This window comes from Salmo salar, chromosome ssa21 (assembly GCF_905237065.1).
Source record: "Salmo salar chromosome ssa21, Ssal_v3.1, whole genome shotgun sequence".
NCBI lineage: Eukaryota > Metazoa > Chordata > Actinopteri > Salmoniformes > Salmonidae > Salmo > Salmo salar.
Window position 1 is genome coordinate 31,087,587 of NC_059462.1, and position 72,089 is coordinate 31,159,675.

Sequence of the window (72,089 nt, forward strand, 5' to 3'; positions counted from 1 at the left end):
GCCATAATATTCTAATCACCCTAAGAAAAACATGTAGCCTATTTTGTTATTCTGTTATAAGTAACTTGCAACATGGCTCCAACTTACAAGAAAAACCTTTGGCCCAAAACACTGTTTTGAGATGGCTGAAGTCTACACACCTCTTGTCAGGTGATGTACTGTTGTAAGCGTCTTATGTTTGAGTGAGAGACACTGCCTGTAATGGTCTCAGCCGGGTGGGCATGGGTAAGTCCAAGGACTAGGTTTCTTTTCATTATTGAGGAGGCAGGGGAGTAGAGTGTATGAAGCTGTAGTAATTACCTGACAGAAGCAGTTCAATACACAGACAGACAGAGAGAGAGAGAGAGAGAGAGAGAGAGAGAGAGAGAGAGAGAGAGAGAGAGAGAGAGAGAGAATGACTGATTTAGGAACTGTGGGTCTCTAATGGAATCCTCCACCTGGGCGCTTAACCTGACAACTGTTACCTGAACTGATGCATAGTCCATTATGGGATCCTCCACTTTAATAGAGTGTCCATCATGTGAAATACAGAGATGTCGGGTGCCAAAGGACTCACACCTATTTGAAGGTGTAACCCGCTCTGTAATGGTGTTCTTTTAGACAATGCTGCAGTACTATTTACAAATATGGTGAATCTATTCTTTGTAACAAAAAGCATACTTGAGACAGAGGGAAATGGGAATTCAAACACAGGTTTTTAAATGTGAGTGTTAAATTGTAATGTTCTCTTTCTCCCTCCCTCCCTCCCTCTCTCTCTCACACACACACACACACACACACACACACACACACACACACACACACACACACACACACACACACACACACACAAATCTCAAGTTGTATGATTTTGTTGTCTCCAAGAAGATTGACAACCCTGTTCAAGTGAAAGATACTGATGTTGAAAGGCTTCAGACCTAGAGCTTCATCTTGTGCACGAGAATACTTTACCATAGAATCTTTAGTGGCATTAGCTCTCTCCACTGGACAAAAGTGGTATTGCAACTTTTAGAATACTTGCATCGCTTCAAATGCACCATTTGTGTTACCTCAATCCTCACTTTATCAACTCTCTCATTACTCTATTGTGGCCGTGGTACCGTCGATATTTAGCTGAGTTTACCCTACTTGTTGTATAGAAATCGTAAACACAATTTCTCACGGAATGACCAAAGTCATATGCTTTCGTCATGTGACGACACACCACATCGGTCCAACATGGCGGCCACGTCTGTCTTCCAGAGAGTGAGAACAGGGTCGAAAATAGGAGCTCAATATGATCAAGAAGGAAATCTTATTCAGGTAACATACTTAAATGTTACGCTGTAGTCTTTCGTTTTTCCAAATATGGTGCGGTTTGTGTCATTATAACAATACAACATTGCAAGGTAAACATGGCTGGGTTTGCCAGTTAGCTAGCTCACCGTTTGCTATATAAACCAACTGATGTTAGCAACTTTGGCTTGCAGGTTGAAACACGGGAGGACGAGGAGCAGAGTGTCAAGCTAGCAGAAATCCTGGAACTTCTGCTTGCTGCTGGATACTTTAGAGCCCGAATCAAAGGACTGGGACCTTTTGATAAGGTGAGTACCAGCAACTTACGTAGGGGTGGCCAAGGCCAACCCTCCTCCTTGTTAGCTGCAGACTCCTTTCGATTCCCGGTATATCATCTCCTTGCTACCCTGTAGATGACACATCTATATTTCTTAGTCCACTTCCCTGAACCATATATTGTAATAGGTGGTTGGAGGGATGACATGGTGCATCACAACATGTAACTTCGACATTGACGTGGATCTACTGTTCCAGGAAAATTCAACTATTGGACAGAAAATGTAAGTAGTTCCCAGCATTACTGTGTTTTCTGTTAGTGATGTTTCTGGACCAGTGTAACTGATGTATATTGACCTTGTGTTTCTCATTGCAGAGCACTCACAGAGAAAATCGTGTCTGTTCTGCCCAAAATGAAGTGCCCTCACCGCCTGGAGCCCCATCAGATCCAAGGGCTGGATTTCATCCATATATTTCCAGTGATACAGGTGTGCTTTCCTAGACATTAGAGTACTGCACTTAGTTTGTGATCTCATGTCTGATTCATTGCCTGTGTTGTATGGTCTTCAGTGGCTGGTGAAGAGAGCCATAGAGACGAGGGAGGAGATGGGAGACTATGTGAGAGCCTACTCTGTCTCTCAGTTCCAGAAGACACACAGCTTTCCTGAGGTGAGCACTGTTATTGTAGGGTGGCTCCATAGCAGGGCTATTAAACTCCAGCGCTACTCATTACATTTCTAAGTGCAACGTTCTGAACGTTTCACTGAATAAACCCGTCTTATGCACCGTCTGTATTGTCCATCCATCCTAGGATGAAGACTTCCTGCAGAGAAAGGAGAAGGCTGTGAAAGCAGTCCTAGATGTATCGGTGAGTGACTCGCTGACACATCATTTCTGGGTCAAATTATCCGATGGCCCTTCACAATACAGGCCCCCCTTGTTATAGTATAAAAACATTAAAATCACATATACAACATTTGTTTTTCTCCTATGGTATTGACAGGAAGTGTATAAACCTCAGAGGAAGTACAAGAGACAGGTTGAAGCAGGAGAGCTGTTGGATGAAGAGTCCAGGGTTCACTCCACCTTGCTGGAGTATGGAAGGTAGGCTACCTCTCTACCTCACACTTTCTTTCTCGCGCTCTTTCTCCATATTCAGTTCTTCATATCCAACTTTCTCCACAGTTCATGTCATTTTCACATTGATTATCAGAACCAATGTGATCTCATCCCATTTGATAATTGTGTTCCTTCCATTTTCCTATCCTTTTCCTGCTTATCATCCATCCTTGTATTAGAATGTCAGATTACCTTCTGTAAGTATGTAAATGGATTTGTTCACTGCAGGGAGTGCTTTTCACATGAATGCTTGTTATGTGTGTTTGAATACAGAAGAGAGTACAAAACACTTAAAATAAGCATGTAGTCTCTGTGTGTGTGTGTGTGTGTGTGTGCGCATGCATGCATGTGTTAGTGTGTTCCTTATAATGTACCAGTATCTTAACAGTGATTTAATATAAGCAAATATTTCTCCTTGGTTTTAGACGATATGGATTCAGCAAGCAGACAAAACAGGACAAGGTGAGCTTCATTGAAATCGCATGAAGTTACAAAAATCTCTTTCATCCCTGACATGTGACGTTAATTGTAGAATTATATGAATTGAAAGCCTAACACTACAGCCTTCTACAGAAAGATACATAAAGGGACAGTAGGTTGATCATTTCGTCCATTATTACAGGGATGGAAACTGGTGGATTATAGGTGTTCTGTCAACTGTAGCTGTAGTAGAAAGTGAAACCTTCATAATGAAAGATGGTTTCCCCCTGTTCCTTACAGACAGAGGATCGGAAAGCCTCGTTGACCCCGGGCTCTCAGGCCACGCCCCAAGGGATGACAGAGGTGTCACAAGAGGAGGAGGACCTGCAGGCAGCAGAGGAAGTAAGGTCACGTCCCACGTGTATCGCTCTAAACCCAACCGTAGCCACATGTCCATTGTCTAATACTTCATGAATGCATCCCTCTGTATGATGATGTCCTGTCATATTTCCTCTCAGATGCGCATCAAAACACTGATGACCAGCATGGCTGCCATGGCGACTGAGGAGGTAGGCACGACTTTAGTTCTTCTCTTTGCCTGCACCTTTACTGTGTGGTTGATTTGTGTCAAGGTTTTTTATTTAATGTGCGACATCAATATATTGTGGTCATGTGTGGCTGTCAGTAGAGCATTGCGCTTGCAACGCCAAGGGTTGTGGGTTAAATTCCCATTCAGGCCACCCATAATCACGCATGACTAAGTCTCTTTGGATAAAATGTCTGCTTTATGCCATATATTATTGCATTGTGTTTGCCTGCAGGGGAGGCTAACAGCTAGCACCGTGGGCCAGATAGTTGGGCTACAGTCTGAGGAGATTAAACAGATAGCATCTGAGTACGCTGAGAAGGTAAGCGACTCTCACATCAGGGCTCACTTAAATGGTTAACCGCAATCAACAGGTTTCTGTCATATTTTAAAGGATAAGTCAATGCCACATTGTGTAGTTAATTTGTTCCCACACACGCATTTCCAGCAGTCAGAGCTGTCTGCAGAGGATCGTCCAGAGCGGTACGGGCCAGTCCAGCAACACCGAAGGATGGTGACCTCTCTAAACAAACAGATCCAACAGAAAACCAAGCAGTTGGAGGAGGTGAGGACTGGACTCTCTGAACTTTACTGTACTTTATTGTGAAATAGCCATGTAGTTCTCTAATGGAAGGATACAATGCTCATTCTTTTAGTGACAGAAGTAAATAAAAGTATGTATTTTGTGTATTTTCAGCTACAAGCCAAGCGCTTGGAGGTAAAATCAGGGTGTGAGCAGGCTAAGAGCAAACTGATGGAGGCCACAGAGCAGACAGAGAGACTGGAGAAAGAGCTGAGTGCCCTGGAAGAGGCTGAGGGACAGGCTGATACTGGGTGAGTACTGCACATGCAGACCAACCATAGGGCATTCATTCAGCGGTTGTTCGTATAGAAAAACCCTGAAATTATAAATGTGCTTTGGACATTTCTCATCCTCCCTGTGTGTACCGCAGTCTGTTGGAGAAGCTGAGGGCTCTGGTAGGCATGAATGAGAACCTAAAGCACCAGGAGCAGGAATTCCGGACACACTGTAGAGTGAGTCTGCACACTTTCCCTAATACATCATAATAGTCCATATGACTGGTTAGACATATTTCATAGATGTACAGTTGAAGTCGGAAGTTTACATCCACTTAGGTTGGAGTCATTAAAACTCGTTTTTCAACCACTCCACAAATTTCTTGTTAACAAACTATAGTTTTGGCAAGTCTGTGCCTTTTTTAAACAGCTTGGAAAATTCCAGAAAATTATGTCATGGCTTTAGAAGCTTCTGATAGGCTAATTGACATCATTTGAGTCAATTGGAGGTGACCTGTGGATGTATTTCAAGGCCTACCTTCAAACTCAGTGCATCTTTGCTTGACATCAAGGGAAAATCAAAAGAAATCAGCCTAAACCTCAGAAAAAAAAATGGTAGACCTCTGGTTCATCCTTGGGAGCAATTTACAAACGCCTGAAGGTACCACGTTCATCTGTACAAACAATAGTACGCAAGTATAAACACCATGGGACCACGCAGCCATCATACTGCTCAGGAAGGAGACGCGTTCTGTCTCCTAGAGATGAACGTACTTTGGTGCAAAAAGTGCAAATCAATCCCAGAACAACAGCAAAGGACCTTGTGAAGATGCTGGAGGAAACCGGTACAAAAGTATCGATATCCACAGTAAAACGAGTCCTATATCGACATAACCTGAAAGGCCGCTCAGCAAGGAAAAAACCACTGCTCCAAAACCGCCGTAAGAAAATCCAGACTACAGTTTGCAACTGCACATGGGGACAAATGTACTTTTGGAGAAATGTCCTCTGGTCTGTTGGAACAAAAATATAACTGTTTGGCCATAATGACCATCGTTATGTTTGGAGTGAAAGGGGGAGGCTTGCAAGCCGAAGAACACGCTAAAGAACCCCATCCCAACCGTGAAGCACGGTGTTGGCAGCATCATGGTGTGGGGGTGCTTTGCTGCAGGAGGGACTGGTGCACTTCACAAAATAGATGGCACCATGAGGAAGGAAAATTATGTGGATATATTGAAGCAACATCTCAAGACATCAGTCTGGAAGTTAAAGCTTGGTCGCAAATGGGTCTTCCAAATGGACAATGACCCCAAGCATACTTCCAAAGTTGTGGCAAAATGGTTTAAGGACAACCAAGCCAAGGTATTGGAGTGGCCATCACAAAGCCCTGACCTCAATCCTATAAAACATTTGTGGGCAGAACTGAAAAAGCGTGTGCGAGCAAGGAGGCCTACAAACCTGACTCAGTTACACCAGCTCTGTCAGGAGGAATGGCCCAAAATTCATCCAACTTGTTGTGGAAGGCTACCATAAACATTTTACCCAAGTTAAACAATTTAAAGGCAGTGCTACCAAATACTGAGTGTATGTAAACATCTGACCCACTGGGAATGTGATGAAAGAAATAAAAGCTGAAGTAAACCATTCTCTACTATTATTCTGACATTTTAAATTCTTAATATAAAGTGGTGATCCTAACTGACCTAAGACAGGGAATTTTTACTAGGATTAAATGTCAGGAATTGTGAAAAACTGAGTTTAAATGTATTTGGCTAAGGTGTATGTAAACTTCCGACTTCAACTGTTTTTGATATATTTCACTAATTTCCTGGTAAGAGCACCACAACTAATATGGAGTGCTATTTGATTCCAGGAGGAGATGGTTCGCCTGCAGCAGAACATTGAGAACCTGAAGATTGAGTCAGGAGATGATACGGAGGATGAGAAGGTAGCACACTGGCCCTGAGAGGAGCCCTCCCAAGACCAGCTAACTCTTCTTTGTCTATGTTTAACTCTCTCTCTGTCTCTGTGTCTCTCAGGAGAGGAGTCAGCTAATAGAAAAGCAGTACAACACAGACAGAGAGAAGCTACAGAAAATCAGACTACTGATGGTAAAATCTTCAACACACACTGCTGGAGCAGGATTAATTCATGCTTATTCAGTTTGAATTGAGTTAGGCATTTTGTTTGGATCATGCAAATAGTGGTTCTCTTACCACTTCCATTATTTGCTCATGACCTGAGGTCTACTCTGATAGGCTCGTAGGAACCGTGAGATCGCCGTCCTGCAGAGGAAGATAGACGAGGTGCCGAGCAGGGCAGAACTGACCCAGTATCAGAAAAGGTTCATTGAGCTCTATGGCCAAGGTGGGTGTCTTAGCCTCATCCTCTGTTTTTGGCATATTGTTTAACAAGTTCTTGCATCAAACGCAGTTATACACAGTGTACAAAACAGTAGGAACACCTTCCTAGTATTGAGTTGCACCTCTTTTGCCCTCGAAACAGCTTAAATTCGCCAGGGCATGGACTTTAGACATGGTGTCAAAACCAATCCACAGGGATGCTGGCCCATGTTGACTCTAATGCTTCCCACAGTAGCTTCAAGTTGGCTGGATGTCTTTTGGGTACACACAGGAAACTGTTGAGTGTGAAAACCCAGCAGCGTTGCAGTTTTTGACACAATCAAACCGGCGCGCCTGGCACCTACCATACCTTGCTCAAAGGCACTTAAATCTTTTGTCTTGCCCATTCATCCTCTCAATGGCACACATACACAATCCATGTCTCAATTGTCTCAAGGCTTATAAAATAATGATTTAATCTGCCTCCTCCCCTTCATCTGTAAGAGACCATAGCTTTCACCTGGATTAACCTGGTCAGTCTGTCATGTTTTATACACTGTGTATTTTTTTTGTGTTTTCAAGTTTATTTGTCATATGGACAGGATACACATAGTATACACAGTCCATAGCAGCAGTCATGATGTGTATGTACCATGAATGTTTATGTGTGGTTGCATGTATGCTAAGAGGCAGAGAATCAGTGCAGGTGGTCAGTCTAGTTCAAGGGTTCAGCAGTCTGATGGCTTGTGGATAGAAACTGTCTCTGAGCCTGTTGGTTCGAGACCCGATTCTGTCTGCCCTGCGGTAAGGGAGTGAACAGTCCGTAGCTGGGGTGTGTGGGTTCCTTAATGATGTTGCGGTGTTAATAATGTTTGCTTTTTTGGCCTTTAGTTTCAGCAACACATAAAGAGACCAAGCAGTTCTTCACCTTGTATAACACATTAGATGACAAGAAGGTTTACCTGGAGAAGGAGGTAAGAGAAAAGTTTGCCCTCTTTGCCCTCTATCTCAATCAATTTCATAGAGCCATTGCAGTTGAAATCAGCGGTTTACTCATCATAGTCGTCATCCTCTGTCTTGATCTGTTTCTTTAGGTGAACTTGCTGAATTCCATCCATGACAACTTCCAACAGTAAGTATTGTCACAATTAACCCTCTCTAAACCTATCCTGCATTTGGTATTATGGGTAATGGAGTCCAGCAGATTTACTTCCTGTCCAAGCTGTGGTTTTTCTGTCTTGCTCAGGGCGATGGCGTCTTCGGGGGCCAAGGAACAGTTCTTGAGACAGATGGAGCAGATAGTCGAGGGAATCAAACAAAGCCGCATCAAGGTAACCATCTATTATTATCTTTACTGTCTACTGCGTAATGACAGCTTTCACTGAACATGCCAGGTGCTCACCCCCTGGCCCTAGTGACACATAAATTAGACAGCGATGTGGAAGTGGAAAAAAATTAGGCAGAGCATATTGGTAATGTGATGTGTGTACAGATGGAGAAGAAGAAGCAGGAGAACAAGATGAGGAGAGACCAGCTGAACGATGAGTACCTCGAGCTGCTGGATAAACAGAGGCTCTACTTCAAAACTGTCAAGGACTTCAAAGAGGTGAGGCCTGAGAGAAAACAATGTTCTGGGTCTGTACAGTAAAACATAAAGGAACTAGTTAACTGTTTTATGAATGTATTTTATTGTAGTCTCCCAGAGCTGAATATTGTTTTCTGAACTGTTAAAGAAGAGAATCACTGAGGTTGTTTACTGATCCAATAGTCTTTCTTACAGGAGTGTCGGAAGAACGAAATGCTGCTATCCAAGCTGAGAACCAAGGGAGCTTCGTAACTCAAATAATCTCTTATTGTTTATAAAAACTAATCTCAAAACAAATCTCATCAGTCAATGACTTTGTTTTGCTGTCTGCATTATGTATTCTCCTCTATTGGAGGTCATCATTGTTTTGTCTTATTCTGCCTATTGTGTTTTGAGATTCCACGTTTATTTGCAGCTTTTGGTTAGGGATGTCACTCGTGGCAGGGCAGAGGGATTCTTGAGAGAGGGACATTAACTGCCCTGTGCACTGTGACATGAGGAATGTTCGCTCTACTTATGTGCCAATTACCTGTGCCCGGCCCCTGTGGCATTAGCCATTGCAGTAGACCTAATGTTGTAGATAGGTACTCTGTGAAATCCCAAGTGTGCAATTGGCACTAACGTGCAGGGCTATCTGTACAGTTGTATTCATTAGCTTTCTCAGATGTTGATTAGAGTGTAACAGTGCAGAATGAGGCATGGTTGACACTGTTACTAAACTACAGCATTTCAAATTAATAAATACTATGCAGAAATATGGTTCACTTTTATGCTGACAATTTTTTCAACCAAAATCAAATGTTTTACCGGTGTCTTATTCTCTGTCTATCCTTTCCAACAGTTTACTATCAAGTTGGCACTTAATAAAATAAACAACGCACAGTCAGTAAGATTTCCTGCTGTTCAATTCCTGATCAATTCAGAAGCTACATTTAAAATGCTTTATGATCTTAATACAACGGGATGTAGCTTTAATCCAATCAAAATCCAGGATATGAGTTGTTGTAGTAAATCAATGTACCCGCTAGTTGGCTCTTTGATAGGCGCAAGGTGAACAAGCCAGTATGGCGGAGGAGGAAAGTGATTTGGAAACAGACAGACTAGAATTGAAACTGGAGACTTTGTACATATACTCTAACGACAACTGTTCAGTACAAAGCAAAGAATATTGCTCTGAGTTTTGTAAGGTAAGCTAAATCAAGGCAATTTCTGGTTTTATCTGTGAGAGAGGCAAGGAGTAGTGTGCTTCCGCCAAGCTAACGTTAGCTAGCTAGTTAGCCAGTTGCTCATCAGTACAAGCAAGGTACAGTAGCCCAGCTAACTATTTAACGTCAGTAGCTAAAGTAGTTATCTAACTTAATTGCTAAAAGCTACATATACTAGCTAGCATTAATAACACATTCAGTAAACCCACACCGGCCTATAGTTACTATTTTATTTAGCTAACTTAACTAGCTAACTTTAGCTTGCTAACGTTCCTATTTCAATGTGAAGTTGCAAGCTACTATAGTTAACTATACTTACTAGCTAGCATGCACATGCACAACTGTTTGCCTATTAGTGTGAAGTAACGTTAGTCTACTGATTGTGTCTCCTAGATAACAAACTGGAATAAATTATAACTAAGGCTCTAATAGGTTTTTCCTCGCTAGCATGCCAAGCCAGTGTTGTTTACATTTAGCCAGTTGGCTAATGATAGGCTAGCTAGTGCAGCTGTCGCATTGCATATAATATCGTATACTTGTTTGAAAAGAGAGCTAACTAGTTAGCAAGTTGTGTTTAGCACTCAGGAGGACTGGTTGAAATCTGCAACTATCTAGCTAGCAACAAGCAATGAACCCCAATTCCAGCTAGCTACCATATAACGTTCCACGACACTTCACCGAAGCGTTCCTGTGACATATGGCTTCAAATTCAGATAGCTAGCCAGCAGCCACACAGGTCTGCGCAGATCTCTACAATACCGCACCTGGAAAAAGGTTGATCATATCAGTATTCAGGAACCATATCAAAAATAATCTGGACAGGAATTTGTATCTGAATCACACCCCCTGTATCTGTCTGACTGTCTCTCTCCCTGTCTAGCTGGTGGAGGAGCATACAGAGAGATGGCAGGTGCCGCTGCCCCAGCTGAAGGTGCTGCGGACAGCTCTTACCTGCTTCACCAGAGCCACTGCTGCCTACCCCGATGACTGTCAGCATGTCAGTTACGCTCTCAGCAGTCTGGCCTTGTAAGCACTTATTTATATGGTTCTTACACTTTCATGCAGACTCAAATTGTACTGTGTTGACTTGGATATCTATTTTCTACATTGTACAATCCTGCATGACTCGTCTCTAAAATCGAGCTGAACTGGCCGAATTACATATGTCACATTTTCAGGAGCTTCTTTGAGCTGATGCTGTTCTTTGGTAAAGATGAGTGCCAGGAGGCCCCCTTGAAGGACATATTAGCCTCTTTTCAGGTGAGGCCAACCGTGATGTAGCCTATTTGTTCATACAGAGTGAAACCGTGCTGATCCATGTGGTGTGTTAACATGAGTCCCGTCTCCTCCTCTGTAGGCCTGCCACCGCCGCCTGCTGAGACACAGGAACGTCTACCTGCTACAGGTGTGGCAGGTGATCAAAGATGGCGGCCCCTGGGAGAGACCCACTCTGCAGGCCATCCTGAAAGACACAGTCCTCACACAGACAGAAGGTACCTACCCTACTTTTTTTAGCTTGTGAGTTCTCTATGCATTTCTTATTCTCTCTCATCTCCTCACTCTCTGCTCTCACTTTCCCTCGCTCTCCCCGGTACAGTGGAGAAGTATCTGAGCTCGGAGAAGCCAGTGTTCTTTGAGCTGCGTGTGCGATACCTGCAGGCCTGTGAGCGCGTGCAGGAGGCCATGGCCCTGGCTAAGAGTTGTCTGGAGCACCCCGAGGTGGGGAGGCACCTGTTCTTCCACCAGGCCTACCTCACCTGCCTGTACAAGGCCTCGCTGCATGAACACTTGCTCAAGGAGGTACAGTCACTACCTAGAACTACCTTTCACTCTGTATCTTCAGACAGACTCTCTAATCAGAGTGGACTGAAAGACAATAAACATCATCAGAGAGGATTCATGGTTGTGTTTCCTCCATCAGGTGGCTGAGATAGATGGAAGAGACGCAGTAGAGATAATCTGTAACGCAGAGAGCCAGGAGAAAGAAGAGCTGCTGCTGTCTCTTTGTAAAGCCTTCCTCAGTCAACAGCTAAACAATGGAGACATGTACTACATCTGGTCAGTAACACTGTGATATATATATTACATGTACTACATCTGGTCAGTAACACTGTGATATATATACTACATGTACTACATCTGGTCAGTAACACTGTGATATATATATTACATGTACTACATCTGGTCAGTAACACTGTGATATATATACTACATGTACTACATCTGGTCAGTAACACTGTGATATGTAGTACATGTACTACATCTGGTCATTAACACTGTGATATATATACTACATGTACTGCATCTGGTCAGTAACACTGTGATATATATACTACATGTACTGCATCTGGTCAGTAACACTGATATACTACATGTACTACATCTGGTCAGTAACACTGATATATACTACATGTACTACATCTGGTCATTAACACTGTGATGTACTACATGTACTACATCTGGTCATTAACACTGATATATGTACTACATCTGGTCATTAACACTGATATATGTACTTCATGTACTACATCTGGTTAGTAACACTGTGATATATACTACATTTACTACATCTGGTCATTAACACTGATATATGTACATCATGTACTACATCTGGTTAGTAACACTGTGATATATACTACATGTACTAGATCTGGTCATTAACACTGATATATGTACTACATCTGGTCATTAACACTGTGAGATATATACTACATGTACTACATCTGGTCATTAACACTGTGAGATATGTACTACATGTACTACATCTGGTCATTAACACTGAGATATATACTACATGTACTACATCTGGTCATTAACACTGAGATATATACTACATGTACTACATCTGGTCATTAACACTGTGAGATATATACTACATGTACTACATCTGGTCATTAACACTGTGAGATATATACTACATGTACTACATCTGGTCATTAACACTGTGATATATATATATATATATATATATATATACACTCTACATCTGGTCATTAACACTGATATATGTACTACATCTGGTCATTAACACTGATATATGTACTACATCTGGTCATTAACACTGAGCTATGTACTACATGTAGTACATCTGGTCATTAACACTGTGAGCTATATACTACATGTACTACATCTGGTCATTACACTGATATATGTACTACATCTGGTCATTAACACTGTGATATATATACTACATGTACTACATCTGGTCAGTAACACTGTGATATATACTACACGTGCTAAATCTGGTCAGAGCTCACCACTTTAAACAGGGCTCCATGATAACACAGTACTGTAACATAATATAATGTTGCGTTGATACAGGGATCTGGTGTTCCTGTGGAGCAGACTGCACCTCAGGGCCCATCCCACTAAGCAGGGCTTCTTGTCTGAGTGTCACCAGCTGATGCTCTCCGCCATCAACGCCAGAGCCATTTTCCCCTTCATCAAAGTCATCACAGCAGAGGTGGGTGTATAGCCAACCATCAAGTTTACCTTGATTTAGAAACTTTGTTCTGTCATTTACACAATTCAATGTAACACATTGTTCTTATTTCTTTGCCAGATGGGTAGTGAGGGAGTGCCGCTGTGTGTGGAGCTGTGTACTGCAGCGTTGCAGACAGACCTCCAGTCTGACCCTGTGACACGCAGCCTGTTGTGTAAGACCATCGCCTTCCTGCTCCCCCGCGACCTGGAGGTGTGTCGCCTCTGTGCCCTGCTGGTGTTCTGTCTGGAGCGCAGTGTGGAGGCCTACAAGACCGTGTATTTGCTCTACACACACCCAGACGAGGAGCCACACCCCCTCCACACCCCTGTCAAAACCAACATACGCTTCTATATCTTACAGGTCAGAGGCACCGGGTAGCTCGGAAATATGATGCCAAAGACTTTTGCTCAATTGCTAAATACGGTATCTATAAAATACAATAGATTATTGAAACATATACTTTGTCATAAAAAATACTTTTCTCTCTTGTCTAAATGACATAACGATAGACTGTTGGCCTGTATTTTGACCTGGCTTTGAATCTCCTCATTGAGGATGCATCTATTAATAATATATTGTCTGTAACTGAAACTGTGCCTATCCCTGGTCCAGGTGCTGAAGGAAGGGCTGTTCTTCGACCCAGAGTTCTGGAACCTCCTGACCCTGAGAACCCACTGTCTGGAGCTTATGACTGACAAGGCCATGAGGGAGGCTCTCAACGAGGTGAAGGAGGAAGAGGAGTTGGAGCAGGTGGAGGAGGAGTGGATACCAAGTTACTGGATGGAGGAGGAGACATGCAGAATACACACAGACGCCTCCCACCTCCAACCACACACTAACACAGCACTGGAGAACTCTGAGACTGCAGGGCAGGAGCATGAGGAGGGAGAGTATGGGGATGGTCCTGAGTCACAGACAGAAGACTTCCTAGTGAGGAGGAAGAGAAGGTGTCGGTCTGATGTTGACTATGCTGACGACCCAGACATTAAGTACTCACTCAGACACAATCACAGTTCTGAAAGCTCCACCAAGCTACCGGCCAATCGGCAGAGGGAATACCTGGCCAGACACGTGAAGAACAAGATCCTGAAGAGACGCGGCAGGAAACCAAGATGGCTGCTCCTGGAGATGACCAGACAGACGGAGAATGTGTCCCCGGGGAGAACAAGGGCAAGAGGGAAGGGAAGGGAGGGAATGAGAGAGAGGGGTGAGGGTGAAAGAGAGAAATGGGAAAGAGGAGAGTGGGAGAGGGGAAAGGGGAAAAGAAAGCGAGGAGAAGGGGACGAGGGTAAGAAAGCGAGGAGGCAGGGAAGGGAAGGTAAGAGACCTTACCGCAGAACTATACTTGGCATGGAGCTATCCTTCCCTGAAAATGAAGTGCCTGTGGACCAGGAGGTGGTAGAGAAACGTGTAGAACCCAGTATTGGTGTTGCACTGCAGCACAATGACGCGGAGACCTATGTCAACATGGGACTGCCTAATGGCCTACATGGTGAGAGACCGTTTGAGTATGAACCAGAGACAGAAATGGAGCTTTCAGAAGTAGATCCTTCAGTGGTAGAGCCTTCAGACGTAAATCCTTTAGACTTAAAACCTTCAGTAGTAGAGCTTTCTGTTGTAGAGCCTTCTGTTGCTGAGCCTTCAGAAGTGAAGGTTTTCGAAGGTCCCAGTGAGCAGACCGACCCAGAGCTGGACGGCCCAGCCTTGGACATGGAGGAGTGTCCACTAACACTGTTCCACATCTATGCCAAATCCTCTAAAGGGACAGATGCTAAGGAATTACAACCTTTGACGGAAGGTAGTGATGTCACAGCGTTGGAGGCAGGACCGGACTCAAACACTCAGGTTAGTGTTATCTGAGGCAACGTTGTTTTGAGAAATGAATGATTGAAGCTTAGCTACTGCAGCTGTCCTATGAATATCACCTGTTAACAGCTTGTTTCTCCTACTCCAGGGTGACGACACAAAGCCAGGCAAGGCTCCAGTCCGCTCCAAACACCTGCGCTTCCACTGCAGCCACTGCCAGAAGCTCTTCAAGGGAGGCAACGTGGTGAGACACACCCTGGCCCACCTGAAGCTGAGGAAGACTAGGCTCAGCTGTGTCTTCTGTGGCAAACACTTCCAACGGTACAACCGTGCCAAGGAACACGTTCTAGAGCACGTAGAGGAACTGAGAACCAGCACGCTCAATAGTAAGATCAAACCTGCTGTCAATGGAGATGCAGAACCCTCGGAGAACGTTAATCACGCTTCGGAGAACGAGACTAAACCCACTGAGAATGTGACAGAGCCCCCTGCTCCGACGGATCAGCCTCCCAAACCCAAACGTGTTAAAGCCAAGCCAGTGGTCAGCAAGCAGAGTAGAATCATTCAGAACCTGAGAAACCTGATCAGAAAAACCCAGAAGTTGAAAGTGGACCCGGACAACCAGGTGTCAGTGGAAGTGAAGGATGAACAGGTGACTGTGAAGGATAAAGTGGTGATTGTGAAAGAGGTGGTGCCTGGGGAGGAGACTGAGGGAGGAGAGAAGAATGAGTGTGAAGGAGGAGAGCAGGAGGGGAAGCAGAAGCAGTACCACCTGTGTCCTGCGGAGGGCTGTGACAGCATCTTTATGAAGATAGGCCCATCGATGCTGAGACATGCAGTCAACTTCCACATGGAGGATGCAGCCGTCCTGGAGAAGACCTTCCAGTGGGGGAAGGGGAAGTGCCAGATCTGCCAGAGGTAAGAAGGGTCTTTCCCCACATATTATTTTCCAGGTCAGGTACGAAGGCACTCTGAACAACATGTAGGCCCCACCTAGACCAAAATTGTAAATTGGAACCAATAGAAACTCTCTAAGGTGGGCTTTCACTGATCTCGGTGGGGGTGGGGGGGTTCTTACCGTACAATGGTGTCATTTTATGTCTCCATCTTTTTTGTTGTGCCCCAGGCACCTGTTGGTGTTCGAGCACTACAGAGACCACATGAAGCTCCATGATGCTCCTCTGAAACAGGCGTGCCTCCACATGAGCTGTGGCCAGTGCTTCAAGACCTCCCAGGAGCTCAAAGACCACATGGACACCCACCAGCCACTCCAGGCCCCCTGTGGGTACTCCGGCTGTAGGGAGATCTTCTTTACCCTCCCCTCTCTCCACGGCCACGAGTGGAGACACTACACCCAGCCCCAGTCTAAAGATGAGCTGGAGCAGGTCGCTACCAAAGAGCTGAGCTCTGAGGGTGAGGCCTCCTGGAAACAGAGGGTGAAGAGCCATAATGTGACAGTGCACGGGTGGAGGGAAACGCCTATTCCCAAATCCAGGCGCTCTGATCCTCATCTGAAGTGCATTTACTGTAACAGGTAAAAGAGTGAGACTCTATACACTGCTGTCAAATTATTTTGATCACAGCAGCATTTCAACCACGAGGTCTTCATTATGCTAAGCCTGAGACACGACTTGCAGAAGCTAGTGAGAACACCCAATTGTTACTGCTCTCCAGTATTAGGCTTCATCTGTGTCTGGGGAACTAACCCATAGATGGTGTTTGTCAGACCATAGAGCTGTGTTTGTCAGACCATGAGACAACCCGAAAATAGGTCTTCTCACAAAATTGTCTGTAGCATCCGAACGGTTTGGCCTACAAACTATAACGACCCCTCTATGATGAGACTCTCACTAAGGTGTTCTCCGTTTTGCTTTACGACCCCCACAAGCGTCTTGGGACTCGTCTGAATTTGGTACAGCCATTCTGCCAACTTCTGTCTGTAGCGTCCGAACAGTTTGGGCTTCACACTAATACGAACCCTCTGTGTAAAGGTGAGACTTTCACGAACACGTACAGTACCAGTCAAAAGTTTGGACACACCTACTCATATCACGGTTTTCTTAATTTTTTTACTGTTTTCTACATTGTAGATTAATAGTGAAGACATCAAAGAGAACCCTTAAATGAGTAGGTGTGTCCAAACGTTTGACTGGTACTGTACATGTCTGTTTTGATCTAGGACACCCACAGGCCTCACAAGACTCGTCTGAAGGTCCCCCGGTACCAGTCAAATTTGTTTAGATGTATTTTTTTTGGGGGGGGGGACTGTTGTTCCATGTAGTGCATCTGTTATTCAATGTGTTTTTATGGGCTAATAGCAGTATAACCAAATAAACATTTGCATAAAATAATGAAAAAATACTTTTGTGGGGATACTTCAAGTGGTCTTAAAATTCTAAATCTGATAGCAAAATGATCCTTGGTTTGACCTTCTTTAAACAATTCGTAGCTAAGTAATATATAGCTAAGTAATACCCACCCCCCGCTCAGTTTAGACAGAGCTTAGAGTCTTATGGCTTAAGGCCTGGTGAAAATGTTGTTGCTTATGTCCATATCTTTTTTTGTTCCAGGTACCTGTGGAACTACCAGCACTTCCTAGACCACATGAAGATCCATGATGATCCTCTAAAACAGGTGTGTCTCCATCAGAACTGTGGCCGGCGCTTTTCCAGAACCCACCTGCTCTGGGAGCACATGGAGACCCACCGGCCTCTCCAGGCCCTCTGTGGGTACTCTGGCTGTAGGCTGATCTTCTCTCGCCTCCCCTCTCTCCATGACCACGAGTGGAGGCACTACACTCAGGGCCAGCCTGAAGATGAGCCGACAGAGGAGCATAGCGCTACCAAAGAGGGGCAGACTCTGGAATCAAACACCAACAGTAAAAACAATGACGGCCCTTTGGCGACTCCAGGCACTGGTGCTGTCACCAGACCTCCCAGTGACTGCACACACAAACTAATCAACGGCCATGATGGAGAGGACAAGAAAGACCAAGCCCCTGAGACAGATGTCCCTGCCACCACTATCACCTCCCCCACACAACCCCATCCCAGTCTCGTCCAAAACCTCACTGAGCCAATGACCATGAGGGATGTGAACAATATCGTCACTTTGGCTCAGGTGATGCCTTGTGGAGAGGAACCAGTTATTACGGAACACAAGACCTTCAAACCAGAGGATCCTTCCTACTTACCCCTGGCCAAAGCCCCCCTCATCCGCCCGCCCCCCTCTACATACCTGACCGAGGCAGCCCTCAGCATGCGCAAGCGCAGGAAACCCAACGAGGTCACTTCCTGCGGGGCTGGCAGGAAGAATAAGGCTACAGTAAAGAGGCGTGTGGTGGGGAAGAAGAATGCGTTGCAGAAGGAGGTGGCGGCTGAGAAGGAGGTAGAGGAGGAGGCCCCCCCTCAAAGACAACGCTGCTCCAAGTGTTTCTCCTCCTTCCCTAGCCCAGAGGAACTGAAGAGACACCTCTCCCAAAACACCTGCTCCTCCCTCTTCAACTTCGACTCTGACGATGACAGTAAGTAGCACACACAGGAGTCTTATTCACAGAATTTGTGGAGAAAAAAAAACATGTATATTTTGTTGGTATGTTAAAGCTTTATTCAGAAATTAAGGGAATTAGGTGGAGGGAAATTAAAGAAATTAGGTGGGGAGACAGGCAAGTGGAGAAAATGTGAAGGGTGGATGCAGGGATTGAACCCTGGTCTCCGATGTGATCTTGCACATGTGTTGCATGTGCCAGGGAAGTGTTACCACTGCATCACGGTTTGCACAAGAAATCTAAATTCTTACAACAGAATATTGAAAGGGAGAGTTTTGAAACGCATCAACTTGGTCAACAAACATTTCCGCTTATTTGTAGCAGCTGCTTATATAAATAGCATTTGCATAGTGATGCGACACCTTTTGTTTGTAAAGCAACTATTTGTTTATGCAAATACTTATTTAAATATTTTCCTTTCCAGGTTAGTGGTAAAGAGGAATGGGAGTGAAATGTTCTTCATGATGATCAGAAAAATGTTTTGTTGGTGTTCGAGCACGACAGAGACCACACGACACTCCAGGATGCTCCTCTCAGAAAACAGGTGGAGACACTTGTCTATCTGTACTCTCTGAACTGGGCCTAACACAGGCACTGTTAGCACCCAGTCGGTTCTGAGAGCTGTAGGGCCAGTGTCATGGCACACTATAATACTGGCAGCCGGTCACTAAAAATACAACACACAACTCTGGAGTAAGTGTTATTACCACAATACACTGTACATAGGTCTAGACCGAACAGTATTGCATTTGTCATTGCCACGACTTTGTTTCAATAAGTCTTATTTGCTTTAAAATCATAGTATGAAGAATCACACTAGGTTACTAATAGTGTTTCAAAAGTACTTCTAATTATGTTCTGTTTGGCATACATTTTTGTTCAGTATTTTAACAGAATTTTTCTAATGACAAAAGAGATGGTTTCACAATGTATTAGAAATTGGTAATCTATGCATTTGATGACAAATATTTTGTAAAAGAGCATCAAAATGAATTTGAGAATAAAAATCACTGAAGAACCCATAATGTGATAAACGATGTGCACTTACCTGCATTGGTCGTTTATTTATATGAACGAATGTTGATATATTTATTAGGTTTGTACTTAATGTAAATATCCTTCTCAATTCAACTCTATTTTTCTTAAAGAAAAATGTATGACTTGTTTTCAATAAACAATTTACAGTATGAACCAAAGAAGTGGTTAACTGCTGGTTATTTACTAACAGGTTAATACTATCTGGGTCAATAAGGGAGAGAATAGCAACCAGTGAACTATAAGAAATTATTTATTTCAGATGACAAATTGCATCATTTCCATCTTATAATTATTGCTTTAGTTTTTGGTCATAGTTTGATCCAGGCAAAAGCCATGACAGTGTTGATCTCTACAGGTTTGCATCATATTGTCTTTTCTGACAAGTGCAAAGACAGATGAGTTGAGTTTAGGGAAGTAGAGTAGTGAGATTAGACTGAGTCCTTTTAGGGATTGCTCCAGAGGTCAAGCTCATTGCAGATAGATGAAACGCATTACTGCTCCTGGAGCTACTGTAATCAAGGTCTTGTTAAGAAGCTGGAACAGATATGGCAGGGCTAGGACAAAAGCTAGTAGTATGGAGTACTAGTAGCTGTACCACAACAGGCCCTGTGGTTAGGAGTAGTTGGAATAGAGCTAGCTATAGATGTGGCCAGGGTCTGATTCTCTTTCTCAGGGTTAGAAACAAATTGTCTAGAGAACAGGGTCCTATCATATCCTAACTACAGGCTTCATGATCAGAGCATACAGTAATACATGCATCAAACAAACTAACACATTCCAGTCATTGTAACATGCATTTCAGTGAGTGAATGAAACACTAAAAGTAGTAACGCCTAGTAATAATTATAAACAGTATCTAGGGTTGGCTTTGACCAGTTGAGTTATTCCTCTCACTAGACTAAAGACTGTTTCACTAGAGGTACAGCAAGTCTCTCACAGACAGAAACCCAACAAACAAAGCCAAACATAGGAGTGGGAGATGGAGCAAATGTTTACGCTGTATTAGCATTTGACATAAAAAATAGTACAGTACACTCTGCAGGTCTGTGAATGGTACAGACAGTACTTGTTACAGTGATATCATGTTTTCCAGATTTTGCTCACACAGGAAGCCCTCCTCCCATTGCATCATTGTGCAGCTGACCAGAGATAAAAACAAGTGCATTGTGTGAAGCAAGGGAGACATACCGCTGTTGTTGTACCGTGGGAGAGTTCTCGAAACAGATGGACTTGAAGAGACAGTGCTGCTACACTGTACAAAGCTCTTTCTAGAGAGCAATGTACTGACAGTGAACTGGTACCTGGCTATACAGAAAGCAGAAAATCTGGTGTGCATTAAACAATTTGGGATAAAAGTTTTCCTAAACAGATATTTTTTTTATAGATAAATAGTCAAGTTTTTTCTCTTGTTAGAAAAAGTACAATTGTGTCCAGTAAGTGTTCAAAGGTAATCCAATTTTTCTTATAGTAAATCTGACTTTGGTGAGGGCTAAACTTGGTGGGTGTCAAAATAGCTAGCCCGTGATGGCGAGCTATCTACTCAGAATATTGCAAAATGTGCTTTCACCGAAAAGCTATTTTAAAATCGGACATAGCGATTGCATAAAGGAGTTCTGTATCTTTAATTCTTAAAATAATTGTTATGTTTTTTGTGAACGTTTATCGTGAGTAATTTAGTAAATTCACCGGAAGTTTGCGGTGGGTATGCTAGTTCTGAACGTCACATGCTCATGTAAAAAGCTGTTTTTTGATATAAATATGAACTTGATTGAACAAAACATGCATGTATTGTATAACATAATGTCCTAGGAGTGTCATCTGATGAAGATCATCAAAGGTTAGTGCTGCATTTAGCTGTGGTTTTGTTTTTTGTGACATTATATGCTAGCTTGAAAAATGGGTGTCTGATTATTTCTGGCTGGGTACTCTGCTGACATAATCTAATGTTTCGCTTTCGCTGTAAAGCCTTTTTGAAATCGGACAGTGTGGTTAGATAAAGGAGAGTCTTGTCTTTAAAATGGTGTAAAATAGTCATATGTTTGAAAAATGGAAGTTTTCGGATTTTCGAGGACTTTGTATTTCGCGCCACGCCCATCATTGGATATTGGAGCAGGTGTTCCGCTAGCGGAACGTCTAGATGTAAGAGGTTTTAACTAGGGACTGGACATTAGCGAGTAATATACTCGGAAGCAGTGGGTGGTGTGCATGCATCCGAAGCCTCACTAATGGCACTGACAGAGCTCCAGAGTTCTTCTGTGGAGATGGGAGAAATTTCCAGAAGGACAACCATATCTGCAGTACTCCACCAATCAGGCCTTTATGGTAGAGTGGCCAGGCGGAAGCCACTCCTCAGTAAAAGGCACGACAGCCCGCTTGGAGTTTACCAAAAGGCACCTAAAGGACTCTCAGACCATGAGAAACAAGATTCTCTGGTCTGATGAAACCAAGATTGAACTCTTTGGCCTGAATGCCAAGCGTCATGTCTGGACGAAACCTGGCATCCTCCCTACGGTGAAGCATGGTGGTGGCAGCATCATGCTGTGGGGATGTTTTTCAGCGGCAGGGACTGGGACACTAGTCAGGATCGAAGGAAAGATGAACGGCACAACGTACAGAGAGATTCTTGATGAAAACCTGCGCCAGAGTGCTCAGGACCTCAGACTGGTGCGAAGGTTTACCATTCAACAGGACAACAACCCTAAGCACACAGCCAAGACAACACAGGAGTGGTTTCGGGAAAAGTCTCTGAATGTCCTTGAGTGGCCCAGCCAGAGCCCGGACTTGAACCGATCGAACATCTCTGGTGTCATGACTTTCCTTCCTGGTTGAGGATCAAAGAGAGTCCCCCCCTCTCACCCACCAGAGAGGAAGGGGGGGAAGTGGGCCAGTCTTATGACTTTAACGACCGGTCGTAAATTCTCTCTGGACCTGCAGTACTGAACAACGGAATCTGATGTGTGTAGAAAGATTGGGGATTGGAACATTAGTTTTCAAATACAAACATCTCGAATGGTTGGTTGAGATCCAAACAATAAATCCTGTCAAAAGTTTGTTTTCTGATATCATTAACCTGTTATGGATAGGGGGCAGTATTTTCACGGCCGGATAAAAAACATACCCGATTTAATCTGATTATTACTCCTGCCCAGAAACTAGAATATGCATATAATTATTAGCTTTGGATTGGAAACACTCCAAAGTTTCTAAAACTGTTTGAATGGTGTCTGTGAGTATAACAGAACTCATTTGGCAGGCCAAAACCTGAGAAGATTCTGTACAGGAAGTACCCTGTCTGACCATTTCTTGGCCTTCTTGATCATCTCTATCCAAAACAAGGGATCTCTGCTGTTACGTGACACTTCCTACGGCTCCCATAGGCTCTCAGAAGGCGGCAAAAAGCTGAATCGTGGCTTTGCAGGCCCTGGCTGAAAAACATTAGCGCGTTTGGATAGTGGTCGGTCAGAGTACTATGAGACTGAGGCGCGAGCATGAGGCGACCCCATGTTTTTATTCTTTCGTCTTTGAACGTAAACAACGACTCCCGGTCGGAATATTATCGCTTTTTACGAGAAAAATAGCATAAAAATTGATTTTAAACAGCGGTTGACATGCTTCGAAGTACGGTAATGGAATATTTAGAATTTTTTTGTCACGAAACGCATCGGGCGCGTAACCCTTCGTCACCCTTGGATAGTGTCTTGAACGCACGAACAAAACGCCGCTATTTGGATATAACTATGGATTATTTTGAACCAAACCAACATTTGTTATTGAAGTAGAAGTCCTGGGAGTGCATTCTGACGAAGAACAGGAAAGGTAATCAAACTTTTCTAATAGTAAATCGGAGTTTGGTGAGGGTCAAACTTGGTGGGTGTCAAAATAGCTAGCCTGTGATGGCGTGCTATCTACTCAGAATATTGCAAAATGTGCTTTCACCGAAAAGCTATTTTAAATCGGACATAGCGAGTGCATAAAGGAGTTCTGTATCTATAATTCTTAAAATAATTGTTATGTTTTTTGTGAACGTTTATCGTGAGTAATTTAGTAAATTCACCGGAAGTTTGCGGTGGGTATGCTAGTTCTGAACGTCACATGCTCATGTAAAAAGCTGTTTTTTGATATAAATATGAACTTGATTGAACAAAACATGCATGTATTGTATAACATAATGTCCTAGGAGTGTCATCTGATGAAGATCATCAAAGGTTAGTGCTGCATTTAGCTGTGGTTTTGTTTTTTGTGACATTATATGCTAGCTTGAAAAATGGGTGTCTGATTATTTCTGGCTGGGTACTCTGCTGACATAATCTAATGTTTCGCTTTCGCTGTAAAGCCTTTTTGAAATCGGACAGTGTGGTTAGATAAAGGAGAGTCTTGTCTTTAAAATGGTGTAAAATAGTCATATGTTTGAAAAATGGAAGTTTTCGGATTTTCGAGGACTTTGTATTTCGCGCCACGCCCATCATTGGATATTGGAGCAGGTGTTCCGCTAGCGGAACGTCTAGATGTAAGAGGTTTTAACTAGGGACTGGACATTAGCGAGTAATATACTCGGAAGCAGTGGGTGGTGTGCATGCATCCGAAGCCTCACTAATGGCACTGACAGAGCTCCAGAGTTCTTCTGTGGAGATGGGAGAAATTTCCAGAAGGACAACCATATCTGCAGTACTCCACCAATCAGGCCTTTATGGTAGAGTGGCCAGGCGGAAGCCACTCCTCAGTAAAAGGCACGACAGCCCGCTTGGAGTTTACCAAAAGGCACCTAAAGGACTCTCAGACCATGAGAAACAAGATTCTCTGGTCTGATGAAACCAAGATTGAACTCTTTGGCCTGAATGCCAAGCGTCATGTCTGGACGAAACCTGGCATCCTCCCTACGGTGAAGCATGGTGGTGGCAGCATCATGCTGTGGGGATGTTTTTCAGCGGCAGGGACTGGGACACTAGTCAGGATCGAAGGAAAGATGAACGGCACAACGTACAGAGAGATTCTTGATGAAAACCTGCGCCAGAGTGCTCAGGACCTCAGACTGGTGCGAAGGTTTACCATTCAACAGGACAACAACCCTAAGCACACAGCCAAGACAACACAGGAGTGGTTTCGGGAAAAGTCTCTGAATGTCCTTGAGTGGCCCAGCCAGAGCCCGGACTTGAACCGATCGAACATCTCTGGTGTCATGACTTTCCTTCCTGGTTGAGGATCAAAGAGAGTCCCCCCCTCTCACCCACCAGAGAGGAAGGGGGGAAGTGGGCCAGTCTTATGACTTTAACGACCGGTCGTAAATTCTCTCTGGACCTGCAGTACTGAACAACGGAATCTGATGTGTGTAGAAAGATTGGGCATTGGAACATTAGTTTTCAAATACAAACATCTCGAATGGTTGGTTGAGATCCAAACAATAAATCCTGTCAAAAGTTTGTTTTCTGATATCATTAACCTGTTATGGATAGGGGGCAGTATTTTCACGGCCGGATAAAAAACATACCCGATTTAATCTGATTATTACTCCTGCCCAGAAACTAGAATATGCATATAATTATTAGCTTTGGATTGGAAACACTCCAAAGTTTCTAAAACTGTTTGAATGGTGTCTGTGAGTATAACAGAACTCATTTGGCAGGCCAAAACCTGAGAAGATTCTGTACAGGAAGTACCCTGTCTGACCATTTCTTGGCCTTCTTGATCATCTCTATCCAAAACAAGGGATCTCTGCTGTTACGTGACACTTCCTACGGCTCCCATAGGCTCTCAGAAGGCGGCAAAAAGCTGAATCGTGGCTTTGCAGGCCCTGGCTGAAAAACATTAGCGCGTTTGGATAGTGGTCGGTCAGAGTACTATGAGACTGAGGCGCGAGCATGAGGCGACCCCATGTTTTTATTCTTTCGTCTTTGAACGTAAACAACGACTCCCGGTCGGAATATTATCGCTTTTTACGAGAAAAATAGCATAAAAATTGATTTTAAACAGCGGTTGACATGCTTCGAAAGTACGGTAATGGAATATTTAGAATTTTTTTGTCACGAAACGCATCGGGCGCGTAACCCTTCGTCACCCTTGGATAGTGTCTTGAACGCATCGAACAAAACGCCGCTATTTGGATATAACTATGGATTATTTTGAACCAAACCAACATTTGTTATTGAAGTAGAAGTCCTGGGAGTGCATTCTGACGAAGAACAGGAAAGGTAATCAAACTTTTCTAATAGTAAATCGGAGTTTGGTGAGGGTCAAACTTGGTGGGTGTCAAAATAGCTAGCCTGTGATGGCGTGCTATCTACTCAGAATATTGCAAAATGTGCTTTCACCGAAAAGCTATTTTAAATCGGACATAGCGAGTGCATAAAGGAGTTCTGTATCTATAATTCTTAAAATAATTGTTATGTTTTTTTGAACGTTTATCGTGAGTAATTTAGTAAATTCACCGGAAGTGTTCGGTGGGAATGCTAGTTCTGAACGTCACATGCTAATGTAAAAAGCTGGTTTTTGATATAAATATGAACGTGATTGAACAAAACATGCATGTATTGTATAACATAATGTCCTAGGCGTGTCATCTGATGAAGATCATCAAAGGTTAGTGCTGCATTTAGCTGTGGTTTTGTTTTTTGTGACATTATATGCTAGCTTGAAAAATGGGTGTCTGATTATTTCTGGCTGGGTACTCTGCTGACATAATCTAATGTTTTGCTTTCGCTGTAAAGCCTTTTTGAAATCGGACAGTGTGGTTAGATAATGGAGAGTCTTGTCTTTAAAATGGTGTAAAATAGTCATATGTTTGAAAAATGGAAGTTTTTGTATTTTTGAGGAATTTGTAATTCGCGCCACGCCTATCATTGGATATTGGAGCAGGTGTTCCGCTAGCGGAACGTCTAGATGTAAGAGGTTTTAACCTCTCTAGGGTATGTGGGATGAAATTGTCCCACCTACTCAACAGCCAGTGGAATCCCGTGGCGCGTTATTCAAATACCTTAGAAATGCTATTACTTCAATTTCTCAAAGCGTCCCACCTAGCCCATAGAGGTTAATTCAGGAAACGGTAATTCATTAAACAAACTTTTTTTGTGGTGTCCCAAGTTACTAATGAGTTAATTGTTACACGATAAATTGAATCACATAATTAAACATTGTGAATTGATTTGATAAAATAGCCAACATCAAATTAATGGTAGTCACGTCACAACATTGGAGAGACTTGTTAATAGCTGTGCAGTGACGTTCCCTATTCACCCTAACAGAGTTTGAGAGGATCTGCAGAGAAGAATGGGAGAAACTCCCCAAATACAGGTGTGCCAAGCTTGTAGAGTCATACCAAGGAATACTTGAGGCTGTATTCGCAGCCAAAGGTGCTTCAACAAAGTACTGAGTAAAGGGTCTGAAAACTTATGTAAATGTAATATTTTTTATAACTTTGTAAAAATGTCTAAAAACCTGTTTTAGCTTTGTCATTATGGGGTATTATGTGTTGATTATGAGGCACAAAATGTTTATAAATCAATTTTAGAATAAGGCTGTAACGTAACAAAATGTGGAAAAAGTCAAGGGGTCTGAATACTTTCAGAATTCACTGTATGTTCACATAGTGTAGAAGTGCAGAGGGGGAGAAACAGGAAGAAAGGATTAGGGTTAGACACACAGACCTCTTTACTGAGGATAGAAGTGTCTGCAGACGAAACTTTGTGTTTTTCTGTGTTGCTGTGTGTTTCTATGGATTGTTCTAAAACTGTTTGAATGGTGTCTGTGAGTATAACAGAACTCATTTGGCAGGCCAAAACCTGAGAAGATTCTGTACAGGAAGTACCCTGTCTGACCATTTCTTGGCCTTCTTGATCATCTCTATCCAAAACAAGGGATCTCTGCTGTTACGTGACACTTCCTACGGCTCCCATAGGCTCTCAGAAGGCGGCAAAAAGCTGAATCGTGGCTTTGCAGGCCCTGGCTGAAAAACATTAGCGCGTTTGGATAGTGGTCGGTCAGAGTACTATGAGACTGAGGCGCGAGCATGAGGCGACCCCATGTTTTTATTCTTTCGTCTTTGAACGTAAACAACGACTCCCGGTCGGAATATTATCGCTTTTTTACGAGAAAAATAGCATAAAAATTGATTTTAAACAGCGGTTGACATGCTTCGAAGTACGGTAATGGAATATTTAGAATTTTTTTGTCACGAAACGCATCGGGCGCGTAACCCTTCGTCACCCTTGGATAGTGTCTTGAACGCACGAACAAAACGCCGCTATTTGGATATAACTATGGATTATTTTGAACCAAACCAACATTTGTTATTGAAGTAGAAGTCCTGGGAGTGCATTCTGACGAAGAACAGGAAAGGTAATCAAACTTTTCTAATAGTAAATCGGAGTTTGGTGAGGGTCAAACTTGGTGGGTGTCAAAATAGCTAGCCTGTGATGGCGTGCTATCTACTCAGAATATTGCAAAATGTGCTTTCACCGAAAAGCTATTTTAAAATCGGACATAGCGAGTGCATAAAGGAGTTCTGTATCTATAATTCTTAAAATAATTGTTATGTTTTTTTGAACGTTTATCGTGAGTAATTTAGTAAATTCACCGGAAGTGTTCGGTGGGAATGCTAGTTCTGAACGTCACATGCTAATGTAAAAAGCTGGTTTTTGATATAAATATGAACGTGATTGAACAAAACATGCATGTATTGTATAACATAATGTCCTAGGCGTGTCATCTGATGAAGATCATCAAAGGTTAGTGCTGCATTTAGCTGTGGTTTTGTTTTTTGTGACATTATATGCTAGCTTGAAAAATGGGTGTCTGATTATTTCTGGCTGGGTACTCTGCTGACATAATCTAATGTTTTGCTTTCGCTGTAAAGCCTTTTTGAAATCGGACAGTGTGGTTAGATAATGGAGAGTCTTGTCTTTAAAATGGTGTAAAATAGTCATATGTTTGAAAAATGGAAGTTTTTGTATTTTTGAGGAATTTGTAATTCGCGCCACGCCTATCATTGGATATTGGAGCAGGTGTTCCGCTAGCGGAACGTCTAGATGTAAGAGGTTTTAACCTCTCTAGGGTATGTGGGATGAAATTGTCCCACCTACTCAACAGCCAGTGGAATCCCGTGGCGCGTTATTCAAATACCTTAGAAATGCTATTACTTCAATTTCTCAAAGCGTCCCACCTAGCCCATAGAGGTTAATTCAGGAAACGGTAATTCATTAAACAAACTTTTTTTGTGGTGTCCCAAGTTACTAATGAGTTAATTGTTACACGATAAATTGAATCACATAATTAAACATTGTGAATTGATTTGATAAAATAGCCAACATCAAATTAATGGTAGTCACGTCACAACATTGGAGAGACTTGTTAATAGCTGTGCAGTGACGTTCCCTATTCACCCTAACAGAGTTTGAGAGGATCTGCAGAGAAGAATGGGAGAAACTCCCCAAATACAGGTGTGCCAAGCTTGTAGAGTCATACCAAGGAATACTTGAGGCTGTATTCGCAGCCAAAGGTGCTTCAACAAAGTACTGAGTAAAGGGTCTGAAAACTTATGTAAATGTAATATTTTTTATAACTTTGTAAAAATGTCTAAAAACCTGTTTTAGCTTTGTCATTATGGGGTATTATGTGTTGATTATGAGGCACAAAATGTTTATAAATCAATTTTAGAATAAGGCTGTAACGTAACAAAATGTGGAAAAAGTCAAGGGGTCTGAATACTTTCAGAATTCACTGTATGTTCACATAGTGTAGAAGTGCAGAGGGGGAGAAACAGGAAGAAAGGATTAGGGTTAGACACACAGACCTCTTTACTGAGGATAGAAGTGTCTGCAGACGAAACTTTGTGTTTTTCTGTGTTGCTGTGTGTTTCTATGGATTGTTCTAAAACTGTTTGAATGGTGTCTGTGAGTATAACAGAACTCATTTGGCAGGCCAAAACCTGAGAAGATTCTGTACAGGAAGTACCCTGTCTGACCATTTCTTGGCCTTCTTGATCATCTCTATCCAAAACAAGGGATCTCTGCTGTTACGTGACACTTCCTACGGCTCCCATAGGCTCTCAGAAGGCGGCAAAAAGCTGAATCGTGGCTTTGCAGGCCCTGGCTGAAAAACATTAGCGCGTTTGGATAGTGGTCGGTCAGAGTACTATGAGACTGAGGCGCGAGCATGAGGCGACCCCATGTTTTTATTCTTTCGTCTTTGAACGTAAACAACGACTCCCGGTCGGAATATTATCGCTTTTTTACGAGAAAAATAGCATAAAAATTGATTTTAAACAGCGGTTGACATGCTTCGAAGTACGGTAATGGAATATTTAGAATTTTTTTGTCACGAAACGCATCGGGCGCGTAACCCTTCGTCACCCTTGGATAGTGTCTTGAACGCACGAACAAAACGCCGCTATTTGGATATAACTATGGATTATTTTGAACCAAACCAACATTTGTTATTGAAGTAGAAGTCCTGGGAGTGCATTCTGACGAAGAACAGGAAAGGTAATCAAACTTTTCTAATAGTAAATCGGAGTTTGGTGAGGGTCAAACTTGGTGGGTGTCAAAATAGCTAGCCTGTGATGGCGTGCTATCTACTCAGAATATTGCAAAATGTGCTTTCACCGAAAAGCTATTTTAAAATCGGACATAGCGAGTGCATAAAGGAGTTCTGTATCTATAATTCTTAAAATAATTGTTATGTTTTTTTGAACGTTTATCGTGAGTAATTTAGTAAATTCACCGGAAGTGTTCGGTGGGAATGCTAGTTCTGAACGTCACATGCTAATGTAAAAAGCTGGTTTTTGATATAAATATGAACGTGATTGAACAAAACATGCATGTATTGTATAACATAATGTCCTAGGCGTGTCATCTGATGAAGATCATCAAAGGTTAGTGCTGCATTTAGCTGTGGTTTTGTTTTTTGTGACATTATATGCTAGCTTGAAAAATGGGTGTCTGATTATTTCTGGCTGGGTACTCTGCTGACATAATCTAATGTTTTGCTTTCGCTGTAAAGCCTTTTTGAAATCGGACAGTGTGGTTAGATAATGGAGAGTCTTGTCTTTAAAATGGTGTAAAATAGTCATATGTTTGAAAAATGGAAGTTTTTGTATTTTTGAGGAATTTGTAATTCGCGCCACGCCTATCATTGGATATTGGAGCAGGTGTTCCGCTAGCGGAACGTCTAGATGTAAGAGGTTTTAACCTCTCTAGGGTATGTGGGATGAAATTGTCCCACCTACTCAACAGCCAGTGGAATCCCGTGGCGCGTTATTCAAATACCTTAGAAATGCTATTACTTCAATTTCTCAAAGCGTCCCACCTAGCCCATAGAGGTTAATTCAGGAAACGGTAATTCATTAAACAAACTTTTTTTGTGGTGTCCCAAGTTACTAATGAGTTAATTGTTACACGATAAATTGAATCACATAATTAAACACTGTGAATTGATTTGATAAAATAGCCAACATCAAATTAATGGTAGTCACGTCACAACATTGGAGAGACTTGTTAATAGCTGTGCAGTGACGTTCCCTATTCACCCTAACAGAGTTTGAGAGGATCTGCAGAGAAGAATGGGAGAAACTCCCCAAATACAGGTGTGCCAAGCTTGTAGAGTCATACCAAGGAATACTTGAGGCTGTATTCGCAGCCAAAGGTGCTTCAACAAAGTACTGAGTAAAGGGTCTGAAAACTTATGTAAATGTAATATTTTTTATAACTTTGTAAAAATGTCTAAAAACCTGTTTTAGCTTTGTCATTATGGGGTATTATGTGTTGATTATGAGGCACAAAATGTTTATAAATCAATTTTAGAATAAGGCTGTAACGTAACAAAATGTGGAAAAAGTCAAGGGGTCTGAATACTTTCAGAATTCACTGTATGTTCACATAGTGTAGAAGTGCAGAGGGGGAGAAACAGGAAGAAAGGATTAGGGTTAGACACACAGACCTCTTTACTGAGGATAGAAGTGTCTGCAGACGAAACTTTGTGTTTTTCTGTGTTGCTGTGTGTTTCTATGGATTGTTGCTCTGCCTTAGTGAAAGCTGTTGGTGCTCCAGTTTTAGGACAGGTACAGTAGGTGACTTTGATCTTGCCAGGAGAGGACACTCTGAAGGCTGGACCTCTTGGAAGACTCCCCATGTGCTCCAGGATCCTGTTCAACAGCTGAAGGAGAGACGGGGCAAGGCTGGGTTAGGACAGGAGACTTAAGAGACTGTTCAGTTAAAGGTGAAAGGTCAGTGTTGAGGTGCCTTCTCGTCCGTGCCTCCGAAATCTGCCTTGTACCACTTAGAGATCTGTCTGAGACTAACCTCTCACTTCCCAGAATCCACCACACAGCCTTCATCGGTCACCAGGAAAGCCTCGGCCGCCGTGCGCAGCTGACTATCGATGTCCTGATTTGTCAGAGAGGACATCATGTGGCTTTACTCACACAACTCCATTTTCAGAAAATACTGATCCTGGTCTTTAAAACAAATTCATCTGTGCCACTACATGTACAGTATTTGCAGTGTAAAACCCCAGTATGTTACCTGTGGAGTCTATGTTTTGATGGGTGGACAGTTCTTAGCTTCACAATTCCGAGCAAAATGGATTAGAGGCTCAGCGTCTGGGAGAGCCACCTAGTGGACAAGCAGAAATCAACCACAATCACCAATGAAAAAACGAATTTTACCAGTAAATCAGAGAAATAAATGGAGCCAGAGGAATGATAATGAGTTGAGCAGTTTATTCTGTCCAGATGAGTAGTGTACCTGTAAGCGAGGTTCAGTCTAAGAGAAGGGCCTGAGAAGCTGTGCGACGCCATTTCTGTTCCCCTCAAAACTCCGTTCTCTATGTCCTGCAGCTTGAATACCTCTCCCCCGATCAGGCAGCTCACGCAGATAAAGAACTACAAACAACACACAGTACCAAATAAATGTCATTGCTAAACAGAGTATTATTTGTTGTCTTTCACACAATCCTAGATGGTTCTCTTACCCTGGATCTCTGCCACATGTTGGTTGTGGCTCCCAGCCGGAGGTGTCCGTGGAGGACCGGAGCATTGTAGGTGTTGATGAAGAAGGCTAGTTTCTCCTCTCTGGTCAGAGATAGCAGCTCTACTCTCTGTAGCTGAACAGCCAGCTCACAGTAGCACTCAAACACTGGGCTCAGGGACATGGCCTTGTAGTCCACACACTGAACGGACATACACCTATTAGAGTAAAACTGTCATCTCATAATAAATGTGTTGTACTAGAGGGTTCAGTTTGTTCAGTGTGGCTGTTACCTTTCCTTCAGCAGAGAGACACTTTGAAAACTTCAGGAACTTATCCCTCCGAATGGCAGACAACTCAGCAGTTGAGAGAGAGAAAGAAGACACGTCTATATTGAATAAAAATAGAAATGCAACATGCAACAACTTCAAAGATTTTGCTGAGTTACAGTTCATAGAAGGAACTCTGTCAATTTAAATAAATTCCTTAGGCCCTAATCTATGGATTTCACATGACTGGGAATACAGATATACACATGTTGGTCACAGATAGGGGCATGCATCAGAAGACCAGTCAGTATCTGGCGTGACCACCATTTGCCTCATGTGACCACCATTTGCCTCATAGAGTTGATCAGGCTGTTGATTGTGGCCCGTGGAATGTTGTCCTACTCATTTTCAATGGCTGTGCAAAGTTTCTGGATATTGGCGGGAACTGGAACATGCTGTCGTACACGTCAATCCAGAGCATCCCAAACCTGCTCAATGGTTGACATGCCTGGTGAGTATGCAGGACATGGAAGAACTGGTACATTTTCAGCGTCCAGGAATTGTGTACAGATCCTTGCGACATGGTCGCTGTGCATTATCATGCTGAAATATGAGGTGCCGGTGACAGATGAAAGGCACGACAATGAGCCTCCAGGATCTCGTCAAGGTATCTCTGTGCATTCAAATTGCCATCGCTAAAATTAAATTGTGTTCGTTGTGTATAGTTTATGTCTGCCCATACCATAACCCCACCGCCACCATGGAGCACTCTGTTCACAAAGTTGACATCAGCAAACCGCTCTCCCACACGACGCCGGCACGTGGTCTGCTGTTGTGAGGCGGTTGGACGTACTTCCAAATTCTATGAAATTACGTTGGAAGCGGCTTGTGGTAGAGAAATTAACATTCAATTCTCTGGCAACAGTTCTGGTGAATATTCCTGCATTCAGCATGCCAATTGCCACTTGAGACATCTGTGGCATTGTTTTGTGTGACAAAACGGCACATTTTAGAATTGTCTTTTATTGTCCCCAGCCCAAGGTGCAAATGTGTAATGATCATGCTGTTTTATCAGCTTCTTGATATGCCACACCTGTCAGGTGGATGGATTATCTTGGCATAGGATAAATGCTCACTAACAGGGATGTAAACACATTTGTGGACAATATTTGACAGAAATAAGCTTTTTGTGCATATGGAATTGTATTTCTATCATTAATTATCAACAAAAAAAAGATAATGAGCACAGGTCCTAACTAGGAAAGACAATCTGTTCCAGAAGTTATTTTCTAATGCAAGACAAGAAGAGGCATGCAGAAATGCCAGACTCATGCAATGCCAGAGACACACACACACACACACACACACACACACACACACACACACACACACACACACACACACACACACACACACACACACACACACACACACTCACACTTGTGTGTATAACTAGCAAAAATAGAAACTCCAAGTGGGATTTATCTGAAAGTGCCTAAACAACCTAAGAGCAAGCACAAGTGGGTGTGCCAAGGAAAAGCTCCCTAGTAGGGAGAAACCTTGAGGACAACCAGACTCTCAAGAGGGAGTCCTACCTACCCTGTAAAGGGGAGCATGCAGCAGTCTGTCCTGCATTCAGGGCTGAGTGAGGGTCATGTTCCATCAGCCTGTACAGCCTGTCACTCACTCCAAACCCCTGCCCTGCCTTGGCCATGCCCACCATGTACTTCTTGTCCAGTAACACCTGCCCAGTCTCACACACCTTAGTTCTCGCTGCCAGAGTCTGAGAATTTGAATCATAGAGTAAGAATCATAGAATAGAATCATAGAATTAGAATTTGTGTGTAGAATCTAGGAATGTCTGTATACTAATTTTAATTCCATGACTGCAGGAGGACTTACCCATGCCCCTATCTTCCTGCAGCTAGCCAACCAGCTGTGCTCCTGTGAAGCTGTTTCTGCACATGCTCAGTCCCCTCCACTGATATCCAAACACATCGCTCCGCTTGAGCTCTTCTATCACGTCCGCTAACGCATCCCTCTCACACTTAAACTCTGAGGAGAATGCACACAAGGCTTTCACTGGGGGATACAGTTAAAAAGAGTCAATCCTCTCCTGTTTGAATGGATGCCACTCACCAGACACCAATACTACAGGAATGTGTAAGAGCAAATGGTTGGAGCAATTGAGAAATGCTTCATTCATATTTCTCTACAGTGCAGCTATGAAATATAATATGTATTTCTTACTCTCTAGTCTCTATGAATGTATTTTATGGACATGAGTGGTTACACGGGAGCCTATAACTCAGATACACATATTAGAGCCGGGCAGAGAGGCCAGGTGCTGGCTGGTCTGGGGCTATCAGGTAACACTGATCCACTGTCTGCATGGGCTGTGGTGACAAGAGATGGGCACACACACCCACACACAGCTGCTGGGGATGCTGAAACAAAACCAGCCTGTCTCTCATGCAGCAAACTCCAACATTCCAGACAGACAGGCAGCCAGCCAGCCACTTCTTCCCAGGTCTTATGACTCTGATATTACAGCTGGTATTCCAACAGTAGCATGTGCAAATAGGTCTGTTCCATGATTAAAACTAGAGGGAGACTAGATTAGTCTCGCTACGAGGGTCTGGCCTGAATGACGACCAGAGAAGAAGAGGTCTTTTAGAGCAGGGTTTCCAAAACTCGGTCCTCGGTTTTCAATGACAACACCTTTGTGGTGCGTCTTCCATTTAAACAGGTGTTAGGAGACGCAGATAGCTAATTAGCACAGGTAGTCCACTCTGTCTTCCATCTGTTTTCTGTAAACAAGTGCTGTAACATGGAAATATGGGAGTGTGGGAACCCTAACCCTTTAAAAGTGTGTATCAATTATTCCTTTTGTTTAAAAAAAAAAAATTCTCACTGATATGAAAGATAAGGTCCATATGCTCAGACCGTTCAGACCGAGCGTTGAGGCTCTTAACAAAACTCCCCATACAGAAGACGCCTTCAACCAATGACACTTATGTGTAATGTAATAGAACACGATAAAGGGCTAGCTAGCATAAGGGATTCTATTTGTTAGAGCAACGTTGTTAGTTTTCCTACAAGCCTCTCATTCTAATAGTAATATTTCATATTCTCACACAAATCACTGTATATGCATTACATATTGGCTAATAGAGAAAAAACTATTCTTTGTGCCGATGTAAAAGTGGGATGGGGAGTACTCAGCAGGGTCTGTAGAATCTATATGGTGTCAATCAACCTGGTCTCAGAGCATTTCGTATGATTCTGTATGTAAACCCAAGACACTCCATTTAGTATATGTTACATTTCATATGGTATGTATTAATTTGTGGATGTCCATCACCCATTTTGTATGATATGTTAAGAATTACAATTTGTATTATATGTTATGAATTTGCAAAATGTGCAATATGTTACGAATTCTAGCTAGGTGGCTAATGTATGCTAGCTGGCTAATGTTAGCTAGGCTAGGGGTTAGGGTTAAGGTTAGGGTTATGTTGAGGAGTTATATTAAGGTTAGGGTTGGGGGAAAGGTTAGACCCCAAAAATGTCATCATATTACTCCAGTGCTAGCCTTTTAACACTGGCTTCCTGTTAAGGCTAGGGCTGATTTCAAGGTTTTACTGCTAACCTACAAAGCGTTACATGGGCTTGCTCCTACCTATCTATCTGATTTGGTCCTGCCGTACATACCTACACGTACGCTACAGTCACAAGACGCAGGCCTCCTTACTGTCCCTAGAATTTCTAAGCAAACAGCTGGAGGCAGGGCTTTCTCATATAGAGCTACATTTTTATGGAATGGTCTGCCTATCCATGTGAGAGATGTAGACTCGGTCTCAACCTTTAAGTCTTTATTCAAGACTCATCTCTTCAGTAGGTCCTATGATCGAGTGTAGTCTGGCCCAGGGGTGTGAAGGTGAACGGAAAGGCACTGGAGCGACGAACCGCCCTTGCTGCCAGTTCCCCTCTCTCCACTGGGATTCTCTGCCTCTAACCCTATTACGGGGGCTGAGTCACTGGCTTACTGGTGCTCATCCATGCCGTCCCAAGGAGGGGGCATTACTTGAGTGGGTTGAGTCACTGACGTGATCTTCCTGTCCGGGTTGGCTCCCCCCTCGGGTTCGTGCCGTGGGGGAGATCTTCGTGGGCTGTACTCGGTCTTGTCTCAGTGTAGTAGGTTGGTGGTTGAAGATATCCTTCTAGTGGTGTGGGGGCTGTGCTTTGGCAAAGTGGGTGGGGTTATATCCTGTCTGTTTGGCCCTGTCCGGGGGTATCGTCGGACATGGCCACAGTGTTTCCCGACCCCTCCTGTCTCAGCCTCCAGTATTTATGCTGCAATAGTTTATGTTTCGGGGGGCTAGGGTCAGTCTGTTATATCTGGAGTATTTCTCCTGTCTTATCCGGTGTCCTGTGTGAATTTAAGTATGCTCCCTCTAATTATCTCTCTCTCTTCTTTTCTCTCTCTCTTTCTCTCTCTCTTTCTCTCTTCTCTCGGAGGACCTGAGCCCTAGGACCATGCATCAGGACTACCTGGCCTGATGACTCCTTGCTGACCCCAGTCCACCTGGTCATGCTGCTGCTCCAGTTTCAACTGTTCTGCCTGCGGCTATGGAACCCTGACCTGTTCACTGGACGTGCTACCTTGTCCTGGACCTGCTGTTTTGGACTCTCTCTCTACCGCACCTGCTGTCTCTAACTCTGAATGATTGGCTATGAAAAGCCAACTGACATTTACACCTGAGGTGCTGACCTGTTGCACCCTCTACAACCACTGTGATTATTATTATCTGACCTTTCTGGCCATCTATGAACGTTTGAACACCTTGACCATATTCTGTTATAATCTCCACCTGGCATAGCCAGAAGAGGACTGGCCACTCCTCAGAGCCTGGTTCCTCTCTTGGTTTCTTCCTAGGTTCTGGTCTTTCTAGGGAGTTTTTCCTAGCTACCGTGCTTCTACATCTGCATTGCTTGCTGTTTGGGGTTTTAGGCTGAGTTTCTGTACAGCACTTTGTGACATCAGCTGATTTAAAAAGGGCTTAATGAATTAATTTGATTGATTGATGGATAGCTATAAGGGTTAGGGTTAGCTAACATGCTAAGTAGTTTCAAAGTAGCTAAAAATTAATAAGTACTTGAAAAGCTGCTAATTAGATCAAATAAAAGTTGTCCGTGATGAGTTTCGACCTTGCAACTGTTGGGTTGCTGGACATTTGCATTATACGCCAACCCATCCATCCCGACCAGGCACCCAATTTCGTTTTTGCCTTAAGTAAGCATCTGTCTTATGTAACCATATCAAAGGTAACATATACAAGTTTCAGTGTGCAGGTTTTAACGTTACGTCTAGTCTATGAGACCAGGCTGATATCTTCGGTGTCTTGACTTTTGATTGAGCTGCACCACTGACACTTCCTCATACAAACTCTTGGCTACATCAGGATGAAAATCAGAAGCAGGTTCTTTATCCTCAAAGTGTGTACATTTTGCATTTTAAGTTTGCAGTCTGGGGGTCGTCTCTGAGCAGTTGACATTCCCTCATTTAAACTATCCACAGGTGATAGACTTTGAACCTCAGCATCATTTACATTCTCTGTTTGTACCATTCTGTTTAATTTATTCTTGTTGTCACTAGCAATGGAATGTAGAAATGTGTCACATTAATATAGGTATGACAGTCCATCATTGTTCCAGTCTTTGAAGCAGTTGGCTTCTTAATTAATCCCCTGCTAATAATCTGTATTTGGCACTTCCATTAGCGCAAGGCGAGAGTGCATGAAAGTTGTGTATGGAATGCCATTTTATACACCCCTTTTTGTTTTTCCAACTGATGCTCAACACAAAAACAGTCAATTAATGTATTGTTTTGGAATTAATATGACATGCAGGATTAAATGTAGGCATTACAAGAAAGACCCAGTAATAACCAGCAGGCTGTTCGACACGGCCCCCTGAAAAACTGAACATATTTGGTTAGTAGAACCTCAACTGAGTATTTTCCACCCCAGTTTACTTGAGATAGGTACTGTAGTAACGTTTTCTCTTTACCAGTGTGCAGTGACTAAAATATGAAATCACATTACTATGCTTTTGGGCCACGTACACTAAGGTCAGGGCTCTGTGCAGGCCAGTCAAGTTCTTCCTCACCGATCTTGACAAACCATTTCTGTATGGACCTTGCTCTGTGCACTGGAGCATTGTCATGCTGAAACAGTAAAGGGCCTTCCCCAAACTGTTGCCACAAAGTTGGAAGCACAGAATTGTCAAAAATGTCATTGTATGCTGTAGCATTGAGATTTCCCTTCAATGGACTAAGGGGCCTAGCCTGAACCACGAAAACAGCCCCAGACCATTATTCCTCCTCCACCAAACTTTACAGTTGTTACTATGCACTTGGGCAGGTAGTGTTCTCCTGAAATCTGCCAAACCCATATTTGTCTATTGGACTGCCAGATGGTGAAGCGTGATTCATCACTCCAAAGAACAGTTCTTATGCTGACATTGCTTCCAGAGGCAGTTTGGAACTTGGTAGTGAGTGTTGCAACCGAGGACAGACGATTTTACGCACTATGCACTTCTAGCAGGGCAGACATTTGACGAACTGACTTGTTGGAAAGGTGGCATCCTATGATGGTGCCACATTGAAAGTCCCTGAGCTCTTCAGTAAGGCCATTCTACTGCCAATGTTTGTCTATGGAGATTGCATGGCTGTGTGCCCGATTTTATACACCTGTCAGCAACGGGGGTGGCTGAAATAGCCAAATCCACTAATTTGAAGGTGTGTCCACACACTTTAGTATATATAGTGTATTTGCCACATATTGTGACAACATAACGTTCTAAAAGTGTAGCTGTCCATGGTGCTGATATTTGTCTCACTGTTCATTTGTCAACATAAACCTTCCTGTGACCTAGCTTTTCTTTCAAACACACCTGTTTTGTTTTCTAGGGACTCTAGTGAGTAGACTGGACCCTGGTTTTATGGACACACAATCAATAATTTTTCCTATTTTCTTGCCTGCCGAAATTCGCCCCCACCTTCTATTTTGGGATTGCAAGACCTGGCACACTTCAGAATAATTTTTGGTCACCTATCATGCCCTCTGATGTGTGCCACAGGAAGTATTAGACTCTAGTCACAAAAGGAAGTGGGTATTTCAGAAATAATAGTTTTCAGAGCCCTCTACTGATCTTTCTACCCATCCCTCAATCCCCCATCCCATCCTGCTTTTCCCTCTTATGGCTTTTCCTATAATTTTCTTTTACACTTTTTCTGTCTTAGTTTTTAAGAATGTAGGTACAGTAGTAATAATAAAATAATTTTTTATTTCACCTTTATTTCACCAGGTAGGCTAGTTGAGAACAAGTTCTCATTTACAACTGCGACCTGGCCAAGATAAAGCACAGCAGTTTGACACTTACAACGACACAGAGTTACGCATGGAATAAACAAACATACAGTCAATAATAGAGTAGAAAAAATAAAAATCTATATACAGTGAGTGCAAATGAGGTAAGATAAGGGAGGTAAGGCAATAAATAGGCCATGGTGGCAAAGTAATTACAATATAGCAATTAGACACTGGAATGGTAGATTCATTTGCAAGTAGAGATATTGGGGTGCAAAGGAGCAAGATAAATAAATAAATACAGTATGGGGATGAGGTAGTTGGATAGGCTGTTTACAGATGGGCTATGTACAGGTGCAGTGATCTGTGAGCTGCTCTGACAGCTGGTGCTTAAAGCTAGTGGGTGAGATATGGGTCTCCAGCTTCATTGATTTTTGCAGTTCGTTCCAGTCATTGGCAGCAGAGAACTGGAAGGAAAGGCGGCCAAAGGAGGAATTGGCTTTGGGGGTGACCAGTGAGATATACCTGCTGGAGCGTGTGCTACGGGTGGGTGCTGCTATGGTGACCAGTGAGCTGAGATAAGGCGGGGCTTTACCTAGCAGAGACTTGTAGATGACCTGGAGCCAGTGGGTTTGGCGACAAGTATGAAGCAATGGCCAGCCAACGAGAGCGTACAGGTCACAGTGGTGGGTAATATGTGGGGCTTTGGTGACAAAATGGATGGCACTGTGATAAACTGCATCCAATTTGTTGAGTAGAGTGTTGGAGGCTATTTTATAGATGACATCGCCGAAGTCGAGGATCGGTAGGATGGTCAGTTTTACGAGGGTATGTTTGGCAGCATGAGTGAAGGATGCTTTGTTGCAAAATAGGAAGCCAATTCCAGATTTAATTTTGGATTGGAGATGCTTAATTTGAGTCTGGAAGGAGAGTTTACAGTCTAGCCAGACATAATAACAATAATAAATCTAATATTTGTACTCTGGGCGAAGAAGAAAGTTCAAATATATAAGTCAACATGAGTGCATATCCATAATCACAGTAAACTGTTATAATAAACGAAAAAAATAAATGTATAATAGTATAATAAACAAAACTATGACTGAATGCGCCTCCAGGAAAAATACCCTCCCCAATTGGTCCCTTCGCCCTCAATAGGACATCCCCAGCACCCCCACCATCCCCACCAACCCTCAATAGGACACCCCCAGCACATCCAACATCACCATCAACCTCCCCCCACCCCCCCCCACCCCTCAACCACAAAACAAATATATACCAAGATATACAGTTGAAGTCAGAAGTTTACATACACTTAAAGGTTGGAGTAATTAAAACTTATTTTTCAACCACTCCACAAATTTCTTGTTAACAAACTATAGTTTTCGCAAGTCGGTTAGGACATCTACTTTGGGCATGACGCAAGTCATTTTTCCAACAATTGTTTACAGACAGATTATTTCACTTATAATTCACTGTATCACAATTCCAGTGGGTCAGAAGTTCACATACACTAAGTTGACTGTGCCTTTAAGGAGCTTGGAAAATTCCAGAAAATGATGTCATGGCTTTAGAAGCTTCTGATAGGATAATTGACATAATTTGAGTCAATTGGAGGTGTACCTGTAGATGTATTTCAAGGCCTACCTTCAAAATCAGTGCCTCTTTGCTTGACATCATGGGAATATCAAAAAAATTGTAGACCTCCACAAGTCTGGTTCATCCTTGGGAGCAATTTCCAAATGCCTTAAGGTACCACGTTCAACTGTACAAACAATAGTATGCAAGTATAAACACCATGGGACCACACAGATGTCATACCGCTCAGGAAGGAGAAGTATTCGGTCTCCTAGAGATGAACGTACTTTGGTGCGAAAAGTGCAAATCAATCCCAGAACAACAGCAAAGGACCTTGTGAAGATGCTGGAAGAAGATGCTGGAGGTATGAAAGTATGTATAGCCACAGTAAAACAAGTCCTATATCAACATAACTTGAAAGGCTGCTCAGCAAGGAAGAAGCCACTGCTTCAAAACCGCCATAAAAAAGCCAAACTATGGTTTGCAACTGCACATGGGGACAAAGATTGTACTTTTTTGAGAAATGTTCTCTGGTCTGATGAAACAAAAATAGAGCTGTTAGGCCATAATGACCATCGTTATGTTTGGAGGAAGAAGGGGGAGCCTTGCAAGCCGAAGAACACCATCCCAACCGTGAAGCACGGGGGTGGCAGCATCATGTTGTGGGGGTGCATTGCTGCAGGAGGGACTGGTGCACTTCACAAAATAGATGGTATCATGAGGTAGGAAAATTATTATCTCAAGACATCTGTCAGGAAGGTAAAGCTTGGTTGCAAATGGGTCTTCCAAATGAACAATGACCCCAAGCATACTTCCAAAGTTGTGGCAAAATGGTTTAAGGACAACAAAGTCAAGGTATTGGAGTGGTCATCACAAGCCCTGACCTCAATCCTATAGAAAATTTGTGGGCAGAACTGAAAAAGCGTGTGCGAGCAAGGAGGCCTACAAACCTGACTCAGTTACACCAGCTCTGTCAGGAGGAGTGGGCCAAAATTCACCCAACTTATTGTGGGAAGCTTGTGGAAGGCTACCCGAAGTATTTGACCCAAGTTAAACAATTTAAAGGCAATTCTACCAAATACTGTGAGTGTATGTCAACTTCTGACCCACGGGGAATGTGATGAACGAAATAAAAGCTGAAATAAATCATTCTCTCTGCTATTATTCTGACATTTCACATTCTTAAAATAAAGTGGTGATCCTTACTGACCTAAGACAAGGAATTCTTACTAGGATTAAATGTCAGGAATTTTGAAAAACTTAGTTTAAATGTATTTGTCTAAGGTATATGTAAATTTCCGACTTTAACTGTAAATGGTAACTGTGTTACTCAACTTTACTATTTTTGTAACGATCGTCCAAAGGAGTAGACCAAGGTGCAGCGTGGTGAGTATTTCTCTTATTATTTATTATAAATCAGAACACTAAAACAAAATCATAAACAAATGACAAACGACCATCACGTCTTGCAGGCTATAACAAGCAGTACAAAAATAAGATCCCACAACTACAGGTGGGGAAAGGCTGCCTAAGTATGATTCCTAATCAGAGACAACAATAGACAGCTCCTTCTGATTAGGAACCATAATCGGCTCAACACAAAGAAATAGACACCATAAAATGCCCACCCCACCCCACACCCTGACCTAACCACATAGAGAAACAAACCGTCTCTCTCAGGTCAGGGCGTGACAGTACCCCCCCCCAAAGGTGCGGACTCCTGGCCTCAAACCTGAACCTATAGGGGAGGGTCCGGGTGGGCATCTAATACTTGGCGGCGGCTCTGGTTCGGGGCGTAGCCCCCTCACCACCCGCTGATCCCCCCGCTTCTGTGTCGCCGGAGGAACCAGACCGTGGATCATTGCCGGAGGCTTAGGACCGCCAACTGCCACTGAGGACTCTGGGCTGAAGGCCGCCGCTGAAGACTCTGGGCTGCAGATCGCCGTTGAAGACTCTGGGCTGCAGACCGCCATTGAAGACTCTGGGCTGCAGACTGCCATTGAAGACTCTGGGCTGCAGACCGCCATTGAAGACTGGGCTGAGGAGCGTCACTGGAGGCTCCGGACTGAGGAGCTTCACTGGAGGCTCCGGACTGAGGAGCGTCGCCGGAGGCTCCGGATTGAGGAGCGTCGCCGGAGGCTCCGGAGTGAGAAGCGTTGCCGGAGGCTCCGGACTGGAGAGCGTCGTTGTAGGTTCCAGACTAGGGACCGTTGTTGCAGGCTCCATGCCTTGGATTATCAATACAGGTTCCGTGCCATGGATCATCACTGGAGGCTTTGTGCCATGGATCATCACTGGAGGCTTTGTGCCATAGATCATCTCTACAGGTGCCGGGCCATGGATTATCCCTACAGGCTCCGGGCCATGGATCATCACTAGAGGCTTCGGACCATAGATTATCACTGGAGGCTTTATTCGTGGAGCTGGAACAGGTCTCACCGGACTGGAGAGACGCACTGAGGACCGAGTGCTCAAAGCAGGCACTGGCCGTACTGGGCTATGGAGGCGTACTGGAGGAAGAGTGCGAGAAGCAGGCACAGGACGCACTGGGCTATGGTGGCGCACTGGAGGGAGAGTGCGCGGAGCAGGCACAGGACGTACTGGGCTATGGAGGCGCACTGGAAGTCTGGAGCTTAGGGCTGGCACACCCCGTCCTGGCTGGATGGTTATTTTCGCCCAGCAAGGGCGGAGCGCTGGTACAGGACGAACTGTGCTGCGCTGGTGAACGGGGGTACCATGTGTAGAGCAGGCGCAGGATAACCTGGGCCGAAGAGACGCACTGGAGACCAGATACGCTGAGCCGGCGCACTTCTTCCTGGCTGACGGCCAACTCTAGCACGGCAACGATGAGGAGCTTGTACCGAGCGCACCAGGCTGTGAGTGCGCATGGGCGACACAGTGTGCATCACCGCATACCACGGTGCTTGTTCAGTCACTCGCTCCCCATGGTAAGCACGGGGAGTTGGCTCAGGTCTTAAAACCGCCTTAGCCAATCTACCCGTGTGCCCCCCCGCCAAAACAAATTTTGGCGCTGCCTCTCAGGCCTCCATTGTTGCCTTGCCTGTCGATCTCGTTGCTGTAACTCCCTCGCTGCTTCCACCTGTTCCCATGGGAGGCGATCCCTTCCGGCCTGGATCTCCTCCCATGTCCAGGATCCTTTGCGATCCAGGACGTCCTCCCATGTCCAATCATCCTGCTTGGTCCTTTGCACGCTGCTTGGTCCTTTGGTGGTGGGATCTTCTGTAACGATCGTCCAAAGGAGTAGACTAAGGTGCAGCGTGGTGAGTGTTCATCTTATTATTTATTATAAATCAGAACACTAAAACAAAATCATAAACAAATGACAAAAGACCGTCACGTCTTGCAGGCTATAACAAGCAGTACAAAAATAAGATTCCACAACTACAGGTGGGGAAAGGCTGCCTAAGTATGATTTCTAATCAGAGACAACGATAGACAGCTGCCTCTGATTAGGAACCATACTCAGCTCAACACAAAGAAATAGACACCCTAGAAAGCCCACCCCCCACCCTGACCTAACCACATAGAGAAACAAACCGTCTCTCTCAGGTCAGGGCGTGACCATTTTTTAAAATGTCTTCAGCTTTCTAATAGTTATTTCCCCCTTTACTCCCCCTTTTTTGCATCCTGTAGCACAAACTCAAAAAAGTTCTGGGACACTGTAAAGTCCATGGAGACTAAGAGCACCTCCTTCCAGCTGCCCACTGCACTGAGGCTAGGAAACACTGTCACCACCAATAAATCCACTATAATTAAGAATTTCAATAATCTTTCTACGGCTGGCCATGCTTTCCACCTGGCTACGCCTACCTCGGTCAACAGCCCTGCACACCCCCACAGCAACTCGCCCAAGCCTCCCCAATTTCTCCTTCACCCAAATCCAGATAGCTGATGTTCCGAAAGAGCTGCAAAATCTGGACGCTTACAAATCAGCCGGGCTAGACAATCTGGACCCTCTCTTTCTAAAATTATCTCCCGAAATGGTTGCAACCCCTATTACTAGCCTGTTCAACCTCTCATTCGTATCATCTGTGATACCCAAAGATTGGAAAGCAGCCGCGGTCATCCCCCTCTTCAAAGGGGGAGACACTCTAGACCCAAACTGCTACAGACCTATATCTATCCTACCCTGCCTTTCTAAGGTCTTCGAAAGCCAAGTTAACAAACAGATCACCGACCATTTCGAATCCCGCTGTAACTTCTCCGCAATCTGGTTTCAGAGCTGGTCATGGGTGCACCTCAGCCACGCTCAAAGTCCTAAAGGATATCATAAACGCCATCAATCAGAGACAATACTGTGCAGCCGTATTCATCGACCTGGCCAAGGCTTTCGTCTCTGTCAATCACCACATTCTTATCGGCATACTCAACAGCCTTGGTTTCTCAAATGATTGCCTCGCCTGGTTCAACAACTACTTCTCTGATGGAGTTCAGTGTGTGAAATCGGAGGGCCTGTTGTCCGGACCTCTGGCAGTCTCTATGGGGGTGCCACAGGGATCAATTCTCAGGCCGACTCTCTTCTCTGTATACATCAATGATGTCGCTCTTGCTGCTGGGGATTCTCCGATCCACCTCTACACAGACGACACCATTCTGTATACTTCTGTCCCTTCTTTGGACACTGTGTTAACTAACCTCCAAACAAGCTTCAATGCCATACAATTCTCCTTCCGTGGCCTCCAACTGCTCTTAAATGCAAGTAAAACTAAATACATGTTCTTCAACCGATCACTGCCCGCACCTGCCCGCCCGTCCAGCATCACTACTCTGGACGGTTCTGACTTAGAATATGTGGACAACTACAAATTCCTAGGTGTCTGGTTAGACTGTAAACTCTCCTTCCAGAATTACATTAAACATCTCCAATCCAAAATTAAATCTAGAATTGGCTTCCTATTTCGCAACAAAGCATCCTTCACGCATGATGCCAAACATACCCTCGTAAAACTGACCATCCTACCGATTCTCGACTTCAGCGATGTAATTTACAAAAGAGCCTCCAACACTCTACTCAACAAACTGGATGCAGTTTATCACAGTGCCATCCATTTTGCCACCAAAGCCCCATATATTACCCACCACTGCGACCTGTACGCTCTCGTTGGCTGGCCCTCGCTTCATACTCGTCGCCAAACCCACTGGGTCCAGGTTATCTTCAAGTCTTTACTAGGTAAAGCCCCGCCTTATCTCAGCTCACTGGTCACCATAGCAGCACCCATCCATATCATGCGCTCCAGCAGGTATATCTCACTGGTCACCCCCAATGCCAATTCCGCCACCTTTCCTTCCAGTTCTCTGACTGGAACAAACTGCAAAAATCAATGAAGCTGGAGACACATATCTCCCTCACTAGCTTTAAGCACCAGCTGTCAGAGCAGCTCACAGATCACTGCACCTGTACATAGTCCATCTGTAAACAGCCCATCCAACTACCTCATCCCCATACTAAATTTATTTATCTTTCTCCTTTGCACTCCAGTATCTCTACTTGCACATTCATCTTCTGCACATCTACCATTCCAGTGTTTAACCTGTTAGGTCTAGGGGGCAGTATTGACACGGCTGGATAAAAAACGTACCCGATTTAATCTGGTTACTACTCCTGCCCAGTAACTAGAATATGCATATAATTATTGGCTTTGGATAGAAAACACCCTAAAGTTTCTAAAACTGTTTGAATGGTGTCTGTGAGTATAACAGAACTCATATGGCAGGCAAAAACCTGAGAAGATTTCATGCAGGAAGTGGCCTGTCTGACAAGGTGTCGTTCTTCTTGTCTCTGTTTATTGAAGAGTGAGGATCTTAGCTGTCCCGTGACACTTCCTACGGCTGCCATAGGCTCTCAGAAGGCGGCAAAATGCTGAATCGTGGCTTTGCAGGCTCTGGCTGAAACAAAGTAGCGCGTTTGGGTAGTGGCTGGTTACAGTACTGTGAGACTCAGGCTCGTGCCCGCGTCGACCGAAAGCTTTGTTTTCTTTCCTCTGTTTAGCTAAATGGACATTCCCGGTCTGAATATTATCGCTTTTTTACGAGAAAAATGGCATAAAAATTGATTTTAAACAGCGGTTGACATGCATCGAAGTACGGTAATGGAATATTTCGATTTTTTTTGTCACGAATTGCGCCATGTGCGCGACCCTGATTTACCATTTTGGATAGTTTCTGGAACGCACGAACAAAACGCCGCTATTCGGATATAACAATGGATTATTTTGGACCAAACCAACATTTGTTATTGAAGTAGCAGTCCTGGGAGTGCATTCTGACGAAGACAACAAAAGGTAATCAAACTTTTGTAATAGTAAATCTGATATTGGTGAGTGCTAAACTTCCCGGGTGTCTAAATAGCTAGCCCGTGATGGCTGGGCTATGAACTTAGAATATTGCAAAATGTGCTTTCACCAAAAAGCTATTTTAAAATCGGACATATCGAGTGCATAGAGGAGTTCTGTATCTATAATTCTTAAAATAATTGTTATGCTTTTTGTGAACGTTTATCGTGAGTAATTTAGTAAATTGTTAGTGAATTCGGCGGAAGTTTGCGGGGGGTATGCTAGTTCTGAACGTCACATGCTAATGTAAAAAGCTGTTTTTTGATATAAATATGAACTTGATTGAACAAAACATGCATGTATTGTATAACATAATGTCCTAGGGTTGTCATCTGATGAAGATCATCAAAGGTTAGTGCTGCATTTAGCTGTCTTCTGGGTTTTTGTGACATTATATGCTAGCTTGAAAAATGGGTGTCTGATTATTTCTGGCTTGGTACTCTGCTGACATAATCTAATGTTTTGCTTTCGTTGTAAAGCCTTTTTGAAATCGGACAGTGTGATTAGATTAACGAGAGTCTTGTCTTTAAATAGCTGTAAAATAGTCATATGTTTGAGAAATTGAAGTAATAGGATTTTTAAGGTATTTGAAAATCGCGCCACTGGATTAGACTGGCTGTTGCGTAGGTGGGATGAATTCGTCCCGCCTAGCCCAGAGAGGTTAATTGCTATATTGTAATTACTTCACCACCATGGCCTATTTATTGCCTTACCTCCCTTATCTTCATCGGGGTAGGGGCCAGTATTTTCACGTCCGGATGAAAAGCGTGCCCAGAGTAAACTGCCCAAAAGCCCAAAAGCTAGAATATGCATATAATTAGTACATGTGGATAGAAAACACTCTGAAGTTTCGAAAACTGTTTGAATGATGTCTGTGAGTAAAACAGAACTCATATGGCAGGCAAAAACCTGAGAAACAATCCAACCAGGAAGTGTGGAAGGTTTGTAGTTTTTCAAGTGATTGCCTATCCAATATACAGTGTCTATGGGGTCATATTGCACTTCCTAAGGCTTCCACTAGATGTCAACAGTCTTTAGAACGTTGCTTCAGGCTTCTACTGTGAATGGGGAGCGAATAAGGGCTGTTTGTATCAGGTGTCTGGCTGTAGGCCATTAGTTTAGTCATGCGCGCGGCCATGAGCACGAGCTCAGTTCTCTTTCCTTTATGAAGACAAAGGAATTGTCCGGTTGGAATATTTTTGAAGATTTATGATAAAAACATCCTAAAGATTGATTCTACACATCGTTTGACATTTTTCTACAAACTGTAATAGAACTTTTTGGACTTTTCGTCTGGACTCTAGTGCGTGTGCCTTCTGCATTTGGAATAGTGAACCTAACGTGCGAACAAAATGGAGGTATTTGGACATAAAGATTAACTTAATCGAACAAAACAAACATTTATTGTGGAACTGGGATTCCTGGGAGTGCATTCCGATGAAGATCATCAAAGGTAAGTGAATATTTATAATGCTATTTCTGACTTCTGTTGACTCCACAACATGGCAGGTATCTGTGTGGCTTGTTTTGGTGACTGTGCGCTGTACTCAGATTATTGCAAGGTGTGCTTTCGCCGTAAAGCTTTTTTGAAATCTGACACAACGGTTGCATTAAGGAGTAGTTTATCTTTAATTCTATGCATAACAGTTGTATATTTTATCAACGTTTATGGTGAGTATTTCTGTAAATTGATGTGCTCATTCACTGGAAGTTTTGGAGGCAAAACATTTCTGAACATTACACGCCAATATAAAATGGGGTTTATGGATATAAATATGAACTTTATCGAGCAAAACATACATGTATTGTGTTACATGAAGTCCTATGAGTGCCATCTGATGAAGATCAAAGGTTAGTGATTCATTTTAGCTGTATTTCTGGTTTTTGTGACGTCTCTCTTTGCTTGGAAAATGGCTGTGTGGTTTTTCTTGTCTAGGTGCTGTCCTAACATAATCTAATGGTATGCTTTCGCCGTAAAGCCTTTTTGAAATCGGACACTGTGGTTGGATTAACGAGAAGTTTCTTTAAAATGGTGTATAATAGAGGTCGACCGATTAATCGGAATGGCCGATTAATTAGGGCAGATTTCAAGTTTTCATAACAATCGGAAATCGGTATTTTTGGATGCTGATTTGGCTGTTTTATTTTATTTTTATTTTTAGACCTTTATTTAACTAGGCAAGTCAGTTAAGAACACATTCACATTTTCAATGATGGCCTAGGAACAGTGGGTTAACTGCCTTGTTCAGGGGTAGAACGACAGATTTTTACCTTGTCAGCTCGGGGATTCAGTCTTCCAACCTTACGGTTAACTAGTAAGAAGCCAAGGTAAGTTGCTAGCTAGCATTAAACTTATCTTATAAAAAACTATCATAATCACTAGTTAACTACACATGGTTGATGATATTACTAGTTTATCTAGCCTGTCCTGCGTTGCATATAATCGCTTAGGTACACGTTGCTCCAACCATAAACATCAATGCCTTTCTTAAAATCAATACACAAGTATATCTTTTTAAACCTGCATATGTAGTTAATATTGCCTGCTAAGATTAATTTATTTTAACTAGGGAAAATGTGTCACTTCTCTTGCAAACAGAGTCAGGGTATATGCAGCAGTTTGGGCCGCCTGTGTTGTTGCAAACTGTGAAGACTATTTCTTCCTAACAAAGACAGCCGACTTCGCCAAACGGAGGATGATTTAACAAAAGCGCATTTGCGAAAAAAGCACAATCGTTGCACGACTGTACCTAACCATAAACATCAATGCCTTTCTTAAAATCAATACACAGAAGTATATATTTTTAAACCTGCATATTTAGCTAAAAGAAATCCAGGTTAGCAGGCAATATTAAACAGGTGAAATTGTGTCATTTTGCGTTCATTGCACGCAGTCAGGTTATATGCAACAGTTTGGGCCGCCTGGCTCGTTGCGAACTAATTAGCCAGAATTTTACGTAATTATGACATAACATTGAAGGTTTAGACTTAGGGATGCCACCCGTTAGATAAAATACGGAACGGTTCTGTATTTCACTGTGTCACAGAATAAGTCGTACTCATCGTTGAAAATGTCATACATGAGAGAGACGGACCAAGGCGCAGCGGAAGTGTGGACACTCATGTTTCTTTAATTAACAAAACAAGTAAAGTATCCACTGGAAAAACAAAACCATGAACAGGACTCACAACATGACAGTGCAGCAGGCTAAACCAAAAAAAGCAGTGCTCACAACAATTCCCCACAAATGACAAACACAAACACACCCTAATATATGGGACTCTCAATCAAAGGCAAATAGACAACACCTGCTTTCAACTGAAAGTCCCAACCCCAATTAACCAAAACATAGAAACAAACACACTAGACTAAACATAGAATACATGAAAACCAAACAGTGCCCAAAAACCCCGGAATGCTTAAATCAAATGCCCCTTCAACAAACACACCACCCCGAACCACATAAAACTAATACCCTCTGCCACGTCCTGACCAAACTACAATACTAATTAACCTTATACTGGCCAGGACGTGACACACTGACAGGAAAAAGGTGTTGTTTTTGAGATGATAGTTTCTGGATTCGATCATATTAATGACCTAAGGCTCGTATTTCTGTGTGTTATTATGTTATAATTATGTCTATGATTTGATAGAGCAGTCTGACTGAGCGGTGGTAGGCAGCAGCAGGCTCGTAAGCATTCATTCAAAACAGAACTTTCGTGTGTTTTGCCAGCAGCTCTTCGCAATGCACTGCACTGTTTATGACTTCAAGCCTATCAACTCCCAAGATTAGGCTGGTGTAACCGATGTGAAATGGCTAGCAAGTTAGCCGGGTGCGCGCTAATAGCGTTTCAAACGTCACTCGCTCTGAGACTTGGAGTAGTTGTTCCCCTTGCTCTGCATGGGTAACGCTGCGTCGAGGGTGGCTGTTGTCAATGTGTTCCTGGTTCGAGCCCAGGTAGGAGCGAGGAGAGGGACGGAAGCTATACTGTTACACTGGCAATACTAAAGTGCCTATAAGAACATCCAATAGTCAAAGGTAAATGAAATACAAATCGTATAGAGAGAAATAGTCCTATAATTCCTATAATAACTACAACCTAAAACTTCTTACCTGGGAATATTGAAGACTCATGTTACAAGGAACCACCAGCTTTCATATGTTCTCATGTTCTGAGCAAGGAACTTAAACGTTAGCTTTTTTACATGTCACATATTGCACTTTTACTTTCTTCTCCAACACTTTGTTTTTGCATGATTTAAACCAAATTGAACATGTTTCATTATTTATTTGAGGCTAAATTGATTTTATTGATGTATTATATTAAGTTAAAATAAGTGTTCATTCAGTATTGTTGTAATTGTCATTATTACAAATAAATAAAAAGTAAAAAAATCGGCCGATTAATCGGTATCGGGGGTGTTGGCCACCCAATAATCGGTATCGGCATCGGCGTTGAAAAATCATAATCGGTCGACCTCTAGTGTATAATACTTGTATGTGTGAGAAATTTGAATTATGAGATTTTTGTTGTTTTGAATTTGGCGCTCTGCTATTTCACTGGCTGTTAGCGAGTGGGACGGTAGCGTCCCACAAACCCCAGACAAGTTATCTTACCTCATTTGCACACAATGTATATAGACTTTTTTTCTACTGTATTATTGACTGTATGTTTGTTTATTCCATGTGTAACTCTGTGTTGTTGTATGTGTCAAACGGCTTTGCTTTATCTTGGCCAGGTCGCAGTTGTAAATTAGAACTTGTTCTCAACTAGCCTACCTGGTTAAATAAAGGTGAAATAAAAATAAAAAATAAATAAGAAAATATAAAATAAATGTCTGCAATGCTCTGGCGATCTGAAGAAGTCTCTGCTCACCGTACCATCCCCAGACAAATAGATTGGTCGAATGGATGAACTGGACAATACAGAGGTGTAAGCAACATCTGTAGACTGATGTTATAACATATTTAACAGGCAGTAGTGGTTTTGAGATAATCAATTGTAATGTTCTAAAAACTTTCACATTCTAAGAATAACTTGTGTCATATCATTTTCTATTCAATCATATTTTCAGATCCATCTCTAAATTAGTGGACCAAAAACCAAAAGAGTGGGACAAGCACCTTGATGCCGCAATGTTTGGTTTAAGAACCAAGAATCAAATGACAACAAAATACTCCCCCTTCTGCCTGATGTTTGGTAGAAAGGCTCGCTACCCATCAGAGGTTCCAGAACATTACAGGGTTGGTGTACATCATTTTACATTCTAGTTGATTTGAGAAGTGCAGACTGTATCTTTGTAAGTTTAAATTAATATCAGAAATGTATGTTATAGATTGACAGCAGTGTCGAGGAGGTCTTGGCAGTGGAAGACTTAACAGAACATATGCTGAAGCTCAATGAGGTTCTCCAGACTGCCATGGACAACACTGCTGAGGTCCAGAGGAAATCCTCCAAAAAAACAAAAGACACAGTGCCAAAACTTAATGTGGGTGACAGAGTGTGGAGGGTAAATATCTGAAGCCAGCAGAGGAACGGGGGCAAGCTAGATCCCAACTATCTCGGCCCATATACGATTTGAGGTCTTGAAGGGAAAAGGGTGGACTTGGAAGATGACAAGGGTGTTATCTTCCCTAAAACAAGCGTGGATCACCTGAGGCCTCATGTAGAGGAGACTCCTCCGATCCCTCATAAAATAAAATCAGCAGCCTCCAGAACCACCACACCAGCAGGTGCAGCCTCCACAGCCACTATACCAACAGCCTTCATCTCCAAAACCACCACACCAGCAGGTGCAGCCTCCACAGCCACCACACCAACAGCCTCCTCCTCCAAAACCACCACACCAGTAGGTGCAGCCTCCACAGCCACCACACCTGCGGCCTCCACCTCCACAGCCACCACACCAGCAGGTGCAGGCTCCACAACCACCACACCAGTGGCCTCCACCTCCACAGACACCACACCAGCAGGTGCAGCTTCCACAGCCACCACACCAACAGCCTCCTCCTCCAAAACCACCACACCAGTAGGTGCAGCCTCCACAGCCACCACACCTGCGGCCTCCACCTCCACAGCCACCACACCAGCAGGTGCAGCCTCCACAACCACCACACCAGTGGCCTCCACCTCCACAGCCACCACACCAGCTGCCTCCGCCTCCTCAGCCACCACACCAGCAGCAGCAGCAGCAGCTACTGATATAAACAAATGTATGTATGTAATCTTGTCAGATTGATTCATTTATATATCTCAGTACACATACAGGTACATTTCTCCAGGTGTTGCAGAGGCTTGGGGAGGAAAAGATGTATATGTGCTGTTGTCTAGAATCGGCCGATATAAAATATTTTATCAGGATCTCCACAGAACTGGTCCAAATATGGAGCTGGAAAGTGAGGTAAAACTGTGTTGCACATACAGTATATGTAAACACTGTATGTGTGTGATTAATCTGTGTATTTATAAGGAAAACCTAAATTGTTGTTTTTCCATGTTAGAGATTTACCTTCATTGTCTTTCTTTTTTTCTGTCATACCATCAATGCTTACATGTTCCATCTGGTGCAGAATTTTAATAGGCAGTCAACCGAGCAAACTTTCTACATTGACACCTTTGAAATGACTGGCATTTGGGGGAGCAAGAAATCAAAATTATTCTCATAATATCATGAAATTATATTATATGTTATATTTGACCGATTTTGATCTCAAGCAACTGTATACTTGCTCTTTTAAATGTCAGATTTATCCAATGATGTACAAGTACATTATTGGCATCATCAATAAACACAACCACTGGACTGTGACAGTAAGAGCCGCCAAGGCAGTACTAAGAACTAAGAAATGCATTCATAATACGGAATATACAGGTGAACACATACATATGTAAAATGTGTGTGTTCCACATGTGTGTATTTATGTGTGTGTTCGATGTGTCTGTCTGTCTGTCTGTCTGTCTGTCTGTCTGTCTGTCTGTCTGTCTGTCTGTCTGTCTGTCTGTCTGTCTGTCTGTCTGTCTGTCTGTCTGTCTGTCTGTCTGTCTGTCTGTCTGTCTGTCTGTCTGTCTGTCTGTCTGTCTGTCTGTCTGTCTGTCTGTCTGTCTGTCTGTCTAAACTTGAAACGTTATGCTGCCATCCCAGAAGAGGGCTCTGTTCCTCGACCCAATGGGGGAAAGTGCCAGAAAGATAAAAAAGACTGACAAAAAAAAAAAAACTGCTTTACATTTTTTTTTAAATACAATGGAATCAATAAAGTCTTTGAAATGCTATACTGTTATTAATCTCTATATTGTAATCAGTAAAGTGTTTCAAAATGCTGTACTTGTAGTAACATACATGTTCAGATCATTCCTGAGAGAGAAGGGGTGTAATATCTCCAGATGGGCGTGTGGTACCCTTCCTCACCCATGCCAACAACATATTACTTCTTGTGGGGTCTTTGCCTTGAAAGTAAGTATGAGAGTATAAGTAATGTACAATTAACCTACTGAAAGTATACTGACTAAAAGGCAAAACAGAACTGTCAAATGATATTATAGCTGTGTCGTTGTATACTTGTGAATTAGAATCATAAGTGTAACATCATTTTGTTGCGTAAAACTGAAATGCCCATCAACTTTTTCCCTAGTTTGCTGAATGTGTTCTGAAGGAGGAATCGATTGTCTTTTCAAATACGGACAAAGATGTTAACATCATGAGAAAATAAATAGCAAAACACTGGTATGTTCAATTTCTAATTTAATATAATTGTAGATTAAAAAAAAACAATCTTTGTTCCAACTTCTGACTAGATGGTCACTAAAACACATGTATTTAAATAATTATGTTACAAAAAACCTATACTATTCCCTTGTTCCCTGTTTACTCAGAAAAATAAATGTAAAGATGTATAGACTACTTGACATTATGTTTTGCTAGATGCCCTGAGCCAACTGTGCCACTTCTGTGGGGAGGTGGACAATAATGAGGAAAACACTAACTGCGTAATTGCTTGTTCACTTCTAAAAGGCACATTTTTACGAGTACGAATTTGTATAAGCAATAATATTTCTAGAGGTAGTATCATCCGCTTTGTCTGATAATGAAATATTTGGCAGGAAAGAAAATAGCCTTGCCGAAATCCTCCCCCATTTCTAATTGTCACGGTCGTCGCTAGAAATGGAGGACCAAAAGCAGCAGGTATGTGTATACTCATCTTCTTTATTTACCGGAAAAGAAGGAAAAACCAAACAAACACGTATACAAAAATAAACAAACCGATGAACGACAAAATGACAGCCTTGAAGGCACCACAGCAATCGAAGAACAATCTCCCACAAAATACAAAACAAACACACCCAACTAATATAGGACTTCCAATCAAAGGCAACACCAAACAGCTGCCTTCAATTGGAAGTCCACCCCAATTAACTCAACATAGAAACACACTCACTAGACTACACATAGAAATACATAAACATAGACCATAACCCAAAACCCGGAAATAATAAATCAAACGTCCTCCTAACTAACACACCACCCCGAACCACATAAAACAAATACCCTCTGCCACGTCCTGACCAGACTACAATAACAATGAACCCTTATACTGGCCAGGACGTGACACTAATATCCTTAATTTTGTGGCTAGAGTCAAATACTTTCGGTGGAACACATCAGAGTCAAATACTTTCGATAGAACAAACTTCACATCAGGATAGGCAACCGAAATTAATAATTATTGTATGTGTGTTATATTAAACATAGAGGAGGGAGTAAAATGTAGGCAAGCAATAAACATTTCAGAACAACTACTAGTCGAATAAGACATGGGAGAGATGATGAATTTTGGAAAAGAGATGTATTTATAGACTAATACACTTGAAACAAATGGCCAAACTGAAAACTGCAGACATTACTAGTGCCTCCCCCGCCATCAAACCGACATAAAAAATAAAATGAAACGCAGCCTAACGTGATCAGAAATCTCAACTAGCAAGCAAGTCACAGCGATGAAGAATTGAGTGCATGCGTGAGGGGAGAATTCTGGCAGGGGGGGAGGTTTTCGGCACAACCCCGGAACACTAATGTTGCTGCTGTGACGCTAATAACAAACGGTGCCCACAAACTGATTCACGGAGACAGCAGCACAACCTGTTCTAGTTATGCTATTTAGATTGTCATTATGGAGACACCTATTTTCAACTATTTTTCCATAAAGCATATTAACGCGCTAGAACTGGTATAACTGCGACAAAGCACTGGAAAATGACTTAAGGCTCACTAGAGTGCTTTAGATAAATTTGTTCAGAGGTAGTTAGAAGTAAACTGCATTCTCAGTGGTGATTTTAGCATGTAAATCTTGATGGGGCAAACTCCATCATTTTTTTTAGATGCATGCCAGCAAAGCCACTACACAACACAACACTATACATGAATTGCACTATAACGGTGACAAACAGTGCCCAGAAACTGTTAGGGCCTACATAACGCTATCCCAACAGCAGAGCTTTCTTTACATCACCATAGAGTGAATCCTTACCACTGCTACACCTGGCTATCAGCAGAGCCTTGTTTGGCAGAGAAACAGTTAATTCAGCCTCATTTACAGCCTTTTTATGGCTGACTTGCTTAACCTTGTGTTCGTTACATGTTAATTAATTCTGTGTTCCCGGTCCAAAATCACCACCCCATTATAGCTGATTATAAATCCATAGTAATACATATATTATCACCTAATGTTGAGTTAGATCTTTTTATCAACTTAGGTTCTTGTGAACATTACAAGTTTTGAACTTCTATTTGCTATTTATGGCCTGTAGGCCTTATTGACCTGAGCTCATAGAACTAGTTTTTGAGGGTAGAAAAGTATAATGTATGGATTATTTTGACTATAACAAATACTCAGATGAAACATATTGTGCTATTTATCACAGACTAATTTGAGTCAAAGTTTAACAAGGACTCTCTCCTCCTCACCAGTGTCATGATCAAAGATATGATCAAGAGCCTCACATACAGTATATCGTTTTGTCATTGTGCTGCCACAGAATGAATTGTGAGCAAGACCTCAAAAAAGATTTATATACCAGAGCTGCGAGAAAAGTTCTATATATTATTGAAACAATTCTGCGATTGTTTGTGAGAATGCCAACAACTGTGGTTCCCGTGGGGGAATGACTCTATTGGGAAAAGGTTCCCGTGGGGTTGCCATGGAAGCCAAGAAGGGGAGTGAGGTGTGTGTGTGTGTTCAAACAGACATGCATGTGGGGTCTGGGAGAGGAAGTGTGTCCATCTGATGAATGGGCATGTGCCTGAACTCAATTTTATACAGTAATTGTAGTCTCACCCATTCATTTCTAATGACCGGTCATTTATGACCGGGAACACCACAGGTGTACAAAAGTCAAATAAAACACCAAAAATGTAATGAAAATCATCAAAATGCATTTTGTGTGTTCAGATGCCCTGTGTGGACAAAGTAATGGAACCTTATGACAATCAGATTAAATTAAATACATTTTTCAGAGAGAAAACTTCCAATTCGACCGGAACACAGCAGGAGGGTTAAACAAATGTGGTTGCTACTGACAATTGAGATGTACAAACTATGGCATAAGGGAACGATGAGCGGATAAGAGGTCATCCGAAATTTAGATTAAGACAATAATGAGCGAGAGAAGCGGAGTGGGCAAGGGACAATTGGCCAGCGTGAACGTGGCGTGGGGGAGGCGCGGAAAAAATGTGTCATTTCCCAACTTTATGCAAATCACAAGCGACGACCGCTGGCCGATGACCAATCATATCAAATCAAATCAAATGTTATTTATAACGTGTAGCCCTTACCGTGAAATGCTTACAATGCAGTTCAAGAAATAGGGTTAGTAAAATATTTATTAAATAAACTAAAGTAAAAAACATCTAATCAATCAAAAAGTAACACAATAAATTGACAATAACGAGGCTATATACAGGGGGTACCTGTACCAAGTCAATGTGCGGGGGTATAGGTTAGTCAAGCTCATTTGAAAAGTGACTATGCATAGAAAATAAACAGCGAGTAGCAGCAGTGTAAAAACAAAGGGGAGGGGTGTCAATGTAAATAGTCTGGGTGGATTCATTGTTCAGCAGTCCTACGGCCACACCATCAAGAGCATCCTGTCTGGTTGCATCACCGCCTGGTATGGCAACTGCTCGGCCTCTGACCGCAAGGCACTACAGAGGGTAGTGCATACAGCCCAGTACATCACTGGGGCCAAGCTTCATGCCATCCAGGATCTCTATACCAGGCGGTGTCAGAGGAAGGCCCTGAAAATGGTCTAAGACTCCAGCCATCCTAGTCATAGGCTGTTCTCTCTGCTACCTCACGACAAGTGGTACCGGAGTGCCAAGTCTAGGTCAAAGAGGCTTCTAAACAGCTTTTACCCCCAAGCCACAAGACACCTGAAGAGCTAATCAAACGGCTACCCAGACCCCTCTTTTACACTGCTGTTACTCTCTGTTTATTATCTATGCATAGTCACTTTAACTCTACCTACATATACATATTACCTCAATTACCTCGACTAACCGGTGCCCCCACACATTGACTCTGTACCGGTACCCCCTGTATATAGCCTCGCTATTGTTATTTTACTGCTGCTGTTTAATTATTTGTAAGGTCTACAGCTGTTGTATTGGGCGCATGTGACAAATAACGTTTGATTTGATTTGGATTTGATTTGATTTTGAGTGGTTCCCATGATGAATTTGACGCTATGCAACCCAACGCTGAAGACTTTCAGCAAAGATGGCTGACAAAAATACTAGGATGGAAGCAAATGTAAGTAATTATAACATCATAACGAATCATGTAAAAAAATGTACAGCTGAGAAGAATATGTTAGTTAATGTAGAGACAATTTAGAGATAAACGAAAATAGCTATTTAGCAAGCTAGCCGACTAGCTAACATTAGCCATTTAGCTAGCTAGCTTTATGGGCATTGTGTCATGAGTATACATTTTTACATTTTAGTCATTTAGCAGACGCTCTTATCCAGAGCAACTTACAGTAGTGAATGCATACATTTCATTTCATGCATTTTTTTGTACTGGCCCCCCGTGGGAATCGAACCCACAACCCTGGTGTTGCACACACCATGCTGGCGTTGCAAACACCATGCTCTACCAACTGAGCCACAGGGAAGACGTATGACATTGTAATTTGTGTTGTTTAATGTTTTAGGGACTCCTGAGAAAAAAGCAAACCAGTCTGTCATCTTGTGAAACAGTGGATGAAAATAATTTAACATTAGCTAGCTAAAACATTTACTGCAAATTGAATGTACAATTTTGTAACCTTTCCTTGCTGATATTTGCCATGCAATGCAGCTGAAGTAACATAGCTAGCTAACTATTTTCTTGCTTATTGTGTAGTGGAGGATAAAAATACATGTATGCCTATTGATGTGTAGCTAGCAATGTAGCCAAGCTGTGTATGGACCCTACATTTTACATTTTAGTCATTTGTTTGGTGTAAATATTAGTTTAGAACCTCGCTATGAACCTGAGCTATCATAGTCGGTTGTATCGACTTTAAACAGTCTGAATGGCATGAATGAAGCCAATGGATTGAGTAGAATGTAATATAACTTGACTGTGCTAAGGTCGCAAGTCTTATATACACTACCGTTCCAAAGATTGGGGTCACATAGAAATGTCCTTGTTTTTGAAAGAAAAGCACATTGTTGTCCATTAAAATAACATTAAATTGATCAGAAATACAGTGTAGATATTGTTAAAGTTGTAAATTACTATTGTAGCTGGAAACAGCAGATTCTTTATGGAATATCTACATAGGCGTTCAGAGGCCCATTATCAGCAACCATCACTCCTGTGTTCCAATGGCACATTGTGTTAGCTAATCCACGTTTATCATTTTAAAAGGCTAATTGATCATTAGAAACCCCTTTTGCAAATATGTTAGCACAGCTGAAAATTGTTGTCCTGATTAAAGAAGCAATAAAACTGGCCTTCTTTAGACTAGTTGAGTATCTGGAGCATCAGTGCTTGTGGGTTCGATTACAGGCTCAAAATGGCCAGAAACAAAGACCTTTCTTCTGAAACTCGTCAGTCTATTCTTGTTCTTGCAGCTTCATTAAATACACTGCTCAAAAAAATAAAGGGAACACTAAATAACATCCTAGATCTGAATGAATGAAATAATCTTATTAAATACTTTTTTCTTTACATAATTGAATGTGCTGACAACAAAATCACACAAAAATAATCAATGGAAATCCAATTTATCAACCCATGGAGGTCTGGATTTGGAGTCACACTCAAAATTAAAGTGGAAAACCACACTACAGGCTGATCCAACTTTGATGTAATGTCCTTAAAACAAGTCAAAATGAGGCTCAGTAGTGTGTGTGGCCTCCACGTGCCTGTATGACCTCCCTACAACGCCTGGGCATGCTCCTGATGAGGTCGCGGATGGTCTCCTGAGGGATCTCCTCCCAGACCTGGACTAAAGCATCCGCCAACTCCTGGACAGTCTGTGGTGCAACGTGGCGTTGGTGGATGGAGCGAGACATGATGTCCCAGATGTGCTCAATTGGATTCAGGTCTGGGGAACGGGCGGGCCAGTCCATAGCATCAATGCCTTCCTCTTGCAGGAACTGCTGACACACTCCAGCCACATGAGGTCTAGCATTGTCTTGCATTAGGAGGAACCCAGGGCCAACCACACCAGCATATGGTCTCACAAGGGGTCTGAGGATCTCATCTCGGTACCTAATGGCAGTCAGGCTACCTCTGGCGAGCACATGGAGGGCTGTGCGGCCCCCCAAAGAAATGCCACCCCACACCATGACTGACCCACCGCCAAACTGGTCATGCTGGAGGATGTTGCAGGCAGCAGAACGTTCTCCACGGCGTTTCCAGACTCTGTCACGTCTGTCACATGTGCTCAGTGTGAACCTGCTTTCATCTGTGAAGAGCACAGGGCGCCAGTGGCGAATTTGCCAATCTAGGTGTTCTCTGGCAAATGCCAAATGTCCTGCACGGTGTTGGGCTGTAAGCACAACCCCCACCTGTGGACGTCGGGCCCTCATACCACCCTCATGGAGTCTGTTTCTGACCGTTTGAGCAGACACATGCACATTTGTGGCCTGCTGGAGGTCATTTTGCAGGGCTCTGGCAGTGCTCCTCCTGCTCCTCCTTGCACAAAGGCGGAGGTAGCGGTCCTGCTGCTGGGTTGTTGCCCTCCTACGGCCTCCTCCACATCTCCTGATGTACTGGCCTGTCTCCTGGTAGCGCCTCCATGCTCTGGACACTACGCTGACAGACACAGCAAACCTTCTTGCCACAGCTCGCATTGATGTGCCATCCTGGATGAGCTGCACTACCTGAGCCACTTGTGTGGGTTGTAGACTCCGTCTCATGCTACCACTAGAGTGAAAGCACCGCCAGCATTCAAAAGTGACCAAAACATCAGCCAGGAAGCATAGGAACTGAGAAGTGGTCTGTGGTCACCACCTGCAGACCCACTCCTTTATTGGGGGTGTCTTGCTAATGCCTATAATTTCCACCTGTTGTCTATTCCATTTGCACAACAGCATGTTGTCATGACGTTGGCCTCGTGTGGTACAGGGAGGACAGTTGACCCCCTCCCTTTTGCACCACCACCCAACCTACCTTCCCCCCAATCCACCCTGTGTGTAAAGGGTTGTAAAAACTCTAAAATTCCAGGAGAGTCTCTGGCCACATGGCCCATAGAGAGACACAGGAAATTCTTCCAACTCATAGAATTGGAGAGCCAAGCGACATTTTGTGTTCTGGAGAAGGTATGGAAGATTGGTGAAGAATCCAGCTACGAACTGATCCGCTTGGTACAATTTTGTGATTCTCAGAAGAGACAATATAGCCATATTACCATAAAACTGTTTATATAATAGCATCACCTTGAGACTTGCATCATAATGGGTGTGTAGAATGTATTAATAAGGATAAAGCTTTTATAATACAGTGAGATGCTATTGTACTGATGTTAATGTGATAGAATTGTATTTCTGTAACCAAGTCTAGCTCAGTCATAGGCACGCCCCAGGGACACATACAGGACCAGGCGTCATTTGACAAGCCTGTTCGATGGGCACTATAAAACACCCCCTGATTTACATTTCTTCAGACCAGGCCTACACTCCATGGCCAATAGGTTTTACCATCCAATTCCTCTACTGAAAGTGAACCATACCACGTGGTTAACTTTTAGACTATTGATACCGACAGAATAAGAACAAGTCTTTGATATTAATTATTAGCCTGCAGCTAAGTAAATTATATCATTGAACGCGAAGACCAACGAAACAACCATTCTATGACGACATTAATGAATGTCGCTTTGAAAGATCCATTCTAACCGAGAGAGAGACTCTCCATCAGAACGACGATCGAACAAGGATCTCGACGACACATGAGCGTAAATATATATTGATTGCAATTGTTCCCGAATGAGCGAGCCTTCAATTGTCAATTGTTAATATTAATGAACTCTGTGTGCCACAGCTGAACTTTTATGATCCATTGTTCAACAGGCCGACCTGCCTGTTTAGCCCACCAGGGCACATTCCTCTACCAATCCTTTGTGACGATAATTACTGTTTGTATGTTTTCTGTTAATTACTTAGTGTAGTAAATAAATGATTTTAAGACAATTGATGTATGGATGATTTTAGTAAAGACTGGGTTCGTGCAGATACAACAATTTACGACGTTTGGAATGAGACTGGACTCGAGGTAAAATACACCATTTAAACCAGAAGATAATCGGCCTATACTATAATAGAATATAATATTATAGTACAGGAAAGGTATATTAGGAAAATTATAGCTTTGTAATCTGAATATTCTCCTTGGTGCCCCGATCTCCTAGTTAATTACAATTAAACGATTAATCAGTTCAATCGCGTGATAATAATTACAGGGAGTTAATTGATAAACATATCTTCAGTTTAATGCTACCCAAAGACTCGACACATTGGAGCCCCCGTGCGAGGAATCTAAGATAGAATTGGACTTTGCTGTCAAATTCTATATATCAATTGTGCAAACAGAATTGTACAAACAGCTGCTGTCTAAAAAAAAGTGATTTTGCATTTTCCATTGAGAGAAGCTATTTAGAGTAGCTCCGGTCTTATGTCGATAGCAGTGAGGGATACATTCCAGTTTTAGTCCGTTAGGCCAAACGGTACTATTTCTGTCGGTAAATATTAACTTCTAGAGTAAGGTTAGAAATTAGAAGTTAACTGTCCGGTAACCGAGCCGAATAATTTGCCTACCGCACTAAGACAGTGTGGGCAGACCGTATGCGTATCGGTATTTAAGTACTGTGTCGCTCCGGTCAGCATAAACGCCAGCAGAATAGGCTGAAGGGGGTTAAGGTGAGACGTCACTAGAAAACCCACCCTTTCCATAGTGAAAGGATCCTATTTTGGTGCTTGGAAGGATACTCCTGAACCAAGTAGCAATAGCTTAGCATTAAGGGCAAGCTAACAGAAGGGCTAGCGCGACGGAAGTCCGACCTTTGTACTTCCGTTTAATTTCAGCATTCTGCACCCTGGTGGTGAAGAATTGCCAGTACATCTCTAGGGGAAATTCAAACGTGGAGCATGTCTCATTCAATTTAACTAACAAGTGAAATTGCCAGATTTACCTTTTCAAGTGGATCTTTCAAATAATATCCAAAATTGATTGGGCGTCTACAATGAGACATGATTAACTTTTTCCAAACTTAACTTAGATGAAGCAATGCTCTCAGGTTAATTGAAAGTTAATTCCCAGATAGCCTATACAGGTTTGATATATCATAAATAGATTAATCAGTAAAATCTGCTTTAGCAAGGCACAGTCAGTAAAACCCCTTTACTGACGCTCAGCCCCAGGGAGTACCTAGTGGTGAAGGGTCCCAACATTTGACCTACGGTTTACACTTATGATATCCAATCAATGGAGATTGTATGGATTATCATCTCATTCAATTTATTTAGTTAAATTGTCGAACATACCTTTCTCAGTTCTTCCAATTAAATGAGACAACTTAAACTTTGCATATTAACCGGGATGAAGCAACCTCTCAGGTAATTCAAGTTTAATACCCAGATAGCCTACCCAGGTAGGACTAATCATTGGCATTGATTAATTCAATTTGCTTTGGCAAATTCATTCACGTCCAACTTCCACAGTACTGTACAGTACTGATGGTTCATTAACGTCTATAAATAGATTAAAATCGTCTTTGCAGTTTTCCACATTCCCAAATTTTGGAAAATTAGGAAAAACATTTTTTCCTTTCAAATGTTCTAATAATGTGCAGGCTATCAGAGGGGGTGGTCCCCACTCGCCCGCTAATTAGTGAACCTCCACCCGTAAATGGATTGATCTCTGTCCTCAGCAGCGATAACAACCCTAATTATGCCATTAGTGGAAAAGCAGACAACAATGTTTTCCAAAATCAACCATCGGGCGCAGGCCTCGTAAAGGTTCTCTCCAGTCTAGCTCTGATGTCTTGCCATCCGAGATTGCCATCTGTCCAATACCGCAGTGCACAGCTGAAGCACGAGCAGGTAACGGTAGACATAAAGGGACAGGTGGAGAGAACCGGGAAACCAATGACAAATGCAGAAAAGGGAAAAATTCTGCTAGCTATGGAACTGCGTTCGAAAACTGAACAATTAAATGTAATTGCAAAAACGTATGACGATGAACAAGCACAAGCTCTTCAACAAAATCGTTGTCTACAGGAACAACTCGATTTAGCCAAAACTAAATACGATGATGTCCATGCCAAACTAGATAAATCTGAAGAGTTATCTACAAACAGGAGCGCTCAACTTGACAACATGCATGCTGTTTTGTTGAATGTTACTCAAAATAACACGGTGCTCCTCAAAGCGCTGCAGACCAAAGACGATCAGTTAATGAACACAATGGAAAAAGTTGGATGATAAATCAGCAGAACTTATTGAAGTCGCTGACCAAATGAATGATGAGAGAACTCAGGTGATGAGGTTGGAAATATTGATTTCTAAGCAAGCAGAGGAAATCTCATCACTGAATCTCTCGCTCCGTACTCAAGACCTCTATCTGCAAACCATGACAGATAAGTTTGAGACCGAAAGGAGCAGGTGTGACACTCACGTGTCCAAAATCAGTACTCTAAGCGCTCAAGTGGACTCTGCAATGCAGCAGAATTCCACCCTTAGGTACCATCTGGAGGAAATCCAGAATGGTCACGCTCTACAGCGCGACTACCCATCCAAGCAACCGGAACCCTGTACTCACAGGAGTGAAGACAATAGGTTTCAGACCTTGCCTCCCTCATGTGTCCCTCAGTCTTCTCCTCTTGGCCCTTCGGCACTGAGTAATATGGCGCCTCTTGGCCAACAACAACAAGGCTTGGCTTCTTCTCTTGGCCTTTCGGCCCCAATCTCTCCACAGGATGAAGCCAACCCTCTCCGCCCGCTTGGCGCGGAATACCTTGACAAACTCGTCAAGAATTTCCCCACCTTTGACCCCGTTCCAGGTCAGCCAAACGATACTGAGACGTTCCTAGCTGACATAGAGGACGCGTTGGGTGGCTACCCGAATGCTACGGGTTCTGACAGGGTTTACCTGTTGAAGCGAACGTCGAATAGACACGTGACGAGGTTCATTCGTCTACAACAGCAACACGTGCTAAATGACTATGCTAAACTTGCCACAGCTTTGAAATTAGAATTCAGTGGTTCTGCGACTCGCAAACACGATAGCTCACTGGCTAACACTGTCAAACAAGCTCGGAACGAACACCCACAAGCTTACTATCATAGGCTTCGTTCAGCTTACTTTGGCCTACTCACTGAAACAGGAATGGAAGAGCTGTTACCATTCAAACAAATGTTTCTGTCAAACATGTATCCCACCTTCATTACCTACTTGGGCCCTGCAGCCCACGTTGGCTTGCCTATCTTACAACTCAGAGAGCTTGCAAGCACAGCTTTTGAGGCATCAAAAGTTCACAACGCTAAGAGCCCTGACCACTCAGTTTTGAAGTTTAACCAGGAGCACTCACTCCAGTTAGAGGGTGCATTATCAGTTATTGGAGCGTCGAGAGATGACGCACAACAACAGTTTCTACCACGAAACCATGATTCCAATAACCTCCGCGGTCGAAATAACTGTAAAGTATGTAGCCATCAACATGACTACCGCTACAATCGACCCGTTCGCTACGTTCCTGCACCCAACCCACAAAAAGTGTCAGAGCACAAGGGTAACAAAGGGTTGATGGACGATCAAAACGTAGACCAATGTTCTCCAGAAGTCCCACTACGGGAAGAACTTAAGCTAGAACAATTTGATAAAAGGGTAAAAGATAAGTCACAAGGACTAGATGGGGAATTACCGGACACCAGGTCCGCAGGAATTAACACCCATAGCAAGGACGTTAAAGTTCAAATTTCTCCCGCTCTCATTCAAGACCCTATCCAGGGCCCGCTTGATCAAGAAACAAGCCCCCGGACTCTGTCTATAGACTCTGATACAAAAGTTGCGAAGAAAAATGTCAAATTCTTCGTTAAAGCCAAGCCCACTCAAAATCGGAAAAGTCAATCTGCTTCCATCTTGAACAGACATGGCACATCACGTCGTTGCGAACGACCACTCCACTTTGTGGGGAATATGTCCACTAACCACGAATTTAACTTCTTTGGGCAAGGAGGCAGTATTTTCACATCCGGATGAAAAACGTACCCGATTTAATCTGGTTACGACTCCTGCCCAGTAACTAGAATATGCATATAATTATTGGCTTTGGATAGAAAACACCCTAAAGTTTCTAAAACTGTTTTAATGGTGTCTGTGAGTATAACAGAACTCCTATGGCAAGCAAAAACCTGAGAAGGTTTCATGCAGGAAGTGGCCTGTCTGACAAGGTGTTGTTGTTCTTGCTTCTGTGTATTGAAGAGTCAGGATCTTAGCTGTAACGTGACATTTCCTAGGGCTCCAATAGGCTCTCAGAGCCCGGGAAAAACCTGAACGATGACGAGGCAGCCTCAGGCTGAAACACATTACCGCCTTTTCCAAGTGGCCCATCAGAGGACAATGGAATTAGGCGCGTGCCCGAATCGACCCCGTGCAGTATTTTCCTTCGGCTGTTTAGCTAATTGCAGATTCCCGGTCGGAATATTATCGCTTTTTTACGAGAATAATGGCATAAAAATTGATTTTAAAAATTGATTTTAAACAGCGGTTGACATGCTTCGAAGTACGGTAATGGAATATTTAGAAATTTTTGGTCACGAAATGCGCCATGCGTGCGACCGTTATTTACCATTTCGGATAGTGTCTAGAACTCACGAACAAAACGACGCTGTTTGGATATAACGATGGATTATTTGGGACCAAACCAACATTTGTTATTGAAGTAGAAGTCCTGGGAGTGCATTCTGACGAAGAACAGGAAAGGTAAGACCATTTTTGTTATAGTAAATGGGATTTTGGTGAAGACTAAACTTGCCGGGTGTCTAAATAGCTAGCCCTGTAATGCCGGGCTATCTACTCAGAATATTGCAAAATGTGATTCATCCGAAAAGCTATTTTAAAATCGGACATATCGAGTGCATAGAGGAGTAATGTATCTATAATTCTTAAAATAATTGTAATGCTTTTTGTGAACGTTTATCGTGAGTAATTTAGTAAATTGGAAGTATGCTTTTTCTGAACGTCACATGCTAATGTAAAAAGCTGGTTTTTGATATAAATATGAACTTGATTGAACAAAAAATGCATGTTTTGTATAACATAATGTCCTAGGTGTGTCATCTGATGAAGATCATCAAAGGTTAGTGCTGCATTTAGCTGTCTTCTGGGTTTTTGTGACATTATATGCTAGCTTGAAAAATGGGTGTCTGATTATTTCTGGCTGTGTACTCTGCTGACATAATCTAATGTTTTGCTTTCGTTGTAAAGCCTTTTTGAAATCGGACAGTGTGGTTAGATTAACGAGAGTCTTGTCTTTAAATAGCTGTAAAATAGTCATATGTTTGAGAAATTGAAGTAATAGCATTTCAAAGGTTTTGAAAATCGCGCCACAGGATTCAACTGGCTGTTACGTAGGTGGGACGAATTCGTCCTGCCGGTCCCATAGAGGCTAAACGGCCATACCTGGAAACAGTCCTGGAGGACTGCTTAGCTTGTCATGCGCTAATTGATTCGGGTGCGACCATATCACTCATCTCTCAAACATTGTTTGATGATCTCAAAAGGGCTTTGAAGCCAACTAAACATTTGTTAAAAGTGGAACGATGCGACACTAAACTTCGAGGGGTCACTCAGACTACCTCGCCTCTCACATTGAGAGTCATGCTGAAACTACACTTCCTGGACGTATCGCTCGTTCACCCTGTGTATGTTACCAGCCTCGAAACTGTAACCCTGCTACTTGGAGCAGACTTGATGGATCGGTTACTCCCATTGATGGATTGGAAAACCAACCAGGTATGGTCACAGGCCACAGTGCCTTCTCCACTGACCACACCGTCTCCCCCTAACGCTAGCTGCAACGCAGTCATTCACAAGGGGTATCTGTCGAAAGCACCCCTTGGGAAAAAGACGTTTAGAAACCTCTTGGTACAAAATCCGATCCACGGAGATAGTACGATATCTCGACACATTCCATCAGCCAACCTGATTGAACATTCTTTTCATGATTTCGAGCCAGCTGTCTCTGTGAATGAGCAACTTCCCTCCTCCTTGCATTCATGCAATACGGTAGTTGAGATGAACTTTTCAATGTGAAATTTATTGTCAATCAGTGTTGCTTCCTAAGTGGACAGTTTGATTTCACAGAAGTGTGATTGACTTGGAGTTACATTGTGTTGTTTAAGTGTTCCCTTTATTTTTTTGAGCAGTGTAGTACGCACAAAACACCAGTCTCAACGTCAACAGTGAAGAGGCGACTCCGGGATGCTGGCCTTCTAGGCAAAGTTCCTCTGTCCAGTGTTTGTGTTCTTTTGCCCATCTTAATATATATAAATTTTTTTGGCCAGGCTGAGATATAGCTTTTTCTTTGCAACTCTGCCTAGAAGGCCAGCATCCCGGAGTCAACTCCTCACTGTTGATGTTGAGACTGGTGTTTTGTGGGTACTATTTAATGAAGCTGCCAGTTGAGGACTTGTGAGGCATCTGTTTCTCTAACTAGACTCTCTAATGTACTTGTCCTCTTGCTCAGTTGTGCACTGGGGCCTCCCACTCCTCTTTCTATTCTGGTTAGAGCCAGTTTGCGCTGTTCTGTGAAGGGAGTAGTACACAGCATTGTACGAGATCTTCAGTTTCTTGGCAATTTCTCGCATGGAATAGCCTTAATTTCTCAGAACAAGAATAGCCTGACGAGTTTCAGAACAAAGTTCTTTGTTTCTGGCCATTTTGAGCCTGTAATCGAACCCACAAATGCTGATGCTCCAGATACTCAACTCGTCTAAAGAAGGCCAGTTTTATTGCTTCTTTAACTTCTTATGGCTTGAATCCCGTTAGTGGGATCGATATGACGACAGCCAGTGAAAGTGCACGGCGGCAAATTCAAAACAACAAAAATCTCATAATTATAATTTCTCAAACATACAAGTATTATACACCATTTTAAAGATAAGATTCTCCTTTAATCCAACCACAGTGTCCGATTTCAAAAAGGCTTTACGGCGAAAGCAAAACATTAGATTATGTTAGGACAGCACCTAAACAAGAAAAACCACACATCCATTTTCCAATTAAGGAGAGGCGTCACAAAAACCAGAAATACAGCTAAAATGAATTACTAACCTTTGATGATCTTCATCAGATGACACTCCCAGGACTCAATGTTACAATATACATGTATGTTTTGTTCGATAAAGTTCATATTTATATCCATAAACCCCATTTTACATTGGCGCGTGATGTTCAGAAAATGTATTCCCACCAAAACCTCCGGTGAATGAGCACATCAATTTACAAAAATACTCATCATAAACGTTGATAAAATTTACAACAGTTATTGAAAGAATTATAGATATACTACTCCTTAATGCAACCGCTGTGTCAGATTTTAAAGTAGCTTTTCGGCGAAAGCACATTTTTCAATATTCTGAGTACAGAGCTCAGCCATCAAAGCAAGCTATACAGTTACCCGCCAAGTTCTGGAGTCAACTAAACTCAGAATTAGTATTATAAATCTTCCCTTACCTTTGCTGATCTTCGTCGGAATGCACTCCCAGTACTCCTACAAGAAATGTTCTTTTTGTTCGAAATACTCCATATTTATGTCCAAATACCTCCGTTTTGTTCGCGCATTCAGATCACTATCCAAAGGCATAACGCGTGAGCGTAAAACAACAGACAAAAAGTCAAATAGTTCCATTTCCGTTCGTAGAAACATGTCAAACAATGTTTACAATCAATCCTTAGGGTCTTTTTAACATAAAACGTCGATAATATTCCAACCGGACAATAGCGTATTCATTACAGAAGAAAAAGAAGGAGCGGCGCGCGAAATGTGCCTGCGCAGTAAACAACTCACTGGTCCCAGGCAGTCCTCTGATTGACTGAGCTCCTATTCTCTGCCCAGTAACAGTAGACGGATGAAACAAGTTTCTAAAGGCTGTTGACAGCCAATGGAAGCCTTAGGAAGTGCAAAATGACCCCACAGACACTGTAGTTTGAACAGGGATTAGATAGAAAAACTACAAGTCACTTCCTGGTTGGATTTTTTCTCAGGTTTTTGCCTGCCATATGAGTTCTGTTATACTCATAGACATCATTCAAACAGTTTTAGAAACTTCAGATGTTTTCTATCCAAATCTACTAATAATCTGCATATCTTAGTTTCTGGGAGTGAGTAGCAGGCAGTTTACTCTGGGCACGTCAGTCATCCAAGCGACTCAATACTGTCACCATCCATAAGAAGAACAACAGTTTTCAGCTGTGCTAACATAATTGGTTTTCTAATGATCAATTAACCTTTTAAAATTATAAACTTGGATTAGCTAACACAACGTGCCATTGGAACACAGGAGTGATGGTTGCTGATAATGGGTCTCTGT

At 42.8% G+C, this 72,089-nt stretch overlaps 2 protein-coding genes and 1 pseudogene across 2 annotated transcripts; 2 read left to right on the top strand and 1 right to left on the bottom strand.

Annotated features, from left to right (window-relative positions):
• The first annotated feature begins 1,204 nt into the window (after positions 1-1,204).
• Positions 1,205-9,151, top strand: ccd93 (Coiled-coil domain-containing protein 93). The gene is given in 4 exon segments (NM_001140793.1): positions 1,205-1,302; positions 1,470-1,583; positions 1,741-1,833; positions 8,659-9,151. Coding segments are annotated over 4 exon segments (312 nt in total). The 5' UTR covers positions 1,205-1,218; the 3' UTR covers positions 8,680-9,151.
• Positions 9,152-9,414: 263 nt separating this feature from the next.
• Positions 9,415-19,639, top strand: LOC106582057 (zinc finger protein 654). Its single transcript, XM_014164751.2, has 13 exons — positions 9,415-9,588; positions 10,487-10,632; positions 10,785-10,866; positions 10,964-11,099; positions 11,204-11,406; positions 11,528-11,664; positions 12,928-13,069; positions 13,169-13,450; positions 13,703-14,935; positions 15,045-15,814; positions 16,023-16,430; positions 17,467-18,419; positions 18,868-19,639. Exons 1-13 carry the CDS (start codon positions 9,466-9,468, stop codon positions 18,870-18,872), a joined length of 4,620 nt encoding a protein of 1,539 aa, XP_014020226.1. The 5' UTR covers positions 9,415-9,465; the 3' UTR covers positions 18,873-19,639.
• An 11,852-nt stretch (positions 19,640-31,491) lies between these two features.
• Positions 31,492-54,549, bottom strand: LOC106582033 (uncharacterized; annotated as a pseudogene).
• Between the last annotated feature and the right edge of the window lie 17,540 nt (positions 54,550-72,089).

Coding starts and splice junctions, on each gene's coding strand:
- LOC106582057 (XM_014164751.2), top strand. CDS start 9,466: ATGGCGGAGGAGGAAAGTGATTTGGAAACAGACAGACTAGAATTGAAA. Junction 13,070..13,168: donor TCAAAGTCATCACAGCAGAG/GTGGGTGTATAG, acceptor TTTCTTTGCCAG/ATGGGTAGTGAGGGAGTGCC. Junction 14,936..15,044: donor GACCGGACTCAAACACTCAG/GTTAGTGTTATC, acceptor CTCCTACTCCAG/GGTGACGACACAAAGCCAGG.